Source organism: Prinia subflava, chromosome 23, assembly GCF_021018805.1.
Source record: "Prinia subflava isolate CZ2003 ecotype Zambia chromosome 23, Cam_Psub_1.2, whole genome shotgun sequence".
Taxonomy (NCBI): Eukaryota; Metazoa; Chordata; class Aves; order Passeriformes; family Cisticolidae; genus Prinia; species Prinia subflava.
In genome coordinates, this window is record NC_086269.1 from 5,375,679 (window position 1) to 5,430,739 (window position 55,061).

Sequence of the window (55,061 nt, forward strand, 5' to 3'; positions counted from 1 at the left end):
TGTCGCTGCCGATCAGGTGGGGAGCGGCTCCGTCGGGCAGAGCGCTGTACCGTGTGAGCTGGAGCCATGCCGGGTCGGGTTCGGTGGGGTTTGGGGCCCCGTGCGAACAGCTCCCGGCCCGGCGGGTGTGTGAGCCCAGAGGGGCTGCGGGGATCCCCTGCACAGCCCCGGGCGCCCTCCTCCTCGAGTTCCCAGCGCGTCCCAGGCAGATGTTCCTCCTGGAGATCTCCGCTAGATGGGCCCCGCCGCCTTGCGGTGCCTGGACAGGCTTTTCTGCACCGGCAGCAGCGGGAATTTGGCTCCTGGCTCGCACTTAGGGTTTAGGGGAAAAATGACGGCTGAGTGAGAAGAGGGATCTGCCTCGCCCGGAAACGGGACTGGACCCTGCAGCAGAAATGATTTGACTCTGATTAGCACAACAGAGTGGTGTAGAACGGGGCAGATTGCTAATTTAACCCTAGTGGGAAGTGCCCTTGGCCATGACAGGGGAGTTGGGATGAGATAATCTATAAGGTCCCTTCCAGCCCAAGCCATTCCGTGATTCTATGAACCCCTTTACAACCGAGGGCATCCTCCTCTGAAGTCCATCAAAACTGGTTGGAGCAGCTGCAGGAGCTGCTCTCCCCTCCGTGGGTGCCACAATCACGCCTTTCTGGCCCCCAGCACAGCTGGCTGCACACCTGGCAAGCATTTCCCTCTGAGGTAGAATGACCCCACCAAGCCAAGGAGAGGGAGCTGTGAGCAAGGCAGCACAGCACCATGGGTGGAGCAGCACCCTGGGATGCACGAGGTGGAGTGGGGCACGGGGCAGTCACACAGCTGTGACATCTGTAGAACAGGGATGCCATTTGCTGTGGGACATTACTGCAAGGAATTAGATGGCTGCAGTTAGTTTGCAGTCTAGAAAACTCCAGGAAAACCCCCATGAATAACACATGTGGTGCCTCAGTCCCCTGCTGTGCAAGGTGCTGATAACCCACCTCTCTCCTCAGCTCAAGGGTTACCATACCATTTATCCAGTCAGGCTTTCCCAAGCCCAGCAGGGCTTGGCAGGACACAATCCAGCCTAGGCTTGTTGGATTCCTGCATCCCCAGACATCCTCCATACCCTGCATGCAGGACTTACCTCTGTAAGGCTGAACAAGTGATGGTTTAAGTGACTGGTGCCAGCCAAGGGTTTCCTCTGTGCCTCCAGAAAAGCAAGCCTGAGCACTTTTTGGACTCATCGTGATTCTCTGGAGCTCTGAGACTGGGGTCTCCAGCCAGTGAAATGGACCCAGCCTCGAAGACCCTACAGCCCCAGTATCACACGGTCCAGGGCACAGGTGATCAGTGTGCACCAGCTGCAGGTGAAATCCTGCAGAGAAGGGGATGAAGGGATGAATGGGGAAACTGTCCTTGGGAACCGGCCAGAGCTGGCTTCTCCATCTCCCCCTGCATGATGTGATTCAGCAAACACACAGGGCAACCCTGCTGCTTCCCAGTGCAGGTGGGGAAGCTGGGGACAGAGCTGACGTGGGGCACAGGCGCGTCTCTGTTGGAGACAGAGCCCAGCCCGGGCAGCCTGTCCCACCCCCAGCCCAGCCAGTGGCACGCCAAGCACTCACCCAACTCCCCATGTGCTGGCTAAAGAGGGAACAGCTGCAGGGGCCCTTCTGCTGCCTCAGGAGCTGGGACAGCACCCAGAGTCAGGCCGGGATCTAAATTTAAACTCATGCTTTGTGTGTTTGTACATGCGAGTGCAGGCTCCAGCCCCCACTCCCCCACCACCTCCCCTGCTGCACGCAGGAGACAGAGACCCAGAGGAGCTCCAGCTGGCTGGGACCTGGGGAAGGGGGGCTCCACCGCAGGGCAGGAGGGGAAGAGACAGCTAGGGGAGCAACACCATGGAGCCCGCTTCTCCCCAGGGTGACGTGAAGAAGAGGCAGCAGAAGGAGAAGTCCAAGAAGCCAGTACCACCAATAGCTCCTCGTCCACCCAGGGCTCTGTTCTGCTTAACTCTGGAAAACCCTCTGCGGAAGGCATGCATCAGCATCGTGGAGTGGAAGTATCCTCTGCTGCAGGGGCTGGGGAGCAGTGTGTGTGCCTGTGAGCATGGCAGGGTGCTGGGGGCTCGAGAGCTGTCAGCCTGTTTTGGGCTTGTGCTGTCTCATCAGGCCTGTAAAGGCAGTGAGGCACTCAGGGAGCCCTGGTAGGATGCATTGGCAAAGGCAATGGCTGTGCTAGCTGGGGCATGCACAGGCTGGTGGGGAAAGCTGGGGCTGAGGAGTGGGTCTGGCCATGGGACCTGTGCTGGGGTGGGACAGGGACAGGCAGGGACAGGCAGGGACAGCCTGAGGGCCAGGGACTTGTGGGAGTGAATGTGTTGTGTGTGTGGTGTGTTGGGGAGAAATGGGGAACAGGCTGTTGAGAGAGGAGGGGGTTTGGTGTGTCAGGAGCAGGCACAGTGCCCATCCTGGGGTGGGGATGGGGTCAGACTGGGGACAGTGTGGTGCTCTGGAGAGAGAGGTTTAGAGGTGGGTGGCAAGACCATGGTGAGTTGCTTGGGATGGCTCTTTGTGTGATCACCACTTGCCTGATCCCACAGCTGTTGGGGGCCTGTCCCAAATCCTTGCTGACACCATTGTCCTCTCAGCTCCCTTTCCCATCCCTCCCTGGTACTGCTGTCACAGGTGAAAGCTTTTTGTGGGTGATACTGTTCAGAGGGATAGTCTGTCTTTGTGCCTCTGGCTTAGTGTTGTTTGGGTGTTGCTTTCTCGACCTTTTCACTGGGACATTGAAGCTCGGAAGTACCAAAATGTCATGTTTCTGCCATGCATCCAGGAACTATCACTTTGCTCACCTATATTTTCATAAAAGAAGAGAGTGGGAGATGAAATATTTCACTTTGATTTCAACAAAACATTTGGGCTGTAGCAAAAACAATGGACTGGGGAACAGAATCAAGTTCTTCCACCACAAGTTTTCTAGTTTTAGTTGCTGAACCTTATCTATGTGTTCCTGGCCTTGGCAGGATGATCCCACCCCTGGCCAGGCTTTACTCTAGGAGGTGGCTTGGTCACCTTAGGCTGGCTGTGTTGCTGTGGGAACACCAAAACCATGCCCAGAGATGCTGCTTTGTCCAAAGCCCAGGGAGGCTGTTGGCAGGCGTGAGGGCATGCTCACAGCTCTGGTGGGTGCTGGACTTTGAGACCTCATTCCTTCACTGCAAGGGGACTCTCTGTCCTCTAGGGAGTGGGAGCAGAGCCAAAATTGGGGAGTTCTCATTTTCTGTGTCTCTGGCAAGAGAAACAATGCTTCTGTGGGCACATGGAAGGGAACTGTGCCTGTGTCTTAAATGGGCACTGAGTAAGGAAGAAACTTGTGTGTGTATGGCAGGGGAAGATCTGGAAATAGGACTTACATCCTGCAGCATGCTCAAACACATTCTTCCTGCTGGGCCAGCACATGCCAGAGCAAGTGCATAGCACAGGGAGGGTCTTCCCTACATCAGTGCTCTGGAAGGGGACAAGTGGGTGTCCCACCAGAAAGGTGGCATGTGCAGGTGGTCTGACCTGTGCAGGACAAATGATCCAGGGAATCAGGTTTCTCCAGTGCCTGGCTGTATTTATACCCAGATGCACCTGGCTGCCCTCACTCAGGGATCAGGGTATGTGACAGGGTCGGGTCATTCCAGTTCCTGTGGTTATTATGGTCTGCAGGGACATGCGGGCTGCCAAGGGGAGATTAGCTGTGACCCTCCTCTGTGGCGGTACCTGGGCTGTAGGGTCTGTGTGGCAGTTTCCTGTTCCTTGGGCCCATCACTGCTGTACAGCTGCTGCTGTCAGAGCAGAGCTGAGCCACAGGAGTGGGCCAGGGTCTTTTTCAAGCAGTTGAAGGGTTGGGACCACCACTGCACTCAGCTCAGGGTAGGTGAAAGGCTGACTTGAGGCAGAGGGCGTTTTATGCTGAAATTTGCTCACCTCTCAAAAGGTATGTTAATTGAAACAAGGAAATCTGAATGTTCTGCAGCTTTACTGGGTGTTGTGTGCAATTCAGTTTGTCCAACAGCCTCATGGTTGTTGGGACACGTCTCGCTTTGTGACACCACCCTGGTATTTCAGGCAGCCAGGGGAACTTCAAGGCAGATGGGGGAGGATTCTGGGGACCCTGGAGGACCACAGAGCTGCAAGACACAGAGGCCTAATCCCTGCTGCGAGGGACTCTTGGGTGCTGTGTGGAGGGAGCATGCTGGACAGAAAGAAGTTAGATTGTGAGACAAGGATATGAGGAACACGCTGAGGCTCTGTGTCAGTGGCAGGAGGCAGAGACACTGTACCCAGTTATTTTCATGTCTGGGTTTTGGTTCAATCTCTCCCACTGCCTTTCTACCTCTTAACTGTGCCAGACTCGCAGAATCACAGGCAGCAAATTGATTCCAGCTCCAGTTACAGGAGCTCCAGTCGAGGTCACCCTTCAAGGAGGGCTTGTCTTACCCTGTCCAAGCAGGGCAGGGAGGCCTCCAGCCCCTGGGCTCTGCCTCATTACCTGGACACAAAGGGGAGCAGCTTTTCCAGCTGACTTCAGTTTTTAAAGTGCCATCAGGTTGATGGATAGAAAGGTTCAGAAAAGGAGAAAAAAAGTCTGTGATGAGCCCAGGACACACCTGACAGCACTGAGCCAGCACTCAGGCTGGTGTGGATAGCATGGTCCCCAGGTGCCCCTTGCCCTGTAATACTGGACTGGAAGTGGTGTGGCCACCAAAGGGAGCCTTAAAGAGAGAATGCTGGGAGAAACAGAGAGTGGGGATCTCTGGAGGGAGAGCCTGGCTGCAAATGAGGCTCCGGAGACACTGTTTGAGCTCCTTGGAGGCTTCAGGAAGGTTAGAGCTGAAGCTTGTCCAGGAGGTTTCAAGGCCCAAACAAAGCAGTGACTGCAGCAGGAGCTGCAGGAGTGACCAAGTGCCTGTCCCAGGGTCTTCATGGGGAAATAGTAAAGTCAGCCCTTTAATTCTGAGATGTCATAGGGCCCAAACAGCACAGTTTCTACCTTGAAGGGGGTGGGACAGTCCTTGGGCACTCCTGGGGACAGTCACAGGAGTACTGCCTGTACTGCCACCAAGGCTGTAAGGACACCTGGGGATGTTCTGCCAGAGGAGCCCCTGGGTGAGCTGCCTTGCCCCTAGACTCCTTCAGTTGGGGCCATACAGCCCATGTGAGACCCCAGCAGCAGGAATCTCCCTCATGGATGAGTGCAGAGGGAGCTGGGGCCTGCCTGCTCTGGAGGGGGATGCTCAGGTTCAGTGCCTACATTCTGCAAGGGGGTCCTGACCCTTCAGGGTGATTCACTGAAGGATGAGGAGGGCAGAACTGCCAGCTCTGCCATCCCTTTGTCCTGTGTCCAAGCTGACCCTCTGCAGTGGCCACGTACTGAGTGTCCTGGCCCTGCAGCACCTGGGCAGCACCTGAAGATGTGCCGAGGCTGAGGTCTGGCTGCTCTCTCTGTGCTCTGCCCCCGTCGGGGATTTGGTTCTCCACACCCAGGCAGGACAGGACAGGGCAGGGGTGGGGTTATTCCTGCCTTTTCATTCCTGTCTGCACTCCTTAACGCTCCCTCTTAGACCCTTCGAGATCATCATCCTCCTCACCATCTTTGCCAACTGCGTTGCTCTGGCCATCTACCTGCCCATGCCTGAGGATGACACCAACATCGCCAACTCCAGCCTGGTAAGGAGCAGCCAGAGCCCTTCCTGCAGCCCCCAGGGCTCTGTGGAGCTGCTGCCTTGGTGTGGCACGGCTGCAAGGTGCCAGGAGCTGTGCTGGGGCCATCTGCTGCTCCAGGGGTGGGACAGGCAGTGCTGCCACAGCCAAAGCTGCTGGAGTCGATGGGAGGCAGGGGTGGGAAGGAGTGACTGCAAAACAGGTTTTCAGAAAAACTGAAACCACCTCTGGGTTGAGATCAAAGGCAGCAGGTTGTGTGTGGAGTACACATGAAGGAAGAATTCATGGCAGTTAAAGAAAAAATTTCCTCTGATTGTTTTGATCCCACTTTCAAAAGTTAGCGTCTTGTTCCAGAAAGGCTTAAATGGTTTGTTTCAGCATTTTGGAATAATTTTTTTCTGACCTTTCCTTTCAAAACTGTATTTTAGTTTTGTTACTTTTTATTTAAGAGGGGAAAAACCCTGCTTCTGTCAGGCAGAAAGGTTACTCCTTTCCAATCATTGTTTCATATTCTTCCCCCATTGCTTTGGTTTTCCTGGAATATGATGTTTTGATGTTACCCAGATCAACAGTTTGCACTATTTATTTTTCCACTTCTTTTTACTCTTCAGATCCCCACTGTGGTTCAATCCACATTGATTTCTATTGAGGAACTGAGTATGATGAGTGAATCAAAACACCTAAATCCTCTTTTAATGAAATGTTCTCTCCTGCTGGTTTTGGTTCCTCAGGGTAGATGCCCATGGAGGGTTAGTTCCTGGGCAGCCTCCTGGCTGACCTGACCAGCCTCCCCAGCCCCTCAGGCTGGGTTTGGTTTCTTCTCTGGCCAGGGGGGCATAGCAGGCTTTGGTAGGTGCAGTTGTCTCAGGGGAAAGGTTAAAGAGGCAAAGCAAAGCTGGGGCAGGCTGACCATGGGAAGCAGGAGAGGGGGACGGTGGGGATGGGGGCTTCCCTCTGGGATGTGCTGAGACCTGTGAGGGCAGAGCTGGGGGAAGCCCAGCCCAGGTGTGTGTGAGAATAAGGGGATGAAGTGGCACTGGCCTCACAGGGCTCCCAGAGGGGCTGGTGCTACCCCAGGGCCATTTCCATGAGCAAGAGGCACGTGGACCAGGACCCAGTGATGTAAATTCATTGCATACATTAAATTCCATCTATTTTTATTTCTTGTGTATTAGACTACTTATGCTATACCCTCCTGGGGGATGTTTCAGCTTGTTGCCACACCAATAGGTATCAAGAGCCAGGCAGCCCCAGGCTGCTGCTCTGCCATTCCTGCTTGCTGTCCCTTTGTCACCGTGTTCTGGTGGCTTTGCAGGAGCAAACCCAGCTGAGGATTCAGCCAGGCACCCATCACCTGGGGCACGAGGCTGTGCTTAGCACAGGCCTGCAGGCAGTGAAGAAAGGTTTATTGAGGCATTTTCCTGCAGCAGAGAGGTGCTGGGGTGTGTTTAATCTCTCCCTGTCCCTTTTCTGTCTCTTCATTGCCCAATCCTCTCTGGAGAAGGCTGAGTTTATCAAAAGACGCTGAAATTGTCAAGAAGGCAAAATGTAGGAGGGAAAACAAAGTCAGGGCAGTGAGGATATTGCCCCACATTGTTTTGGAGGCAGGACTGAGGTTCCCTCTCATCAGAGCTCACTGCTGAGGGGTGCCCCAGGTCCCTTCAGGGAAGCCTCTTGCAGCCCAGGCCCTCAGAACAGTGAGGGCTTTAAAGATGAGAGGCTCCAAAAAGTGGTGCCTTGTGGGGCTACCTAAAAACAGAGGCTAGAAAAATTAAGGGGATAAAAAGGGGGTATATTTATTGAAGGCCATGCAGGTACATTTAGGGCAGACAAAGCCCCCAGGGGCTGCACCCAAAAATGGACAACAGGTCATGGGTTTTCACACTTTTATAAGTTTGGTCCATTTGCACACTGGGGGGTTAATCTTCCAATTGTAGCTTCAGGTAATGAAGTAATTTACCTCAGGTTTGCTCCCCCCAACTCATTTTTGTTTGTATTTCTCAGGGTCTGAGACAGTGATGTGTCCTTGATTGCCAGGCCTGGAGAGGAATTGTTGTGTCTGACCAAAAGGGGATAGCAGCAGCTCACACTGTGTATGGAGTTTAGAGTTACACACTAAAGAATTGCAGGATTACAAATAGATGAAAAGTAGAAAAGCTAAAATCCTAAGGCATCACAAGGGGAGTCTCAGGAAGAGAGGATTCCTGGGAGACCTCTGCCACCACTGCCTTCCTGCAAGGCTGGAAAACCTGCAGAGCAGGCACACTGTGTTTCAAGGACCAGCCAGGGAAGAGTTGCAGTCAGAGTTTACATTAGGTTTAGAATTAGTCTCATGAATTAGTCTCTCTTGGTTAATCAGAACTCATTTTTGGAGGGTGAAAAAAATGAAAATAATGAAATAAATGAATATAATGAAATAAGCATATCCATAATTTTTCTAAGAATCAATTTTGCATTATCATGGAAGAAGTACAGTTGTTTAATTTCAATACATTTCATTCTTATTCTTTCTATATGAGATTTCTTTTGATCCAGAAGGGTTTTTTTTAATCTTGTTTGTATCTGATTTTGTCTTTTTCTAATGGAATCAAAATATTTTCTTCAACCCTGATGCAATAATTTTTGACTTTTCAACTTGTTCAATAATTCACAGCATTTATTTTCACTTTCACTTGTGTTTTCAGAGTTTCAACTCCCGTTGATTTTCACTGGAAACATTACTGCAAGGCAAGCAGCTTCAGAGTGTGTTTAGCAAGGCAGGTTATTCACAGGGATTCACCCAAGAAAATACAGATGGCTGTATGTGACCTGGCTGTCTGACCTCTGTTTATGAGCAGTGAAGATATAAAATCAAATTTAGAGTACAGTTCATCTCCCAGGGCAGTTGAGCTGTTTCTGCAGCTCTAGTGGGTGGTGTTTGACATGCTGCACACACTGAAATACCCAGTTTTCACAGAACCATAGAATTGTAGTATGGCTTGGGTGTTGCTTTCAGCTAGAAGGTGAGGCAACTTGGTCTTAAAGGACAGTACAGTGGCTGAGCTTTGCTCTAGCTACTCGGGCTATAGACAAACGCTGACACTAATATGGTGGATGATCAAAATGGTGATTTATTAGCTTGTATTTTGGAGTTAAATACTCGAAGGGGTTTTGCTACGTCACAAGGGGACGGTGTGTCGTAGTGGTTAGTAAAGGGGATGGAAATCTATTGAAGTTAGGAGGAGTTACATACTTCAGAGGGACTTTTTTCGCTTATTTCTGTGGATGAGGGGGAGGAAGAGTCTTTAGCTGCCTTTCTGTTACATTCCAAAATCTTCCGCGACACCTGTGTCCTTGCCTACCACACTTGGGTCAGGAGGCTCATTCTACCCCCTGCTATGTGCAGGGACACTTTCCACTATCCCAGATTGCTCCAAGCTCTGTTCTACCTGGCCTTGGACACTTCCAGGGATGGAGTAGCCACAGCTTCTCTGGGCACCCTGTGCCAGGGCCTCCCCACCCTCCCAGGGAAGAGTTTTTTCCTATTATTTAAATGTACTGTCTGTCAATTTAAAGCCAACTCTCAGTTTGAAGTTTTTCTCCATCAGTGGGACTGAAGGGTGACTGCTGGGAGGGAGGCCACCCTTTCAGACCACCAAAACCTCAGTCCTTTGGGCTTTGCAGGAGTGTCAGGTAGGACATAGGGCCTGGGGAGTGGGGGACAGAGCTGGAGCTCAGGCTGTCAAGAAGACAATTTAAATAGCACAGGTAATGGCCTTTGTGCAGGCACACTGCTGGTGTCACAGAGAATGGCTTTAAGTATTTCAGGTAGCATGAGTGTTTGATGTCAAGGAGTACGCCTCTGAAAATCCCACCATTTTGGTTTGTATCTCAGCCCTGGGGTTAGGGAGTTCCTGTGTTTTCAAAGCCTGAACAAAGCCTCAGGTATAATTCAGTGACAGGAATAGGGGTGTCTGATGCAGTTGCAGGAGTCCCAGCTTTTCATCTGCTCTGGGGAGCTGTGTTTACTTGTGAGTCTGTCACCCCAGGGCTGTGCCATGGGCATCTCAGGAGCACTGGAACAATTGCTTTGGGGCAGCTGAGTCGTGTCCCACAGTCCCTGAGCAGAGTTTGCTGTCCATTGCTGGTTTGGAAGAGCTGTGCCTGAAGGTTGGAGTGGGTTACTTGCTGCAGGAGAGTTGTGATTGTGTGTGTGTGTGAGAGCCCAGATGAGAGATGCAGTTCTTAATAAAGCTGCTGGTTTATTGCATAGATGAAATTACAGCAATCTTGTGTTGTGGTGAGAAGAGCCAGCTTAAAGTTGTCACTCACAGCTGAAAGCATGCTTGAGAGACACTTAAATTCTGGTTACAATACATTATATCTTTTTCTGTGTTGAATATGCTAATTTGCAACATCCAACCAGTAAAAGACACAAATCCTATAGAATCTACATGCAGCCTGTTAGAAATCCTACATTACCATACTGTGTTACATTTTATACCCTAAAAGCTGCTTTCTAGACCCCTTTTTTTCTTCTCTGCCAAACTGGCAGGGTCTCCCTGACCCTTGGACTCTTTAGCTTGCAGAAGCATCCCTTCTGTTTGCAAATGACATTGTTCAATCCACAGGGACCTTCCCTTCAGCCCACTCAACCATTGTCTTTCCAGTTGTTCAGTCACTGACTGGCTTGGAATCTTATACATCAAAACTAGCTGTCATCTCTATTTCACTTACAGGTTTCATATTCTCAGATTCTTTTGCCAAGCAATCATATTAGTAAGATTTCCCTGTTTCATCTTCCCCAACATATGTGGCTTTCCTAGAGCTTGGGGTCACCCTGGATCTCCTGGAGTCTTCCAACAGCTGAGACTCCTGCATGTCTGCGTGCACAGACTCGATAAAGCTGCAGGAAGTGCTGCTGCTCTGGCACTGGCCCCTGGGGGGGTGCACATGCAGCTGTGGGAGCCACCCCTGCTTCTCTCCTCCCCTCACTCTGGCCTGGGGCCACTGGCGAGGGCTGGCACCCTGCCCAGCTTGTGGCTCGGCCACCTCTGTGTCACCCTGGGGTTTTGGGTGGGCAGATGAGCCAGGCCCCTCTCATGTCCCACTCCAGGTGGGCCAGCAGAGCTCAGCCCTCGCTCATCCTGAATGCCACTGCCAGCCCTCCTCACCCTGCTCCATCATGCAGCGTGCTCCTCATGACCTGCGGTCCCCAGCTCCACGGAAACGCTTCCTGGGAAGGGGCCTTGCTGCCCCTCCGCTCCCAGCCCTGGAGAAGGCTGGATTGATGCAGCTTCTTGAAATTTCTGTTCTTGCAGCTGGGCTCCCCATACCCCAGGTCTGACAGGCATCACCGAGCCCTTGTTCCTACTGCAGCCAAATCCTTCTGCTTTTGATGACTGAGCTGGTGGGTAGTACCCACCAAAGCCTTTCCAAACCAAGCAGACCTAAGACATCGAGGGAGAACCCTCAGGAGTGCCACCAGGGTGTCTCACAGACACAGGAACAGGTGTGGGACTGCTGGTGTGACATGGAGCAGTGAGGAGCTCTGGACAGCCAGCGAGGGAGAGGTGATGGAGAACAACTTGTAGGACCTGGACCCTCTGTGCTCTCATGCTGTAGGGGGGTTAGGGTTCCTGTAAGCTTTTCTGGTTCCTGTCTCTGCAGCCCTGGGGTGTCTCTTGTTTGTGGGAAAGGAGGAGCTGGAGAATGTGGCAGGAAAATCACTGCATTGCAGAGCAGCTAGGGGTGGAGTGACCTCTGGAGGTGATCTACTCCAACTGCCTTCTCTAAAAAATCCATGCAAACAATTCAAAAACTCTCCCAAATTCTTTCCTGCATGTCTTCCCATCCCAAGTACTTCCTGTGCATTGTGGAGAGCAGAAGTGTTTCTCTTGGTGTCTTTTCCTGGCTGTGCTCTGCAGCAGTCCCAAACACTGCCAGCCTCCCACTGTGCCCTTCCCAAGCCAAGTGCCAGGGTCTCCACCACTCAGGGGAATTTCCTGGGCTCCAGCCCTCATTTTCATCTTGTTTTCCAAAGGAAGGGGATCCTGTGAGATTGCTGTAAATGTAAATGTTAGAGAACAAAAAAGAAGGCTCCTGAAATGATGTAATTATATAAACTATCTTTTAGATAATTACACAAAGAGGTGTTGAAGTCAGCTATAAATACACTAATATCTTATAAATAATACTCATCATAAAAATCAGTAAATTCACATTATGCAATTAATATATCAGTAGCAAGTGTCTGAAAAAGTTGAGATAATATTCTCACAGCATTCATGAATCAATGACAAGAAATGCAACAGAGTAAAAAACTTTAAACCATTTAGTATTAATAACAGTCACTATTCTTCAGTGTTACCTATAGAAGACAAAACCAGCAGAGATTGTAACACAGAATCTTCAGCAAAATCAAGGGTGAACACAGTGTGTTCACATCTTCTTTATCTACAAACAGGTGTTTCGGTCAAGAGTGTCTTATCTCTAAGAAAAAATAAGTAAACTTTGCAAATTAGATAAGCTTATTTTAACAAGACTGAAGATAATTTTTAAATTAAACAATACTTAATATGAATTGATCTGAAGAGAACATATCATCCAGATACCAAAGCAGTAACATATAACTTAACTCTGATACCTTACCCCTCCTGTCCCCTTCTCTGCCTCAGCTGTAGGATTCTATTCACCTCCATTCAGGGCAATAGAAGGACACTGAGCTGCTCTGTTTTGCAGAGGATGCTTGCTGCAAGGCTCTGGGGAACACCTTTATGGATGTTTTTTGTTTACAAAGGGCTTAGAAAGACTTCAGCAGCACAACCCCCTGTCCTGCACATCCTGGTGCTGGCAGTCAGTGCGTGTGTCCTGCCCAACCCATTGGTGCACCTACAAAAAATGTTTTTATTAGGGTGGGCTGGAGCTGCAGAAGGAAAGGGGAGCAGGACCCAGCTGGGACTGGGAGGCTCAGGAGGAGGTACAAGGCTGATGGTACAGGAGCAAAAGGTGTGGAGAAGGGCAGAAGGTTGGGGACAGCTAGGAGGAGTCAGGGGGGAGTGTGAGGGCTCTGGGGTCTCGGTGCAGGTGGATGCAGCGGGGGCAGCTCTCCCTCTGTGTTGTGGCCATGCTGTGCCCTCACCACCTATCCCCCACTTTGCCCAGCTGGGAGACTTCATTCAAACCCTGCCTGCCCTCCTCCCTGGGAGACAGCACCAGGGACAGGAAGGTGAGGCTCACTGCAGAGTCCCGTGCTGGGAGCTGAGTGTGCTGAGCAGGCCGGGGCTGTGTCACATTGCATCCCACCAGTATGGTCACCCTGCTGCCCCAGGGCTCACCCAGCACGATGGGCTGGGTTCCTGTGTGCCCACCATGTGTGGAGCCCCGTGTGTTACACAGACCTGTACCTTCTCCTAGTGCCTTTTTTTGTCTCTTTGTACCCCCCATCCCAGCTGTGCCAGACAGCCCTGTGACCTGCCCTGAGCACCCTGCAGCGGGGAGCCAGCTCTGAATTATTGGGTGAGGAGGGGACAGTGCGTGGTGGTGGTGGCACAGAGTGGGTGCCCAGGCGCTAGAAGCTGGCCAGGGCTTCAGTGAAGCCAGCAGAGCTGTGTCTGCCCATGGCACGAACCTGGTGTGCAGGGTCTTCAGTGTGGCCCTCGTGGCACGGGGGGTGACTGGGCCATGAGTGCTGTCCCTGTGCTGTCCCTGCAGCATGGGCAGCACCAGGGCTGGAGCAAACACGTGGCTGATTCCTCCTCAAATCAGCCTGGGCACAGGGAGTGGGGTCTGCAGTGCAGGACATGTGGTCCTTGACCTGGTATGGAGTCTGCCAGCATGAAATACCCTTCAGCTGCTTCCTGGCCTTAGGACACTGCACTAAATTTGCCCTGGCTCAGGCCATTGCATTGTAGCCATGTAAGTTTAATTGCCAGTACTGTGCTTGCTCACAGCCCAAAAAGCCACCCATGGCCCTGGCTCACCCCCACAGCAGGGAAGGGAAGAAGGAAGTGGTGGGGATTCTGCCCCTCTGCTCTGCTCAGGTGAGACCCCACCTGCAGAACTGCCTCCCACTCTGGGGTCCCAGCACAGGAAGGACATGGCCCTGTTGGAGCAGGTCCGGAGGAGGCCACAGAGATGCTCCGAGGGCTGGAGTCCCTCTGCTCTGGAGCCAGCCTGGGACAGCTGGGGGTGTTCACCTGGAGAAATCTCTGAGATCTCATTGCAGCCATCCAGTACTTGAAGGGGGCTTCTAAGAAAGACGGAGACAAACTTTTTAACAGGGTCTGTTGCAGTAGGACAGAGGGTGATGGTTTTAAGCTGAAGGAGGGTAGATTTAGGTTAGTTATAAGAAAAAAAATTATGCTTTGCTGGTGTTGAGGCCCTGGCACAGGGTGCCCAGAGAAGCTGGGAATTTGCTGTTATGTCCCTCCCAGGCTGGGGGAGGGTGGCTGGGGGCAAGGGGCTGCCTGCTGCCTCTTCCCTTAGCCCAAGTTTGAACCTTGCTGCTCACTGGCTGGACCTGGTGGGCAAATTCCCTTGAAGCTCTCTAAAGCACTGTTCATCTGCTGTGGGCTTCTCAAAGGGACCTCTGAGGAATAGCAAGTCACCTTTTGATTCTGGTCAAGGGGTTTTCAGAGGAAAATCCCTTCTAGTGAGAGACCCTGGAGCCTGAGTTGGTTCTACTGGAAAATCAGGGCATGGAATTGACTTTTACAGTGCTGGATCCTGACGTCAGCCTCAGCAGCTGCATCTCACTCCAGGCTGGATCCTGACACTCACCAGCCCCAGCAGCTGCAGGGCTGCTGTAGCTTGCAGTGGCATTTCCTGTTTTTCTCCTGCAGCTGGTGAGACACCCACCACACCAGTGGCTGCTGGCATGGCTCTGCAGCCCCTCCCTACCTGAAATGGTCCTACTACCTGAAATGGTGGTTTTATTTGCATGGGATTGCAAAGACAGGCTTTGGGGGACAGTCTAGGGGGTATTTGTCCCCTGAGGGTGGGAGGTGAGCAGTATTGAGTTGCTGTAGCTAAAACCTCGAAGGCAGAGGCAATGCCAGGATCTCTGCTCTTACCCTAGCTGCCCTCAGATCCAACAAGAAATGGCACTGTGTGGGTGACAGTCATATGGGGACACTCAGCTCAGTCACTGCTTTTGGACACGTTAATTGAGCAAGCAATGCTTCTCTCTTGAGCTCTGGCCCTGGCTTCATAAAAGGAGAGGATTTTTCATTTGGCAGGGCATGGGGACCTTGAGGGGAAGGTGTGCTCACAGCACTACAGCATTCCCCAGTGAAGATCCACTCCCAGTTTGGTCTCAGAGAGAGGTTTCTGCCTTTCTGAGGACAATTCCCTGGAGATCCTGAGCAGTGATGCTCCTTGTCCTTCAGGGGATATAGGCTGAGGAGAGGGACCAAGGAACATCAGGAATATAAATAGCCCCATCCACCTGGCTGCTTCAGAAGGCTTTTAATCCCAGTCTGGAAGGGACATTGGCAGCAAGGGCGGTGCTGGCAGTGACAGGCAGAGCCAGCTGGGCACAGGCAGCTCTTGGCTGCGCTCCAGGGACAGATGAGCTACCCTGGCCCAGCAGCTGCAGGGCAGTGCCAAGCCCTGCAGTGGGGTGCCACGTCCTGCCTGGGAGGGGTGCAGCACCTCTGCCCAGTGAGTCCCAGGCCCATTTCTAGCTGGTCACTTTGCCAGGCAAATGTCTGGCATTAAGCAGGAGGTCTTGAGCCCAAGGCCTCCATTCCCTGGGAGCTTCCTTATCATCCCAGGCAAAAGGGAAGCCATGGTACAGCTGGCTTGTCCCACAGTGACTGTGTGGGGACTCCAGGAGAAACCAGCAAGCCCTCAGCTGGAGAGGATGAGGTGTCAGTGCTGCCTGTAGGAGGAAGGCTGTGGAGGGAATGAGAGAGTGAGCAGCAGGGAGGAGAGCCAGAGAGGAGCTGTGCCCTGGGCCAGGCACCTTTGGGTGGCTTTGCTGGAGCAGTTTGTGGGAATCACAGCCTCAGGGCAGGGTCCTGGCAGGGGCCATTAGAGGGCTGGGGGGATCATGCTGCAGGCCAGAGTGGCATGTGGTGGCTCAGCATGTCCCAGGGATGTGCCACCCTTGTCCCCAGGGTGCTGCTTGGGGTGTGTAGGGGGGACCGAGGGGGTGGCAGCAGGGGCTGATCCAGAGTTCCTGGTGAGGATACCAGGGGAGTGACAGTCTGTCTAATGAAGCATTCCCTCCTGCTTGCCTTTGCAATCCCCAGGAGAAGATCGAATATGCCTTCCTCATCTTCTTTGCCATTGAGGCCATGCTCAAGATTATTGCCTACGGCTTTCTTTTCCACACGGATGCCTATCTCCGGAACGGCTGGAATGTGCTCGACTTCTCCATTGTGACTCTAGGGTAAGGAAAAGGGGGAAGGCTGCTGTTGTTCAGCTTGTGCCAGGCCTCTGCCACAGCCAGCCAGGGACTAGTTTTTCTGGTGATTACAATGTATTTGGGGAACAACTATCAGCTAAGTTCATGGCCTTCTCCCGTGGGCCCCCTGTTCCTGCTCTGACATCCACTGGGATCTGCTCTAACTCTTACTTCTTCCTCTCTTGACTGCTTCATGCCCTGGGTCAACTCTAGGTCTCCTTGCCCTGGAGAAGGGGGGTGGCATGGGGTCCTCCAGGGTCTGCACATGGGGTGGGAGGTCCCTGGCTGTCAGCAGTGGAGCAGTGCAAGGAGCTGGACTTGCCAAGAGCTGTCCCATGGATGAGGCTGAGCATGGCTGGCAGTCCTGACCTGGCTTTTCTGCCTGCAGAGCTGTGAATCCTTGGCTCAGATTTCTTGGTCTTCATTCTCATGCCCTCTTCTCCTTCCTTCCCTCCCTCCTTCCTTCCTTCCCTCCCTCCTTCCTTCCCTCCTTCCCTCCCTACCCCTACCCCCCCTCTCTCCCTGTGCCCTGGCTCTTTCAGGCTCATCACCATGACTCTGGAGCAGGTCAATCTGAAGCAGGCAGGGCCCTCGGGGGGCAAAGGCGGCTTTGACGTGAAGGCGCTGCGAGCGTTCCGCGTGCTGAGACCGCTGCGCCTGGTGTCCGGAGTGCCGAGTGGGTGCTGGGTGCCCTGCTGTCACCAGCCGCTGGTGGCTGCACGGAGGCCCTGGGCCTGGCCAGGGTGGGGAGCTACGGGACAGGTTTCTTGTTGTTGCTGGATCATGCCCAGCTGCGAAGGAGGTGTAGAGGAGGCACGGGTTCATGCTTGTTCCTCCGGCTGGTGGCTGTCAGCCCTGGGGATTTGCGGGTTGGCACATGCCTGGCTGCCTCTGTGGCTCAGTGGCAGTACCTTTGGGTGGCCGGTGTGAAGGGGTCCAGGATCTCGCTCTGGTTTCTCAGAGCTGGGATCTTCTTCCATAACTCATGTGAATATAGCCAGGATGAGAGCACCAGAACAAAGGGAGTGGCGTGAAGCAGCCTTCAGCACTGCCTGGCTCTCTTGTGCTCTTCCACATGCATTCATGGTGGGTAGAAGAAAGGATTTCTCTGCTTCAGAGATTTCAGTCCCACCCCACCTGTGCCCCTCTTCCCTTGGCAAGAGGCGTTTCAAAGGCTGCTTGTTGGTGGGCTGGCAGGGATACAAGGTGCACCCTAAGCTGTTTAGGAAGTGGTTGACCTCGTCTCCCTCCATCTTTGCACAGGCCTTCAGGTTGTCCTGAACTCCATCATCAAGGCCATGGTGCCCCTGCTGCACATTGCCCTGCTGGTCCTCTTCATGATCATCATCTACGCCATTGTCGGGCAGGAGCTCTTCAAGGGCAGGATGCACAAGACCTGCTACTACCTTGGGACAGGTGGGGCTGTGCTGGGGGGGACACAGCAGAGTTGTCTCTGTTTGGCTGCTGTGAGACCGCAGGGATTCTGTGCTCAGCAGGGTCTTGCCAGCATCAGGCCTGGGAGTGTGGCAGGGCTGAGGGATGTTTGAAACAGCACCCAGCTGGGTGTCAGGGTGTGCTGGTTTGAAAGCAAAGCCAGTGAGACTCCAAGTAAGAGACTCTCCAAATTTAATAGAGAGAGAACAAACAACAAGAAAGATAAAAATAAAATAAAAATAAAATAAGATAAATGCAATAGTACAAAGGACCATTGACAGAGTCATAATGCAAACCTGACAGCCTGTTGGTCAGGAGGTTGGAAGCAGCCCACAGTGAGTCCTCCCAGAGTGACAGATGTGGCTCTGTTGGAGTAGAGATGATCCTCAAGAAAGGGTCCAGTCGTCCTCTGGGAATCCACTGGAAACAGGCTCCCTTGGTGTTTGGGATTGCTGGTTTTATCCTGGTGGAAAGGCTTTGGCTCCTTCCACTGGGTGGAGCATCCCACAGTGGGATGAGGTGATGTTATCAGTCATGTGAGAGCCTTCAATGGCCCATTCACAGGTGATGTCCCTCAGAGCAGGGTGGAGGAAGAGATAAGGAGGCCCTGCCTTATCTGCTGTTATCAGGTGTCCCATTAACAGAAGGCATCCGCCCTCTTTCCGCCCCTAGAGTTACAAGAGATAAAGAACAATATCTCCCAACCGACTTCAACAGATGAAAACAGAATACACATTTTTGGTTACATTTCTCAACCCAAGACACAGGGGCGGTGAAAAGGGGCCCATTTGGAGGGGGAGGAAGCGCGGGCTGCCTCCTTTGCCCTGACCCACTGCTCACCCTGCGGCTTTGCTCCTCAGACGTGATTGCCACGGTGGGCTCAGAGAAGCCGGCACCGTGCACCAGGTCCGGGCACGGGCGGCACTGCAGCATCAACGGCACCGAGTGCCGCGGCGGCTGGCCCGGGCCCAACAACGGCATCACGCACTTCGACAACTTCGGCTTCGCCATGCTCACCGTCTACCAGTGCATCACCATGGAGGGCTGGACTGAAGTTCTGTACTGGGTATGGGGCCTTGTGGGGCTACCAAAAAACAGAGGGCAGACAAAACCAAGGGGATAAAAAGCGTGTATATTTATTGAAGGGCCTCCAGGTACATTTTGGGCAGAGGAAGCTCCCCGGGGGCTACACTCAAAATGGACAATGGGTCACAGGTTTTCACTTTTATAAGTTTGTTCTATTTGCATATTGGGGGTTAGTCTTCCAATTACAGCTTCAGGTAATGAAGTCATTTATCCCAAGTTTGCTCTCCCTCAACTCACTTTTGTTTACATTTCTCAAGGCCTGAGGCAGTGAGGTGTCCTTGATTGCCAGGCCTGGAGAGGAATTGTTGTGTCTGACCAAAAGGGGAGAGCAGTAGCTAACACTGTGCATGGAGTTTAGAGTTACACACCAAAGAATGGCAGGATTACAAATAGATGAACAGTAGAAAAGCTAAAATCCTAAGGCATGAGGTTGGCTGCAGCGCTTTGTGCCCAGCTTGGTGCAGGCGATGCTCAGGGCAGGGAATGCCCTCCTAGAAAGGGCACCCCGTGGTAGGGCTCAGTCCTTGCCAGTGAAAGACATCCTGTCCCCACCAACCTTCTTACTGTGATGCACATCCCACAGCACACCAGGCATGTCTCTGCATCCCTGCAAGAGCTGCCTGAGCTGTCCTTGCTCTCCAGGTAGACAGGAGATTGCTCCAGCTCTCACCTCCATGGAGGGGTAAGGGCCAGGCACAACAGTGACTGATGGATGCTCCCCCAGCAAAGCCCATGTTTTGCAGTCCTTGGGAGACAGTTGTGCTGAAGCTTAGGCTTGGGGCTGATGTTTAAATCTGCTCCCAAAATGTTTGGGTCTGGATATAAACCAGACACAGAGCTGTAGGCAGCCAGGGCTTGCAGCTGGGTTTATGTGCCACCATCCCAAGCAGTCCTTTTGCAGGGGGCAAAGATCCCAGGGGCTGTTGAGGGGCTCTAAGGGGAAACAGCTGGAGGACAGTGCCTTCAGAATATTTCACCTGCATCTCTCCTTGCCAGGTAAATGATGCCATGGGGAATGAATGGCCCTGGATCTACTTTGTCAGCCTTATCTTACTTGGCTCCTTCTTCGTGCTCAACCTGGTGCTGGGGGTGCTCAGTGGGTAAGTGCCATCCTCTCTGCCAGCAGAGGAGTTTTAACTGGTTTGAACTATACAAGAAAAAAGCCTGGAAAAGTTCTGTTCTTTTCCCTCTCATCCCTCACCATTTTTTTTGTTTGTTTGTTTTGCACTCTTAGGAACACTGATCTGTGTGTTACTTTTTGTGTTAGTGTCCATGGCTTTCTGAGATTTTAGCTCAGCCCTCAACACAGAAATCTTTTCCCTGTGGCACAAGCAGCTGTCAGCAAGCCCAGCCCTGGGGCACGTGGGTTGTGGTGTGTTCTGTCAGCACACACAAATGGAGCTGAGCAGGGAGCAGTGGCTCCAGGCCTGTGGGTCTGGACACTCCTCACTGGTACCCCCAGCTGCCCTCCTGCTCTGAGCACACACAGTTTTCTCATGGCCAGCCTAACGAGAACATTTTTGATGAGTGCAAGGGATCCAAGGGAAGGATTGTTAGTGTAATTACTGCTTCAGCAGTCTCATCCAAGTACACCAATGAGCTGTCATCAGTCTGTTATGACAATCTAGGCCAAATTAAATTTGTGTTAATTCTCCCAGTGCTACAGTTAAGACCTGGGATGCTACACTCAATCTACCATGCATTGCTGTGGGACTACTACCATCACAATTTTGCTTCTTGGAAATATGTGTTGTCCTGGGAAGTGAGGGAGACTTTTCTCTTCAGGTCTGTGTAGGGTCAGGGTCTTTTTTATGTTTCAATCCTTGTTTGTGCAAGTGGATCACACTCATCACCTCTATTAGTTCACAGGGTCAGTTATACCCTAATTACCTGGATTTATTTGGCCTCTTTTATGACAAGAACCATGCCACTGCAACATTAAAACAAATTGGGGGATACTATAACTAAAACAAGTTTAAAAGCACAGGATAAACCACAGGAACCTGATGCTTGCATAGAGTTGACTGTAACTGCAGGACAAACTGGACTATAGTCCAGGACTATATTCTGGAATAAATTACTGGCACAGTTAAGGTTCTGAAATATTTTTGCAAATACAGCCAAGTTATGTTTGAGATCAGGAAAATTATTGTTATAGTGTCTGAGACCTATTACTAACACATGGCAACACCAGCATGGCTGGGCAGCAGGTCCACAGTCCTGCCAAACAGCAGAGGAGAAAAGAAATTAATTGAAAGAGAGCAGGAAGAGTGGGCAAGGACATTGGCAGACCTGTCCTTTCCATGTCACCAGGAAAAGAGTGTGCTGTTTACCTGCCATGTGATGAGCTCACCTTCTCCATGTGGAGAGCTTGGAGCAGGTTTTTGCCCCCCAGGTGGGTGAGACCCCACTCTGGTGCTCAGCAGGACTGGGGAACTGCCCTGGCCAGGTGTCACCCTGCAGTGAGGAGCTCCAAAGGGCAGCAGTGGTGGGGAAGGAGCCCTGCCTGCCATCGGGCATCAGGGCCCCCATGACCTTGCATCACAGGCTGTCGAGTTTTTGGGGCGTCTTCACTGAAGGCTATGGCGATGGGTAGTTGTAAAAGTAAAGTCCTGTACTGCATGGCTAAATCAGCCTCATGAAGGAGGAGGTTGTTACAGTCTGTCCCAGTTCACAAAGCTTTCTAACATAAAGTCCCAAAGTCCCAAGTAAAGCAGCAGCATCTTTATCAGTAGCAGTGGCACAGCAGCAGCAACAGCACCCATAGTCTGTGTCCCACGAGTGCTTATCAGCTGCAGAAGCAACAACAACAATGGCATTTGTGATCAGTGTTCTGTGAGTGTTCTAACATTCTCAAAGTAGTGCATTTTATTCTATTTTTGGCCAATCAGATACCTAGACAGATTTTCTACAGTCTTGTTGGACCAATCCTAAGTTATGATTGATGTGTGACAATCCAATTTTTGTACTTTCTTGCACAAATTCTACTCATATAGCTCTGTCTGTTCTATCTAGGGATGTTTAGCAAGGTTACATTGTTTTTGTTATGACTAGAATTTAACTGCCTTAGCAAAAGGCAATGTTACTGAACTTTAAACTAGGTGTTAGGTCTTTTTCTTGCTAACTAAATTAGCCTCTTATTTGCTAAGGCACTTAAAAAATCCTCTACTTATTTAAAACAAAACTTGCATTTCTACCTCATGTCTGTGTGGATTTATGTATCTTAGTTTCCCTGAAGGTTTTAATTCAGCCCTCACATCTTTGAACACCCCTGGGCCCATGTGGATGGGGCTGAGGGGGATTTATACTCCAACAGCGGGCCAAGAAAGAGGAAAGGCACTGGAGCAGTGGCAATGCTGGTGACAGGGTGTCTCAGGACTTTCCTGCAAGGGCTGGCCTGGCAGGGAGCTGTGGTTGCTGGCCACCATCCCTGAGCTCCTTGTCTTGTCCCAGCGAGTTCACCAAGGAGCGCGAGAAGGCCAAGTCGCGGGGCACATTCCAGAAGCTGCGGGAGAAGCAGCAGCTGGAGGAGGACCTGAAGGGCTACATGGACTGGATCACCCACGCCGAGGTCATGGACAGTGATCGGGCCAGGGGAGAAGGTACCAGCTCTGCTTGGTCACACGCCCTGAGCGTGAGGGTTGGGTGCCTAATGCTGACTGCCTGGAGAGGCAAGGCGGGAATCTTTGAAGAAGTCACAAAGACTCGTTTTGCCTGAAAACACATGAAACAAAACACTTTGACGCCCGCAGGACAGTTTCCTTCCTCTTTTTTTTACATTTCTTGAATAATTTGGTTGCGTCTGACCCAAACCAGCAGTAATCTATCCCCAATGCTAAATCTCCACTTTAACCACAGTGTTTAATATTTGCAGACCACAAGCAAGGCCTGAGTCTCCTTAGGCAAGAGGCACTTAAAATGGCCATGAGGAGTGTGTGCCCTTGGTGTGCAGGGATGCAGTGCAGGGCCACAACCTCTCATGCTAGCAGATGCATTAATTTCTTGTCATCACTTGACAATTTCAAGGGATTAGAAGTGTCTCAGGAAAGGAGGAGGTTATACAGACATCTAGCCAAAAGCTCAGCAAAGCCTGGGGAGCTCTACCACGGAGCCACAGTGTTTGCTGTGCCACCCTGCCTGGTGAAAGCACTTTTGATGCCTCAAGTGATGCATGAGTGCAAAGAGCCTTGGGAAACAGTGGGGCAGACAAAACACCTCTTCCAGGGCTGTGGCCTATGTTCTGTTCTGGCTTTGGTCAGATCCCAACTAGCCCCAGTGTTCTCCATGCTGGGGTATCTGCTGCTGTCCCTGTCTGGGCTGCTGCTGCTCTTCCTGCAGGGCAGGAATTTCTCATGCCTCGTGCTTGGTTTGCACCTGATCCTCAAAGACTTCTGCCCAAACTTTGTATTGCTGACTCCCTGGGATGGCATTGTTTGATCGGGATTATTCACTTCTGGTGGGGAAGCTCTTCCTGGTGTACTTTTGGAAGAGGGTCCCTCCCACACATTCTTCCCAAGGGCTCCAAGAAAAGCCTGTAATGTCATTCCCTCTAGGTATGATGCCATCAGATGAAGGAGGGTCAGAGACAGAGAGCTTGTATGAAATTGAGGGCATGAACAAGTGGATTCTCTTCTTGTAAGTATGCTCTGACTGAACCATCTGCTTGCATGTGGGCTTCCACTGTCTCTCACTTGCTGGCCTAGCTGGGCCAGGCTTTCCTGGTCAGCCCCCAGTTTCTGGCAGAGAGACAGGGACTGGTGCTTGGGGGAAGATGCAAACATTGGGGCAGCAGACAGGGAATTTGGCTGTGGTACAGGCAAAAAGCTCGTCAAGGTGAGCAGAGTGCTTGCTCCAGCATCCTAGACCAGGCTACAAGCATCCTCCACGGCCTGTGGAGCATGGATTGTGATTTAGGAGCTGTGCCTGCAAGCCCCCTGTGAGAGGAGCTGGAGGCCAAAACTAAGCCAGGAGGGTGAATGAACTGCAGTGCCCGAGTGAATGCACCGAGTTCCAGGGGCAGGTTATGGCCCTCACCCCTTTTCAGGGAGGCAGCAGGGGTGGCTTTGCCCTGCAGGCACAGCCCAAGGGCCTGGGTCTGGCCCGCTGGCCAGCTCTGCTGATCCTTTGCCATCTCTCCAGCCGTCAGTGGAGGCGTTGGAACCGAATGTTTCGTAGGAAGTGCAGGGATGTGGTGAAGTCCAAGTTCTTCTACTGGCTTGTCATCCTGATGGTGGCACTGAACACCCTCTCCATTGCCTCTGAGCACCACTTCCAGCCAGAATGGCTGACACAGGTGCAAGGTGAGCAAAGAGCCTAAGAGAGGAGGGCCCAGGACACCCTGCTGCACCAGAGACATGTGTGAACTCCTGCTGAGAGTGCACAGCTACACTGGCATGGCACAGAGGCTCTTAGGCACTCACAGAGCCTGCACTCAGTGTGTGTGCATGATCCTCACACTGACCATGCACAGCCTCTGTACTCCCAGGGACACCAGCTTGCGTGGGGAACACACACACAGAGCGTGTCCATTGGTACCTCTGCACACGTGGCAGGCACTCAAGCCATGCAGCCACACTTGTTTGTGCATGCACTGCACCTCCTCACACACACACACACTCAGAGAGACACAGGGAGCATAGGTGTGCACACACACAGAGGCACAGGGAGCACAGGTGTGCACACACACAGAGGCACAGGGAGCACAGATGTGCACACACAGCTCACACACAGAGGCAGATGGAGCACACACACCCAGCTCACACCCACAGGCACACAGAGCACAGTGTGCACACACTGAGCTCACACCCAGAGGCACAAGGAGCACAGGTGTGCACACACACACAGTGCTCAGCCCCATGCACACACACAAGTCACACCAGAGGCACATGAAATACAGGTGTGCTCACACACACAGCTCAGCCCCACATACAGCTCATACCCAGAGGCACAGGGAGCACAGGTATGTGCGCACACACACACTTAGAGCCACACAGAGCACAGGTGTGCACACACACAGAACTCAGCCCCACATACCCACACACAGCCCACGTGGCCACCCTGCATGGACTCATGTGCACCGTACAGATGTGTGCCCACACACACAAGCATGCTGCTGCACATCACCTTCTCTTCCTTCCCTGTGTGGTCCCCAAAAAGCAGCTCAGGGCTTGGTGGGCCAGAGGAGGGTGCGCAGCACTGCTCTCCTTCCCTGCCTGCCCAGCCATGCTGGGATTGAGGGCCCTGCCCTGACAGGCTGCATCTCCTACCCCAGACAATGCCAACCGGCTGCTGCTTGCCCTCTTTGTGGCCGAGATGCTGCTGAAGATGTACGCGCTGGGGCTGCGCCAGTACTTCATGTCGCTCTTCAATCGCTTCGACTGCTTCGTGGTGTGCTCAGGCATCCTGGAGACCATCCTCGTGGAGATGGGCACCCTCTCCCCTCTGGGCATCTCCGTGCTGCGCTGCATCCGGCTCCTCCGCATCTTCAAGATCACCAGGTAGGGAGGAGCTCTGTGGGTGTTGGCAGCTCCCGGTGCCCAGGCATCCCTCACAGGTCTGGGGCAGCACTGGCCCTGTGCCCTCCCCAGCACAGTGGGAACAGAGCTGGGAGCTGCTGGGCTGGGAGCAAGGCCAAGCTGGGGGCTTGTGTCCAGGACATGGTTTGACTGGGAGAGGAGAGTGGGGCAGAGCTCAGCCCCCCTCTAGCTCTGGGTTCTAGGGTGTTGTGAGTGGGGCTGCTGTGGGACAGGACTCATAGCTCTTCTTTGTGGCCCCAGCCCACTGTGTGTCCACCCCTCTTCTCCATCCTGCTTGCTGGTGCTCTGTGCAGGCAGCAGTGTTATCTTGCTCATCACACCATGTCTGCAGCTCCTTTTCTTCCTCCTGGAGCAGTCCCAGAGCCCAGCCTGGGTCTGGAGTCCCCCTTTTTGGCCTGCTGGCACACCACCTTGGTCTGTTTGGCTAGGTTCCCTGTGCCTGCCTGGTGCTGCCCACAGCCTTCCCCACTCTTTCTCCTCACACATGCCTCTGTCTCTCCTCTCCCCAGGTACTGGACATCCTTGAGCAACCTGGTGGCCTCTCTGCTCAACTCGGTCCGCTCCATTGCCTCTCTGCTCCTCCTCCTCTTCCTCTTCATCATAGTTTTTGCCTTGCTGGGCATGCAGCTCTTTGGGGGCAAGTTTGATTTTGAGGACATGAAAGTGCGGCGCAGCACGTTCGACAACTTTCCCCAGGCCCTCATCAGTGTCTTCCAGGTCTGGGGCTGTGGGAAGGGCAGCAGGGGGCTGCAGGGCAGGGGCTGGGGTCTCACCTGGGCTGTGGGTCTCCAGGCAGGAGTTAGGTCTTGAGGGGATGTGGGTTTGTGGGGGTGATGTGGCTTTGAAACAGGAACAGGGAAATGCAACTGGAGTCATGAGCTCAGGTTCAGGGCTGAGCAGAAAGGAGGATTTGACCATGGGGCTGGAGCCAGAAGGGTAGGATCAGTCTGTGGGGTTCTGTCATGCTTTGCTGAGGATGCTCCTAAGTCTTTATCACTGCTCTGCTCCCAGATCCTGACTGGAGAGGACTGGAATTCAATCATGTATGATGGGATCATGGCCTACGGGGGCCCGTCCTTTCCTGGCATGCTGGTCTGCATCTACTTCATCATCCTCTTTGTTTGTGGGAACTGTATCCTCCGCCTGCAAAGCCAGGCCCAGGTCCCTGCACCCAGCCCCATAGCCTCAACTGGATGCGACTGGGGAGGGGGAAGCAGGGCCTTCCCTCAGTGTTGCAGTGCTTGCCTTAAGCTTGTCAATTCTGAAGAGCAGTGGAATAAACCACGGGCTGCAGGGCTTGCACTGGCGGTGGCTGAAGGCTGGGGACTGGAGGAAAGCACATCTGGAGCTGGTCTGGATGCCTGGCAGGCAGAGATGCAGCCAGAGAGGGCAGGCAGCTCAGAGCTCACAAGGGATGGATGCTGGTAAGGGATCAGCAGCCAGGGCAGGCAGCTCAGAGCTCAGTGCTCACAAGGGATGGATGCTGGTAAGGGATCAGCAGCCAGGGTTATCACAAGGGCTAAGCTCCAGGAAGGTTTCTGAGGGCAGCCTGGAGACCATGGACAGCTCTGGCCACATCCTCCAGACAGGAACCAAGCCCATGTCCTTAGCACAGTTTTCCAGATATCCTCCTGAATGTTTTCCTGGCCATTGCAGTTGATAACCTGGCTGAGGCCGAGAGCCTGACGTTGGCCCAGAAGGCCAAGGCAGAGGAGCGCAAACGGCGGAAGATGTCCAGGTGGGTGCTGCCATCCCTGCCCATGGGAGCTCCCAGACGAGGTCTTTGGGTGTGAGGGGACAGAATGACCTTTCCCATGGCCCCTGCCCAGACTTCAGTTCCTGCTCTGCCCTCCTCTCTGCTTAGAGGTTACCCAGAGAAGTCTGAAGAGGAGAAGCAGATGCTGGCAAAGAAACTGGAGCAGAAAGCAAAGGGAGAAGGGATTCCCACAACAGCCAAGGTCAGTTCTAGTGGAAGTGAGCCTTGGACAGCTCCTGGAGGGGTGTCTGGCTCCTCCTCCCATCAACCAGGAGAGACAAAGGCTTGGAGCTAGCCTGAGTCTGACCAGAATCACTCCTCTTGACCAGAATCACTTCTTGCCAGAGCATCCACTGTTGATAGGTGCTCTCGGTGATGGGGGCTCTCTGGAGCAGGACATGTCGCCTGGTGAAAAGCTCCACTGCTGGGGATCCTTTTTCTCAAATTTATTTCCTTGGCCCCAGCCAGTTGTTAGTGGCTGAGATGGTTTGGTGCACGCTGGTGTGCAGCGGAGCAAAGCAAGTCAGCAGCATCCCAGATCTCCCTTATGTCCACACCAGCACCCCCCATATGCAAACCCCTCTTTTCAGCTGTGCTGACTGTGCTGAGCTGCCCCTGAGAAGCATCTGGCCAGCAGCTGCTTTCCTATCCACTTTCCAGAGGTGCCCTTAGAAACTCACCCAGGAGTTGCTCCCTATCTTATTCCCCCCCGGCATATTTGCATGGCTCCAGGCTCTTGCCCAGCACACATTCCTATTTTCCGTCCTCTTTGCTTTGATTGCAGCATCCCCTCTCCAGGTTCTAACCTGCACTCCATGTGCTTGGTGCAGTATGGGCCCAATGCAGAGATGCTGCTTGTCCCACATGGCTCCCAAGATGAGGGTGTCTGGCCAACTGGCACATGCAGCTGCACATCCTCCTCTCTCTCTTCCTTGTTTCAGTTGAAAGTGGACGAATTTGAATCCAATGTCAATGAGATTAAAGACCCCTACCCTTCTGCAGACTTCCCAGGTAAGGCATGTCCCTGGCAGGGCAGCAGGAAGGCTGAGGAGGCAGTGCAGAGGGATGGTGTGTGAGGAGCAAAGGATGCAGTGACCTTTCACCAGCCTCGGGGTACTGAGGTCCCTCTGGCCTGCATGCCAAATCAGGATCATGGGATCAGAAGATTGTCCATACGGTCATATTCCCTCTTTGGACGATTATTTTCTTTTCCCTTCTCATGGTCTCCCTACAGGTGATGATGAGGAAGATGAGCCTGAAATCCCCCTGAGTCCTCGGCCACGTCCCCTTGCAGAGCTGCAGCTGAAGGAGAAGGCTGTGCCCATGCCTGAAGCCAGCTCATTCTTCATCTTCAGCCCAACAAACAAGTAGGCACTGCCCCTTCTCCCTGCCCTCTAGGGCCAGGCATGGCCCAGGTGCCTCTAGCACCAGCTGCTCATGGCAGGGTCCTGTTTGTGCATGACAGCCAGTTCTGAAGGGAACCAGCTCATGGGGAAAAGCCTTCTGTGTGGAAGGACTGGTACAGACATCCTTCCATGCGTAGGGCCTTGCTGTCCTCAGGGTTCAGCCATAACCCTCTGCCAGGCTGCCACAACCCTGTCTGATGCCCCTCTGGCCCCTTGCAGCATCCCATGGCATTTCTGTCCCTGGCAGGTTCCGGGTCCTGTGCCACAGAACTGTTAATGCCACCTGGTTCACCAACTTCATCCTGCTCTTCATCCTGCTCAGCAGCATTTCCCTGGCAGCTGAGGACCCCATCCGGGCTGAGTCCTTCCGCAACAAGGTGCCCGCAGAGATGTGGGGTTTGGGATGGCTAGGGGAGACCTCATGGACACTCCCAGCTCCCCAGTAAGCAGGGATTTACTCACCAGATGCTTTTCCTAGCCTGAGATTCCAGCCCTGCCTCTGGGAGGGCAGTGCACTCTGGCAGGAGAGGCTGGATGTGCTTTCCATTCAAGGTGCAGCTGGGAAAAGGTTTTACTGCTCCATGGCTCAGTTTACTTCTGGGTGAAAAGATCCACCTGGCAAGGTGTGCAAGATTATTTTGGGTTGAAAGTGATGTCTTATTGGGGAAAGAGACGTCCTGTGAGGCAGCAAACTGGACCTCTGGTGTGTGCATTGCCCTCGAATGCTGCTGGCATGCAGCCGTGGGAGCCACAGCTCCTGTCCCTGAAGGTACTAGTGGATCTGGCAGGCACTGGGGGATCTCACATGAGACAGATTCCCAGAGCATGTGGGGGTTTGGGGGATCAGATGCTTTCAGGTGAATCAGGTGGAACTCACCTGGAAAGGGAGAGCTTTGTCCCAGCTGCAGGTTGGATCATGCACTGGAGAAAATCAGCAAAGCTGGGCAAAGTTCAGGAGTCCTCTTGATACTGGGTTCAGAGACTCTGCTGAGCTAGATGGGCTCCCCAGTCCACAGAGTGGACAACTCCAGGATGTTTGAACACACTGAAGCATTTCCTATGCCAACCAAGTCTCATCCAGCACTGGTGTCTCTGTCCCCAGATCCTTGGATACTTTGACATTGGCTTCACCTCTGTCTTCACAGTTGAAATTGTCTTGAAGGTGAGTCCATGGTCCTGCCATGAGCATAGCCTAGCAAGAGGGCTAGACTGTTATGGCCAGGGATACTCACACTCTTCAGGCATTCCTGGTCCTGAAGGTCTCAGTGAGGAGAAACTTCAGCTGATCCTCCTGGAGAGTTCATTCATGCAGTCTGGGTGGTGTGTGACCTGTCCCAGGGGCCATGGGTCCTCTCCAGTGAGGTCAGGCAGCTAAGTCAGCTGTGCTGTGACACATCAGCCATGGCAGCAGCATTTTTATTCTGATACACCATTAAGAAAAAGAGAGAAAGAGAAAGCAGCGAAAATCTGTGGACAAAAGTCACAATCCAAGCTGCTGCCACATGTTGCTCCACCCCAAGTCTTTACTGTTCTCCTCTTTAATTTGCTGACTGACTGGGAGAGTTTTGTCTCCAGCCAGTGGTGCACAGAGGATTTCCACCTGCAATCAGCTCCCTGCCTGGCTGCAGAGGGCTGAGCAGGGCAGGGTCCCCAAGCCATGGAGCTGTGACAAGTCCCTTGTGCCTTGTCCACCCTTCCCCCTGAGGAGGAGCCATGCCCCTGAGCCCTGCCCAGCCTCTTCCCTAACTCCTTCTGCTCCCCAGATGACAACCTACGGTGCCTTCCTGCACAAAGGCTCCTTCTGCAGGAACTCCTTCAATATCCTTGACTTGCTGGTGGTGGCTGTCTCCCTCATCTCCATGGGATTTGAGTAAGCACCTCCACATGCCCCAGAGTGGGCACCAGGCTGTTCAGGCTGCTGGAGCAGCTGGGGATGGTGGGTGGGGAAGGAGCAGCCAGTAGCTGTCCATGTATGTTATGTCATGTTTAGGGGACATGGACAACTGGGAGGCAGGCCCACAAACTGGTCAAGGAGGGCAAAGGACACTCCTTGAGTGTCAAACGTCTGTGGGTAGAAATTCAGTTTGGATCCGCTCTCTCCAGCTGCCAGTGTCACTTGTCCTTATATGGGGTGATGACTGGTGACATCTGCATATCTCTGCCATCCCTTGTCCCTCGCTGCTGGCCCCAGCCCACCCTCCTTGGCTGCTTGCTGGGGTTGTGCCAGCCTAGCCAGGGCAGGGAAGTGGCCCCACCTCAGCTGTGCCTTCCTCCCCAGGTCCAGCACCATCTCTGTGGTGAAGATCCTGCGGGTGCTGCGGGTGCTGAGACCTCTGCGAGCCATTAACAGGGCAAAGGGGCTGAAGGTACATGAGAGCCTGGCACCAGGGGACCTTCTCCCGTGGCAGTCCTGCCAGGAGGCTCCCAATTCCCACTACCCATCTGCGGAAGGGGTCTGCCCAATCCCCCTGCTCTCAGCAGGCTCCCACTCCAGTGGGAGGGGACACAGAGCAGGGGCTTGCTGGTGGTCACATCTGTGGTCACATCTGCACTGTCCTTCCCCTCTGCAGCACGTGGTCCAGTGCGTGTTCGTGGCCATCAAGACCATTGGTAACATTGTGGTTGTCACCACATTGCTGCAGTTCATGTTTGCCTGCATTGGAGTTCAGCTCTTCAAGGTGAGCAGGGGTGAGGGCAGGAGGGACCTTCTGCTTGAGCACATCCTGGCCAGGCTCTCCTGGATATCACCTTGGGGGTGTATGGGTTTACTAGCTTCTTTTCTTCTGTTAGAGCCAGGATTAAATGCTCAAGAGATGAATTTCATGTTCAGACTCAGATGTTTATTAATTCTTGTCTATAGCACAGTCTCACAAGTTGTGATTTCTGGCTAACAAGGTAGAAAATGGCTCTTTATCTCTCTGCAAGATCTTTTAAGAACAAACTGTCCAATTATGAAATGACACCCAAATTATTTTTACTTTTAACCCAATAACCAACCACCTGTGGCCCACAATGCAGACTTTTCTATGCAATTACAAAATACCACCCAAACCCATGAAAAAGAAGGTGAAAAAGAAGGACTGGCCTCTGCTCTAAATCCTCCATCTTGCTTTATCTATATCACTATGTACTATAACCTTAAACTCTAAGTTTTTCACCCTGTGATATCACACACTTCTATTCAAACTACACCCCCACAATCCCAGTGCTGTCGCTCAGTTTTGGAAGACTCTTCCATGGTCTCAGGTCTATGCAGTGTTTTCTTGGGGGTCAGTGCCTGTCAGCACAGAAAGCCTGAAACTCTCAGTGCCCAGGGTTCCAACAGGGAATGGGACCAGCACAGGCTGTGCTCTCTGTGAGAGGACCCACAGAGGAGCCTGCAGTGAGAGGTTGGCAGGAAGCACCAAAGGTACTGCCAGGTCTACACAGCACCTGTGAAGGAACCAACTGCCTCACCTCCCTTCAGCCTCAGTTTCCTCTTTCTGTGGCAGCAGGCACTTCTGACTGATTTCCTCTGTGCTTTGATGGTGAAGGGTTTCTTTTCTCACAGCATTGCTCCTGCTCTCTGGGCCTTGGCTGCTCTAAGGCAGAGCTGGCCCTGGCTGAGCTCGCTTTTGCTCTGATAACTGAGCTCAAATTCTGAGCTGATGTGGGAAGAGCTTTCAGGACACCCAGCAGACTGAGCAGACTGAGCAGACCTGTCAGCATACCTTAGCTTTTAGTTAATTCTCTGGTTACTGCTTTCTTCCCTGTTTTCCAAATAGTTGACTCCCAGACAGGGTGAGCTAGGTGGGCCTCAGCCCAGGGCTGTGCAAGGTTTGTTTCCATCACCAGGCAGTGTTTCTTGATCTCAGCCTGGGACTGATCCATGGTCTGCCATGACTCTGGAAGTGTCTTGTGAGCTGGGTTGTGTTGGCAGGCACAGTAGTGGTGGGAGGCTGCTGGAATTCTGGAAACTGAGAATTTGGGATTTGAGTAGATAGTAATACGTGTGAGTCAAGATGGAGGATTTTGGGTGTTGTCTAAGTCCTTCTTCTTCATGGGTTTGGGTGGTTTTCTGTAACTGGGTGAAAAAGGTCTGCATTGCAGGCCTTGGGTGGTCATTATTGGGTCAAAAGTATAAATAACATAGGTGTCATCTTGTTATTGGATGATTATCACTTAAATAACCTTGAAAAGACACAGAGGTGCTCCATTTTACCTCATTTCTCTGACTTGCTAGTTAGAGCTCACAGCTTGTGAGCCTGTAAATAGATAAGAAATAATAAAACATCCAAGTCTGAACACAAAACCAACGTTTCCCGTGTATTAATCCTGACCTTGGCAAGGAAATAAGGAAGCTAGAACTGTCCCAGCAGGCCAGGGCCAGAGTCTGCATGGAGGTGGTGAGATGGGGTCTGAGGGCTGGGAAAAAGTCAAAACTCCCCAGGGCTTCTAGAGTCAAAGCAATGCCATGGCCCCTTCTGGTCTTTGTTGAACGCAGGGCAAGTTCTACAGGTGCACAGACCCATCCAAGCTGACGGAGAAGGAGTGCAGGTAAGAGCTCTCTGCACCTCCCAGAGGTGGGCAGTGCCAGGGATGGGAGCTGGGGGGGATGTGCTGGGGAATGCTCATGTTCCTGCATGGGAATGTTGCATCCACAGAGTGGCTCTGGGGTGTCGTCCTGTTCTCCCTCTCCCTGGGGTCAATCAGGAACAAGCACAGGGCCGTCCTCCCCTCCCAGGGACCAAGGCCGGTGCTGCAGCCTGGGCTGAGGGGGCCCTGCAGTGAGCTCTGTGTCCCCTCTGCTGCAGGGGTCAGTTCATCAACTACGTGGACGCAGACCCCACGCAGATCGAGGTGCAGGAGCGGGTCTGGCTGCACAGCGACTTCCACTTCAACAACGTCTTCTCAGCCATGATGTCGCTCTTCACGGTCTCCACCTTCGAGGGCTGGCCAGAGTGAGTCCCTGCCCAGGGAAGGGCCGTGCTGGGAGCAGGGCACTGCCATGGGCCCAGGGTAAAGACAAAAGAGCTGTCCAGGCTGAGAAGCAGGAGCAGTCACCCTGGCAGTGGCTGTGGAGTTGGCACGGTTACCCAAGCAGCCCTGTCCCACCACTGTTGGATGTCAGCCTTCAAGAGGAGACATGGTCTTCCCCACCCAATCAAGGTTTCTGTTGCCTCGATTTCCCTCCTCTAGGCTGCTGTACATGGCCATTGACACCAATGCTGAGGATGCAGGCCCTATCTACAACTACCGGGTGGAGATTGCTATGTTCTTCATCATCTACATCATCCTCATTGCCTTCTTCATGATGAACATCTTTGTGGGCTTTGTCATCGTCACCTTCCAGGAGCAAGGGGAGAATGAGTACAAGAACTGTGAGCTGGACAAGAATCAGGTAATGGGACTGCTGGAACAGGACGAGGAGGACCAGCCCTGGATCTGGCACTGCTGGGGCTGGCTGATTTGGATCAGCCCTTCTTTGTGCTGACACAGAGGAGATGAACCTGCCCCAGGTCTGTTTGCTGCTGGGGCAGGGCCAGCTGGACCCATGCCCAGCACAAAACAAGCCTGAGGGAAGGGCAGATGGGACCAGAAACAGGGAGTGGGCCTCTCTGGACAGGTAAGGTGCCCAGAGTGAGCTGGAACAGAGAGTTATGCCCAGTTCTGGGCTCCCCAGTGCAGAAGCAGCATGGATGTACTGAAGTGAGTCCAGCAAAGGGCCACTGAGATGATGGAGGGTCTGGAGCATCTAAGGAGAGTCTGGGAGTCAAGTCTGGTGCTGAGGAGGCTGATAGGAATCTCACCTATGGGTATAAACACCAATGGGAAGCCACAGAGGAGACTGAACCAGGCTCTTTTCAGTTGTGCCCAGTGACAGGAAAAATGCAATGGACACAAGCTGAAGACAACAAGGAATTCCATTTAAACATTAAAAAAGCCCTTTTTTTATAATGATGGTGGTCAAGCACTGGAACAGGTTGCCCAGAGAGGCTGTGAAGCCTCCATCTTTGGAGCTATTCAAAAGCCAGCTGTCCTGGGCAGTGTGCTCCAATTGGTCCTGCTTTGGGTGTGAAACTGAGACTAGATCATCTCCAGAGGTACTTTCTGCTGCCAGCCCTTCTGTGATGCAGTCATGCTGTCATTCTGGCTGGGGACAGCAAGGCTGAAGGAGGCAGAGGCATTGGCAGAGGATGTGGGACACATTGGGGAGGACATTGGACAGGGGCAACTGCTGGTCCTGGAGTGCTGTCATGCTCCTGCACTGAGGCAGCACGGGCAGCCTGAGCTGGGGGTGCCAGGGTGATGTGAACCACTCAGAAACCCAGCAGAGATGGCCCTGGATTGCTGGGGAGGGACAGGCCTGTGCAGCCATCTCAGTGCCCCCTTCACCCCTGGTTCATGTGGTGTCTTCAGGGTGCTTCACGCTGTCCTGAGAGACCCTGGGGAGATGCTGGGACAAGCAGGCAGGCTCTGGGCTGGAGGGCCGAGGCCAAGGGCAGCATGGCCATCCTTGGAGGACAAAGATGGCTTTGGAAGCACATGGGTGCTCCGGGGTGTTTTTGCAGGAAGCACGGTGCTTTCCTGACCCACTGCTGTGCCTGGCCCGTGGGGCTGGGCTGGGACAGAAGGGTGCTCCAGCTTGGGGGTGTGCTGGTGGTGCTGAGTGTGTGCCCTGCAGGGGGATCTCACCTGCCCTCCCTGCTCCCTCCGCAGCGCCAGTGCGTGCAGTACGCGCTCAAGGCCCGCCCGCTGCGCCGCTACATCCCCAAGAATCCCCACCAGTACCAGATCTGGTACGTGGTCACCTCCTCCTACTTCGAGTACCTCATGTTCTTCCTGATCCTGCTCAACACCATCTGCCTGGGCATGCAGGTGAGGGCGGGTGGTGGGGGGTGTCTGGGAGGGCACAGGCTGGCTCAGCCCTGTGAGCCCCAAGAGAGCCTCTGGACTGGGGCTGTTTGCTTGTGGTGTGATGGGCAAAATGGGACTGGTGGCATGTGGAGAGCCCAGAGAAGGGCTGCAGGGGGGAAATTTCTCTTTTTGCTGAGCCATAGGCCTGGCTGTGGGAGGGGGCTCTGCATCCAGGACACATCTCTGAGTTCACAATGGAGGCTGGATCTGCTGTCAGCTAATGGCTCCTTCTGCCTTATCCTCAGCATTACAACCAGTCTCCAGAAATGAATCACATCTCAGACATCCTCAACGTGGCCTTCACCATCCTCTTCACACTGGAGATGGTCCTCAAGCTCATGGCCTTTAAAGCCAAGGTGAGAGAAAGGCATGAGCAGCATGGAAAACAAGCCAGGGCACGGGGTCCATTTACCCCGCTTTTGGCATCTTTTGAGCACAAACACCTCTCTCCCTGCAGCTCCAGAGAGCTTCTCCTTGCAAGACCCTTAGGGAGCCCCATGTGCAGGACCTTGGGATTTCTGGAAGGACTTGTCAGAGCTACCCTTGCTAGCCAAATCCCACCCAGTCCAGTTGGCCATTATTCCCACCTTCTTTGTCATATCCAGAATGGGGTCAGCTCCAGCCATCCTGATCCACCCCTCTCATTTCACTGCATTGCAAGGCAGGACCAAATAACCAAGCAGAGGGTGCCAGCTCTGACCACTCATCCCTTCTTCTGTGGGTCAGAGTCACTGAAGAGCCTTCTGGTACCCCTTCCTCTGGGCTCCATCCTCTGTCTCCTTCTTGACTTACACCTCTGCATGTTCACTCTTCTCTGGCTCCTCCCTGACAGGGCTACTTCGGAGACCCCTGGAATGTCTTTGACTTCCTCATCGTGATTGGCAGCATCATTGATGTCATCCTCAGCGAGATCGATGTAAGTGTCCACTCCCAAGGCAAGCACCTGCCCTGGGACCAGTCAGGAGTGCTGGGATGGTGTCCAGCTCTGCAGCTCTGCAGGGGAATGGTGTCCTCTCCTCCCTCCCTGCTCTGCTTGGTTCTGAGGAGGGACAAGCCAGGATCAGCACATGGCAGGAGCGCATGGAGAACACAGCTGTGGCCCTTTGAGCATTAGGGCACAATTTAAACATCCCCCACTGCCCAGCATGTCACATTGCTCCCTCCCCTCTGGTCTCCGCAATCTGTAGGCACTGGAGTCCTGTGGAAAACTGTCACTCTGGACTAGCCCATGAGCAGCAGGCTGCGTGCCAGCCCCTGCCCCACTCCCCCTGCCTGGACAGGCACCCCCACATCCAGCCTCAGGTCAGTGCAGGTGGCAGTGACAGGGTTCCCACAGCTCCCTGTCCCCACAGGACTCTGCTGGCCCACAGGAACGATCAGGCACATCAGATGTCAGGACATCTGCTCTGTGTGTGTCCCGTGCACATACCCGCCCTGGTGGTGTGTGTGTGCCCCTGTGAGCCCCAGACACCACTGCAGGAGCTCTGCACTGTGCCAGCCGTGCCTCAGGCAGTGCCTGTGTCCTGACGGCTCTGCTGGGAGCGTTTTCACAGCAGCGCCAGGAATCCAGCCTGCCCTGCCTGCCCTGGCACTGGGACACCCACACCTGTGTCTGGCCTCCCCCTGCTGTGGGAGGGGGGTGCTTGTTCAGCACACCCGATGGTGGCTCCAGAAGCAGCTGTGGAAAGGGGGGGATGATAGATTAACCCTCTCCAGAGACTTGGCAGTCTTCTCAAAGGGGCAGGTGCAGCCATCTCTGCACTGCAGGGCTGGTCTGGCACTGCTGTTGCCTCTGCCAGCCCTGCACAGGGTCACCTTCAGATGTTCTGTGTGCAGGAAGGTGAGGTTTTCTGAGTCCCTTGAGAGCAGTCACCTTCTTCTCTGTAGGGTAGTCCAGGCCTCACAGAGCTGGAATGAGCACAAACCATCCATCTTCCTCTCCTGTAGGAGCCCTCTGTCCCTCTCTGCACAGTTCTGCCCATAAGCACAGCCATCCTCTGGGCTTCTCAGCCTTCCTGAGCTCCCAGATTTCATGCCAGTGCCAACAGCTTTCATCTGTCATCAGCTCCTCCTCATCCCTGCCCACCAGCTCTCTGCACCTGGGGCTCGGTTTCCCCCTGCCTGTCAGGTATCCTTCCCCAGCCTGCTGCCACTCAGAGCTGAAGTTCAAGGGATGCTCAAGGCCCTGAGCTGGGCAGTGGTTTTCAGTGCCTCTGGAGCAGGAGACCACTTGGCACACATACCAAAATCCCGCTGTCCCTGCTGAGGGTCTGGGGATGGCCAGGGCACATCACAGACACCAGGAGGGGCCTGGTGCCCTGACAGGGCTGGCAGTACTGACCATGGTACTGTGCTCTGTGTGCTGCAGCACAGTTGACAGCAGCAGGACTGTGCAGAAGGCCAGGCAGAATTTTGGGAATGTTCTGTGTGTCCTGAGCTTCCTAGGTCTTTTCCCCCGTGTCTATGTGCAGGAGCACTAAGAGCACTGGTTTCCTTCCCCAGCCTCCCAAGGTCTTCAGGGACCTCTGTCACAGGCAGCCCTGCTCTGGCAGTGTCCACCTCTGTCCCCTCAGGGCTGTCTTACCTTTCCCAATGTGCTGCCTTTCCCAGCCAGCCCACATCTCACCCAGTGCTGCCAAGTGTTTCCCAGCCATCTGGTGATGTGCAGGGGGGTGGGATTAGGAGGCACGGAGAGAGGGGAGGGGGTGGGAGCAACTTCACCTTCCCTTCTGATAAGTTTCCTTCCTGCTAAGAGATCAGTACAAGGTGGGTCTGTCACCCCTTGTCCCCAGGAGCCATTGCACCCATCACAGCTCCCCTGGGGGCTGCAGTGTGGGGCTGCACCAGCCCAGCCATTCCTGGTAGCACTCAGGCTCTCCTCTCCCTCTCCCTCTCCCTCTCCCTCTCCCTCTCCCTCTCCCTCTCCCTCTCCCTCTCCCTCTCCCTCTCCCTCTCCCTCTCCCTCTCCCTCTCCCTCTCCCTCTCCCTCTCCCTCTCCCTCTCCCTCTCCCTCTCCCTCTCCCCCCTCCCCCTCCCTCTCCCTCTCCCTCTCCCTCTCCCTCTCCCTCTCCCTCTCCCCGAGTTTCCCCACATCCCAGGAGGCACTGAGGGGTCTGAGGGGAACAGGGAGCAGACCCCACTGGCAGTGCTACCCCAGGCTCTACAATGTAGGAGGCTGCAGTGCTGCTGTGCTGCTCCTGTCACTGCCCTGGGGACTCAGCCCTTGGCAATGCCCATCCCCTGCAGCCTCCCACCCCCCACAATTCTGCTGGGACCCCAGGACCGACCCCAGGCTGTGCAGGGGCACGGGGGCTGGACTCCCCTTCAGGAGTCAGGGGTTGACATTGAGTCCCCCTGCCCAGTGTCCCAGGCCCTCTGCAGACAGCAGGAGCGTGTCCCTGGCTGGCTCTGCGGAGCCCTGGGGGGTTTGCCACCTGCCCACCCCTGGGGGCTGCCAGTCTCCTCCTCACTCCAAGCAAACCTGCACCAGTTTTGCCCTGCTGTCCGAGCTGCCGTGCTGGGAGCAGCCCAGCTTGCTGCAGGGGAGTTGTGTGCTGGCTGAGGAGCTCAGCTCGCCTGCAGACCCCTGGGCTGACCTCAGCACCACTGAGCTTTGGCCTGTCTCTCCTGGGCAAACCCCTACCCCTCTGAGGGTGTCACAGCCGGGCACAGAGGTGGGTGAGTCCCCCGTGGTCTGTGTGGCTCCTTGCTCCCCCAGATGCTGCCTCTGCCTGTCAACAGACACATCACCTTGTCCCTGAGCCTAAGGGATGCTGGGGCTCTGCCTGCCCCTCCCTGTGCCCCTCCTCTTTTCCCCAATTTTTTTCTTACTCTTTCTTCTGTGTCTGTGTTATCTCCTTGTGTCACCATGCCTCTCCCCCTGTCGTTCCTGCCCCACTTGTGCTGACTCTGTTGTTCTCTTGGCAGACTATTCTGGCACCCAGCGGTGGATTGTACTGCCTGGGCGGAGGCTGTGATAGCACTGTAAATACCTGCAGCTGCATGTGCCTGCCGCGCACCCCTCCCTGCCTGTGCCCACCTTTGCATGTGCCCTGCGTGTCACCAAGGCACTCCACGCCCTGCTGAGCTCCCTGGGGTGGAACTCTGCCTTCCTCAGAGGGGTTTGGGGTCACACACCACACACACAGACACCCCTTCCCACCCTGAGAGGTGCAAGGCTGTTTCCCAGCCCTCCTGGGCCTGTCTGGAAGCCCAGCCCTGCCCTTCCCCATCCCCTGGAGCTGCCGTATCAGAGGGATCCAGCGGTATCCAGCTGTAGGCCAGGAACGCTGGCCTTGGTCCTTCTGCCCATCGCCCTGGCTGCCTAAGGCCTGAAGGGATGCAGCCTCTGACAGCCAGAGAAATGGTGAGAGAGGCAATCCCTGCTCTGCGCCTTCCGCCAGAGCTGGCTGTGTCCCCTGGGTGCAGCCCAGTGTCCTGGGCGGCTGAGTGGGCCAAGTCCTGCACTGGTGGCCAAAGCCCTCCAAGGGGTGCAGTGGCAATGGGGAGTCCTGGGTTGGTCTGAAAATATGGAGGGAGCTGACAGCAGGGTGCCAACATGCCAGAGCCTCTCCCCAGAGCCCTGGGAGCTGCAGAGGGCAAGCTGCTCTCCTCAGGACACTGCCCAGAGCCCCGTGGAGGGGACGAGGTGCACTGCGGCTGATGGGGCGTTCCTGACCCCTGCACTCACTGCATGGGCACGAGGCACCAGCAGAGTGAGAGGCCAAAGAAGGAGTTGGGAGAGGAGATGGAGGTTTTCAGTGCAGCCCTGGGAACTCAGAAGTGTGATACTGAGGGGAGTGGGGCTGCTGGGAGAGGTATTTACAGGTGGATTTTGTTGCCCTGAAATAGCTGGGAGGGAGTGGCCGGGGTGATGGGAGTGAGAGGGATCCAGGGGCAGCAGTAAAGCTCTGGTAGGCTGAGGGGGCAGTGGGAAAAGCATCCCAAGCAGTGATGGAGTCCAGGTAGGCAGTGCCAGGAGGGTCTGTTCATGGCTCCTGGTGGCAGAGATGGTAGCTGAGGCTGAGCCGTGCTGGGACTAGCAAAGGCATAGGTGACCAAGCCTCCAGCATTTCCAACCACCACTGTTAAAGTGCTTCCAGACAAAACCCAGTCCTTTCAGGCCAGGAGCTGTGCCTTTTGCCTCACCTCCTGCCTGCCCACTCTGCCCTGAACCCCTGGCTGTCCCCCTTCTAGGGGGGTGCCCACAGAGAGTTGGCATCACTGCACGGCCAGGTGACACTGCAGCCCACAGAGACACCTCCCTTCAGTCCCTCCTTTGGTTAAAGTCCTGTTGTAACATTCTCAAAACAGCCCTTCTCTGCTTAAACAGCCTGTCTCTGCTTAAACCCTTCCTGTGCCTGGTGCCCACCCTACACCTCACCTTACAAATACAGGACGTGCTGGGCAAGACCCCGGTGGGACTAATCCTGTTTGTGGTGGCCCTGTGACCCCCACAGCTCTGCCAGTCCATGTGGCAGCATGCCTTCCTTCCTGCACTATCCCAGTGTCAGAAGTGGGAGCATGGGGGCCTGGGGGGGTGACATCCCTGGGAAGGCTGGGGGCAGAAGTGCCAGGGGGAGAAGTGCCAGCCCATCTTTGCAGTCTGATCCTGTGTGCACGCAAGGGCACCATGACTGCTGCCTGGGTGTGGGATCTTGTGACCCTTCCTCACCCCAGGACCTGAACCCCCTGCCTTGAAAGCCCGGAGGGTTCAGCTCTCTGTGTCCCCCAGCTGCTGTGCTCTGCCTGCAGGACCCTGATGACAACTCCCGCGTCTCCATCACTTTTTTCCGGCTGTTCCGGGTGATGCGCCTGGTGAAGCTGCTGAGCCGGGGTGAGGGTGTCAGGACCCTCCTGTGGACCTTCATCAAGTCCTTCCAGGTCTGTCAGGAGCAGTGCTCCCCTCACAAACACACACGTGCCCAGGGCTGGCAGCAGTGGCTGATCCTCAGGCTGGTAGCATGAGCAGCCTGTCCTCAGCAGGCAAAGGAGAAAGCTCCAGTGCTGGCAGGGTGCTGACCTCAGCTTGGGCTGGGGCTTGTGGTGTGTAGAACATTGCCCATGTGGGTGGGAAGGTGTGTGAGACTCCCTGGCTGACAGCACTGAGGGTCAGGGCTGGGCCAGGTGCTGGCAGTACCTGCCTGTGCCCGTTTGTCCTGGTCCCATTGGCTGGGATCTGTGCTGGGTGGGTGTCCCAGGGTGTGCTGCAGCGTCAGCTCACAGCCCTGACCTGCGCAGTTCCCTCAGCCCTGGGGTGTGCTCTGAGCCTCTGTCCAAGCCACAGAGAGCAGTGCTCCCGTGGGGCTGGCATCAGCCTCCCACATGTGAGAATCACAGAGAGGGGGCCAGCAGGAGGGTGGTGAGAGGAACAGGTAAGCAGGGAACACAGACCAGAGTGCCCAAGCAGCACCTCCAGAGCTGGCACCCTGTCCCTGGGTTGTGTCTCACACAAGTCATGGTCCTTTTGTCATAGGCTCTGCCATACGTGGCCCTGCTGATTGTGATGCTTTTCTTCATCTATGCTGTGATTGGGATGCAGGTGAGGGGCACAGGGGCAGGGGGGTAGGAATTGGTCTCTATCAGATGCCCTGAGCCTGATGGCATCTGGGGAGGTAGGACGGGGGGAACTGGTTCCTCTGTTAGGCCCTCTCTGGGACTTTACACATGTTGAGATGTGTTTACCCTGGTCTGTAAAGATGTTTGCCACCCCAGCAGCCTCCCAACCCTGGGCTTCGGCCAGGGCAGCTGAGGCACGTGGCAAAGAGCACTTTGGGAGTCAATGGCACAACCTAAACACACCAGTGCTTGTGCTGGTTCAGGAGACCTTGTCTCCTTGGCCCAGATGAAGTGCAGTAGTAGTCAGGAATGTTTTCAGCACTGGCAGGAATGTCCAAGTAGCTTCTAAGCTCCAGAGCACCAACACCCCAATCTTAATCTCTTTTGGGGATGCCCAAAGCCAAATAAACAAGAAGTGGACCAGAGGTGCTCTGGAGGGTGGCTGGTGCCAAAGAAAGGATGGCACATGGGGACCTCCCACTGTGATTTACAGATGTTTGGGAAGATTGCCATGGTGGACGGGACCCAGATCAACAGAAACAACAACTTCCAAACCTTTCCACAGGCTGTGCTGCTGCTCTTCAGGTCAGTCTTGTCCTGTCCTGTAAGCAGCTCCTGAAGGGAGCCAGGTCTGAGCCTGTGGGAGTGCCCAGATTGGAGTGAGGGAGGACCAGCATTTTAGTAGCTGATTTCTTTTTTGTCCCACAGAAAGCTGTCCTGCAGCACTGGGAGCATTGCAGGAGAGGCTGTGGATTTACTTGGTGTGGCTGGGCTCTCAGAGAGAGGGGCATTCTGGGGCTGCTATTTTGAATATTTCCTTCCCCGACTGGATTTTAATTTGTGAATTGTGAGGAAACTCATGGGAAGCAGGAGCTCTGCCCAAGGCTTTCCTTGACTCCAGACAATTTCTGAAGCTTTCAGTAGCCCTATAGCAGCAAGCCCAGAATCCTGACTGCTCCCATCTGTCTTGGTTTGGAAAGACAGTTATCTGTCAGGGAAAACTGGAGTTGCCCTTGGAATGGAGAATGTAAAAACCCCTCCCTCCAAATTATTACAATTTTGCAATTAGGAGCTTTCAGGCAAGAATATGAGAATAGGAATAACAGTTCTTTACTAGGAATATTAAAAAAAATACAAATGCAGTAGTACAAAAAAAAACCAAAACCAAAACCAAAAAAACAAGCAAGCAAACAAATAAAAGTCCTAGAAAACCCTGACAGAGTCGGGAATATGAGCTGACACCCTGTTGGCCAGGGTGTTGGAAGCAGTCTAAATAAATCCTCCTGGAGTGACAGATGTGGTTCTGTTTGAGTAGAGATGATCCTGCAGACAGGTTCAGTGGTGGTGAGATGAGTCCAGTCTTCCTCTGGGAATCCAGTGGAAAAGAGGATCCAGGGGGTCCCTGTGTCCCCATTTTTATCCACCTTTGTCCCCATTATTCCCTGGATAGGGAATGGTTGGCTCCTCCCCCCTGGGTGGAGCATCTCCCAATGGGATGATGTAATGTGTGATGTCACTGGTGAGCCTCAATGGCCCATTAACAGAAGATATCCCCTGGAGGGTGGACGAGGTTGATGAAAGAAATAAAAAACACTGCCCCATCTGGTTTTAACAGCTGGTCTGTTATCAGAAGGCATCCACCCTCCTCCTCCCTGGAGTTACAAGAGATAAAGAAAAAAAAAAAGAAACCATCTTTCAGCTGCTTTCTACAGATGAAATAGAATACACTTTGGTTTTGGTTACATAACCCAAGACACTGTCCCAGCCACTTCCCCTTCCCATTCCCCTGCAGGCTGGGCTGGCCTGAGCCCTCCCTGCATGCCCAGGGCTGTCCCCTGTTCCCAGGTGTGCAACGGGCGAGGCGTGGCAGGAGATCCTGCTGGACTGCAGCTACGGCCGGCGCTGCGACCCCGAGTCGGACTACGCTGAGGGAGAGGAGTACACCTGTGGCACCGGCTTTGCCTACTTCTATTTCATCAGCTTCTACATGCTCTGTGCCTTCCTGGTATGCTGGCTCCCTCAGGAGCACCCCTGTCCTGCCTGGGCAGCCACGGTGTTGTTAGTGGTGTGTCTCACGGGGTCAGCCCACAGCACCTCCTGGGAACATCACCCCCAGCCCACCTACCCAGCCATGCTCCAAACTGACACTGCACCCCTGGGGGACCCAGGATCCCCTTTTAGGTTCTTCCCACAGCCCCCAGTGTGTGCTGCCTTGCAGATGTGTTTGTCTTGGCCTTGGCAAGGGTGGAGAGGGACGAGATGCTGATGTGCTTTGTCCTTTCACATGGCCTGCTTGAGCAGGAGGCTCCTGTAGCAATGCATTTCCACACCCGAGCAGGTGTTTCTATATAAGGGAAAGAGTTTCAGCTTACCTTGGAACATGTAAGGAAGTTAAACTAGAATTTTCTATAGCCTGCTCACTGTAACAGGCTCAGTGCCAGCACAGAGGCACTGATTGGGCTTTGGAAGTGCACCTCAAAGCCTGGTGCCAGTTTCATTGGGCAAGGTGCCAAACAGCCCACCTAAAGAATCAAGTACTAAAGAGACAGCACAGAGTTGCTCTAGGCTTTTTTGGACTGCCTTAGCCAATGTAAGAGTGTTTTGTACACTGTGTTTGGCTTGTATTTCTTTGTTCTATAATGTTTAATTTTTTTGTCATTATTAGAACCTTTTATTTTACAAAGCATGTCCAGAGAAGTTGTCTTGCTATCATTAAGCCATTTCTCTGCAGGGCTGGACCCTCGGAGTTATTTGGAACCCCAATAGTTCCTCTGTGCATGGGAAGACCCTCACTCAGCATCCTCTGATTCCAGGAGATCCCAAGCCCCTTCTGCTCCAGAACACACTTGCCCATGTCTTCTCTCCCCTAACTGGGTCCTTCCCATCCCTTCCTCTGCCCGCAGATCATTAACCTCTTCGTGGCTGTCATCATGGACAACTTTGACTACCTGACACGGGACTGGTCCATCCTGGGGCCCCATCACCTGGACGAGTTCAAGAGGATCTGGGCTGAGTACGACCCCGAGGCCAAGTGAGTGAGTGAGTGTGGGTGGGTGGGTGGCATGGAGAAGGAGACAGGCATGGCAGGGTGAGCTGTGGTTCACGTTCCAGCCTCTCAGAGGTGGATGTGTGTGGGAATGGGGTAAAAAGCCAGCCTGTCATTTCTTCTAAGTGCAGCTAACAAGCAATTTGCAAATTCCCATATGAAGCTATTTTGAGAATGAGAAGTTCCTTTAACACGACAGTCTATTCTGAGGGTGAAAAATAAGTGCACCTGTGATAACAAAGGATTTGTCCCATGAGAATCATAAAGGAAATATGTAAACAATTCAAGAATAGATAGATTTGATAGACAAGTAAAATACCTTTTACTAACCAATAAGATAATTCACAAGAAAGCTATTAGCCAATTAGAAGTTGCCCTCAATGTCTAAATAAAAGTGTATAAAAGACAGCATGAGACCATAATAAAGAGCCTTCTAAAGAGATTCTATCATGTCATTCTCTATGTCATGTCCACCCTAACAATGATAGATGTGGACTTGCCAAAGTTGATCCAGGTCTGGTAAAAGCCATCAGGATATTTGGGAACATGAGACTTTCAGTTCCCTCTTCATCCAGCTGTGGCCAGGCTGCCAACGCTTCCCATGGCACTGCACACCTTCACCTGCTCCCCAGTGCCACAGGGAGCCGCTGCCTTCCCCAGAGGAGCAGAGGGAAGAGCAGGGATTTGCCCAGCACAGAAACACGGGGCAGATCCCAGGGATCAGCCCTCAGAGCACCTCCCCAAGCTGCTGTCCTGCAGGCCTGCTGCCTCTCTGCTGAGCTGTGTGCTTCCTCTGCAGGGGCAGAATCAAACACTTGGATGTGGTGACTCTGCTGAGGCGGATCAACCCTCCCCTGGGCTTTGGGAAGTTCTGCCCACACCGTGTGGCTTGTAAGGTAAGGGCCAAGGGGATGACAGGGTGTGTGAGCACAGGGACACCTTCCTCAGACTGTCACTGTGTCCTCCCAGCAGGCTGAGAGTGACAGTCCAGCCAGCTTCCACTGCCATGGCTTAGATGCTGAAAAGAACCTTTTTCTGACCCAGAGATGGTGCTCCTGGAACGCGTTTTAAAGATTTTTATTCAATTTTCAGTCTCATGAGAATGGTGAAGTGGTACAGATGTTACAATTCATGCCATCACAATCAGAACCTAAACTATTTCCTAATTACAATACATTATAAGCATTTTTTGGCTTATCAGCTTTTGCCACACAATGCTGCTAATGGTTGAAGCCAGCTGGGAGTTGGTCTCCTCTCTCAAGTAACAAGTGACAGTACAAGAGGAAACAGTCTCAAGTTGCATTATGAGAGATTTAGGATAAGTATTAGGGAAGATGTTTTCACAGAGGGATTGGTTAGACCCTGGGACAGGCTCTCCAGGGCAGTCATGGGTTACCACCCTGGAGGGATTTAAAAGCCATGTGAACATGGTGCTTGTGTACATGGCTTTCCTGGTGGCCTTGGCAGCGCTGGGGGAAGGGTTAGACCTGATGACCTTACAGCTCTTTTCTGACCCAAACAATTCCATGATTCCATGATTTACTCCCATGGCACCCCTGCCCCTGCAGGTTATTTCCCCTAGCTCTGCCCATCACTTGCTCTGGTTCAGCTGGCTGGGACCAGGGCTGTCACTGCCTCTGGCAACTGTGGTATCAGAGTAATGCAGAGCCCCTGGGCCTGGGCAGGGCAGGTAGGGCTGGCAGGGCTCCATGCCCTGAGCAGAGCCTCTGGCCAGGACAGCGCTGGGGGCTGAGCCTGGGGGCTGCCAGCGTGCTCTGTCACCTGGGGTCACAGGAGCTGGTTTGCTGTGCAGCGCCTGGTGTGCATGAACATGCCCCTGAACAGCGACGGCACCGTCACCTTCAACGCCACCCTCTTTGCGCTGGTGAGGACAGCCCTCAAGATCAAGACAGAAGGTGAGCAGTGGCCTTGTCTGCCTCTACAGCCTGACAGGGACCTTCCTTGTGGTGCTGGGTGTGGGTTACACACCATTCCCCCGCTGGCCAGGGATCTCAGGGCACTTATCTGTGGGATCAGACCCTGTGGACAAACCCTCAGTTCTTATTCCCCATCTCTTTGGGCCAGAGTTCCTGAGTGCCTGCGTGGCACCGCTCAGCCCCAGCCTGGAGGGTGTTGTTAGCTGATGGCCCACGTGTTGAGGAGTGAACCAGTGCCACCAGTGCCACCCTGGACAGCTTAGGAGTGGGGCTGGTCCAGCTCCCATCCTTTGAATTTAGCTGTACTGGGGAGGAGCTGCTTTCACCCCTTCCTTGCCAGCAGCATAGTTTGCTGAGCTCTGCTGTGGGAAGGTGTCCCACCAGCTTGTTTCTGTGCCTGTGGGCTGTGCCTGTGCTGTGAACAGCTCTGGGCTGGGAAGCAGCTGTGGCAGGAGCTGAGGCCAGGCAGTGGTGGGCTCCTGTGCTTTCCAGCAGTGTGACACGGTGCTTCCTTCTGGCTGGGGTGGGAACGTGGCAGCCTGGGAGAAGCACAGGAGATCCTGGAGATAGACTGGGATTTCAGGAATGGTGGACCCTGTGGCAGCACCAAAGGGGAGGTCAAAATCTGTAAAGTGTTCTGGCCAAAATCAAAGCCTCGCTGTTACTAAGCTCATTTTTGTTGGGTGGGGAGACAGAGAGGAGCTGTCACACCCTCCAGGAGATTGGCCAGGTGTTCACATGCTTTGTCTTCACTCCTGTTCACGTCCCTGAGAATGAACTGCTCTGTCCTGCTCGCTTTCCTCACAGGTAATTTTGAACAGGCCAATGAGGAGCTCCGAGCTATTATCAAAAAAATCTGGAAGCGAACGAGTATGAAGCTTTTGGACCAGGTGATCCCACCTATTGGAGGTATGGCACCAGGTGGCACCTCCCAGAGGGACAGGGCAACTCCTGGTCAGGGTCTCAGTGCTCCAGCCACTTGAGATCTTGTGACAGGCAGGATCATCATGTTGGTTTCCTCCCTCCAGATGATGAGGTGACAGTGGGCAAATTCTATGCGACTTTCCTGATCCAAGAACATTTCAGGAAGTTCATGAAGCGCCAGGAGGAATATTATGGGTACAGGCCCAAGAAAAACCCTGTGGAGATCCAGGTGGGTGTGTGGGTGCTGCTGGAGGGGAGATTCTGCAGGCAGACAGGGAGTTCTGCAGGTCAGGGAAGAGGCTTCCCCCAGCCTGGAGTGACTCAGAGAGCTGCAGGGCCCCCTGTGCCTCAGGCCTCTGGGAGTGAGGTGCCCCAAGTAGACAAACACTGAACTGGCCATGAGTCCCCAGCTCTGAGTGTGACCTTGGTGTCCAGTGTGGAGGTGACTCAGAAAGCAAAGGAGGGTTTTGACTCGCTGCTCCACTGACTCCACTTGTAGAAACGGCTTGGCAGGATCTGGTGCCTCACCAAGTAGTTTTAGGACCTGGAAACTCCCACCACAGACCACTGTCTGTGCCAAATGCTGCTCATCCAAGCCCTTACGAACCTGCTCTGCTCCAGTCCCAGGACCTTCTCCCTCTTCTCCCCTTAGCAGAGTTGGGATAGCTCCATGTGCCTGGTATTCTCTGTGTTCTCTCAGCCTTACAGAGCATCAGGTGGAGGGGGGATTGTCTTGGTTTGGAAGGACAGGTGTCTGTCAGGGAAAGCCAGAGCCTCCCTTGGTATGGAGAATGTAACCCCCTCCCACCACATTATTATAATTTTGAAATTAAGGGGCTTTCAGGCAAAGATATGGGAATAGGAGTAACAGTTTTTTACTAGGAATATTTAAAATAAAAATGTAGTAGTACAAAAAAGCAAAGAAACAAAAAAGAAAACCCTGTCAGAGTCAGAACACAACCTGACACCCTGTTCAGGCTGTTGGGAGCAGTCCAACCAAGTCCTCCTGGAGTGACAGATGTGGTTCTGTTGGAGCAGAGATGATCCTGTAGGTGGGTGCAGTTTTCCTCTGAAGGTTCAGTGCTGGTGAGCTGGGTCTGCTCTTCCTCTGGGAATGCAGTGCACACAGGCTGTGCTGGTGTTCTGAATCCCAGGATTTATCCAGGTGGGAATGCTGGGCTCCTCCCCTGGGTGGAGCATCCCCCAATGGATGATGGAATTTTATCAGTCATGCAGTGAGCCTCGATGGCCCATGGACAGCAGATATCCCCTGGAGGGAGGGAGGATGGGTGGTGGAAGAGATAAAAATAAAACACCTCCCCACCTGGTTTTAACAGATGGCAATAGAATACACACTGCTGGTTATATCTTGAACTGCAGTCCAAGACAGGGATCCACATGGCTGACACTGAGTGGGGCCACTGCAGTCAGAGAAGCCTGTACAGCAGCCCCAAGGGGTGCTGGCAGAGGATTTCTGTGCCTGGCCAAAAGGCTGGGATGTCCCTAGCCTCTCGTGACTTTATAGGGAGGAAATCACCTGTAGAGATAAAAGACCAGGCCCCAAAGGTGCAAAGCAAGGAAAAGAGCCAGGTCCCACATCAGGGACAGAGGCCCAGCCTGCCCTTGGCTGTCACCAGCCTGACCCTCCATCAGGCTGCCCCTGGCATTCCCTTCTGTGGGACAGCCTGAGCCCAGAAGCTGTGGGACAGCTGTGGGACAGCAGGAGCTCGGGAGCAGTGTCACCAAGCACAGAGCCACCAGCTGCAGGGTGTGACCCATGGCCTGTCCTTGGCAGGGTGAGCGTGCTCGTCATGTTTCCCTCTCCAAAGCCAAGGTGAGGGGTGGTGGGGCACGGCCACATCAGCCCTGCCTTCCTGTCCCTTCCAGGCTGGGCTGAGGAGCATTGAGGAAGAAGCTGCTCCCGAAATCCATCGGGCCATTTCTGGGGACTTGACTGCAGAGGAGGAGCTGGAAAGAGCCATGGTGGAGGCTGCCATGGAGGAAGGGATATACAGGGTGAGTTCAGCCCTCAGCACAGCTTGGTGGTCCCATCCAGCCCTGATTTCAGAGTGGTGGTGGGTCAGCTTGGCTGCCAGCACTGGGGGCAGTCTGCAGGGTGTGTGCCACAAGGATGGTCAGCACTTCTCTCCTTTCTGTGAGCATCAGGACATCCTGGTTGTGTCATCTTGGGCAAGCTGCTCTCTGCCCCAGTTTCCCCTCTGTGAAAGGACCCAGCCCATGTGCCTGGCAGGGCTGTGCTGGATATTTACCTGCTGGTTTGGAGGTTCCCACTCACACCTTCTGCCAGCCATAGGCCTAAGCCTCAGAGACAGCTGTGGGGTTGCAGAGCTGCACCTCTTCTGTGTCCAGAGGTGCCACCACCTCAGCCTGTACCACAGAGGTGACAGCATTTGCCATGGGCTGGCTTATCCCAGTGCTGCTACATGGCCATCAGCCCTCAGTGCCTCAGTTTCCCTACCTGGGCAGTGAGGCTTTTGGGACCACGTGGTCTGAAGACCCGAGCAGAGCAATCCCTGTTTTGACATGGGAATGGCCCCAGAGCAGCCTGGAGCTCCAGGCTTCCCCTGATGCCCTCCCTGTTGGTTGCAGAGAACAGGAGGCTTGTTTGGCCAGGTGGACAGCTTCATGGAGCCCAGCAGCCCGCTGCAGCCCCAGGTGGCCAGCCAGAGGCCCCTGCAGTTCACCGAGGTGGGCAGTGAGGACCTCGACTCTCCCGTGTTCCTGGATGACTTCCCCCAGGAAGGCAACACCAACATCAACAATGCCAACAGCAGCAGCTGGCTGGAGGGGTAAGGGCTGTCACCTTGCAGGGAGGGCAGTGCTGGCCGTGCCCTGGGGCTGTCCTGGCAGCTGGCTGCACCCTGGCCTGCCCAGGGCTCCCATCCCATCACTCCAGTGCCATGGGGATGGAGGTGGGCAGCAGGGTGACAGGGATTGCAGGAATCTTCCCTCCCCCTCACCTGCCAATCTCTGAGGGCCAAGCCCCAGGTTGGGGCCACCAGCACGTGCCTGGGCACAGGTAGAGGGGCCAAAATTACCAATGTAAGAGGATGTACTCAGTCCTGCTTCCTGGGGTCTCCACCCTGGACACCCATTCCAGTTGTCCCTGCAGGTGTGTCCCCCCGGGCTGGGGAAGGTGGGAAGGGCTGTGTGGTCCCCCGTCAGGCTGACCCACCTGCCTGCCCTTGCCAGGGTGCAGTATGAGGATGAGGTGCTGAGGAAGACGGTACCAGCAGCACGCAGGCGCCCAGCCTGGGGTGAGTCTGGGCTTTGCTGCTCTTCTGGGGGACTGGGACCAGGGAAGGGGCCAGGGCAGGGGGAAGGGTCTGGTGTTGGTGGGTGGAAGGAGGAGATGCAGGCCCAAATAAATTGGAGGTTTGCTGAGAGCACTGAGCACAGCAGGATCTCTCTGGAGAGCTCCAGAAGACCCTTATCCCTCCTTCTACCTTTTGAGCTGATGAAATATGGAGAAAGTGCCTAAGGCTGGGGGAGCACTGGCCATCCCAGGGCAGCAGGGCCACAAGACCATGCCCATTTCCTGAAACAGGCACTTTGGATGTCCTAAATCCTTTGTTTCCCCCAGTCTAGCGAGCTCATTCCCATCTCTGTTTGGAAGTGATGTCCTTGCCCTTGCACCCATCTGACGTCCCTACCCTTCCCTCCTGCAGAGCACACCCGCCCCATACCCATGGAGAGGCTGAGCAGGAGGAGAGGGGGTGCCTCAGGGGGACCCTCATCACCAGGGCCACTCCTCCTCCCGCAGGTAAAAGGGGCAGTGCACGTCCAGAGGGGACATGTGATGTGGGGGACACTGGAGAACTTCTGTCCCATCCTGGGAAAGGCTGTCACAGCTGTGCTGGGAAGGAGCCACTCTCCAGGGTTCATTGTGTGAATCCAGCCTTGCTGGAGCTTTTCTCTTGGACCAGCCTGGAGATGGAGCTGGGCTCCCACTCTGCTACTGCAGCAGTGATGGGGAGCTCCTCGAGGCTGGAACAGCTGGAAGCACATTCCTCTGGCTCCCCATCTGCCTCCAGAGCCAGGGCAGGCAGCAGGGGGACATCAGATTTGCCCACATGATCTCTTTGCTGGGCAGCGTCTCATGCCTGGCACATGCCTGGCCCATGCCTGGCCAGCTCTGTTTACATGGCCCTGCTGGTGCCAATTTGGGGGTGCCCTGGAGCTCCAGCAGGATGGCATTGCCTGTCCAGGCACTAGACAGCAACAGGGGACAGAACCTGCAGCTCCCACACTGACATGGGAGAGGGCTTGCCTGGGCACTGTCCCAGCACATGTTGCAGCTCTGTTCTGCTCTCATCCAGCTGCCCACAGAGGATGGCACTGCGACAGGAACAGCATCCAGCTCAAGGTTCCAGCAGAGAGAAACTGATGAGCCAGGAACATCCTCCACCCCAGCCATCACCTTCCTCATTCAGGAGGTAAGGCAAGGGCACAGCCTGGCAGAGGGAACAGCAGGGATGGCAGGAAATTCCAGGGATACCACACTTATGCCATGATGGGAGACTGGGGGGCAAAGCTTAGCTGCAAAGTTTAGCAGCAGGTGTGTGCCAGCACAGAGGGCAGAAGGGAGGAGAAGAAGGTGGGTGGGTGCCTGCAGCCAGGGCAGCTCCCCAGGCTGAGCTCCCAGGCTGTGCTCTCATCTCCTGCACAGGCTCTGATCTCTGGAGGCCTCGGGGCTCTGGCCCATGACTCATCGTTCCTAGCAGTGACCAGGGACGAGATGGCAGCCAGCAGCCAGCTGGAGATGGATGAAGTGGAGAAAGCAGCCGTGGAGCTGCTGAAGGAAAGACAAACACTGCAGGGCACAAGAAGTGGCTCTGCCCCACTGGACACCTCAGCTGTGCCACCAGGCAGATCCCCAGGGCTCTGTGCAGCTCCCTCCCAAAAGACCATCACTGCCACTCGCCTGTGAGCTGCCCGCTGCAGTAGCCCAGGGTCCTGTCACAGGGGGTGCTGCACAGAAGCACACTGTTCTTGCTTCTGCCTGTGGTCCTGAGGTACTCTGGCCAGCCGTGGTTTTACTTTTGGGACAGGTCTCTGGGTTGCTGGTGCAGAACAGGACGATGCTGTTCCAGTGGGGTCTTGCAAGAGCTGGACCGGTCATTAAAGTGTTCCTGCTGTGTGACTCTGGATGCCCTCCCCTGCTTCCTCTGCTGCCCTGCCTGCACAGCCAGTGGAGGGGCTTGTGAAGGCGAGACCACGTGTGACCAGAGCTGGCAGTGATTCACGTGGCAGCCTCCAGTCCAGTAATTTTGAGGCTGCCAAGCTCTGGGGATCTCCTGATACCCCAGCAGCTGGACCTGCATCCTCATGTCTCTGCTGGAGCCTGCAGTCTCCAAATGGGGCCTGGGGCCTTCTTGGCTGTGTCCCAGCTGTGTGTGAAACTGGAGATGGGACAGAGGTGTTCAGGCTGGGCCATGTTCAGGCTGGGGCAGCAGCCCTGGGGCTGGCCAAGAGGAGAATTGGGCACTGTGATGCCATTTCTGCCCCTTGCGCCATCTCCACACTGCGCTCTTGAGGTCAGGCATCCATCCCAGTCTCTGGGAAGATCTCATTCAGCCCACGACATCCATCCCACAGCTCAGTGGGGCACAGCCCAGGAGAGTGTGGAGTTATTCCTGCAGCACTCCCAGCACTGCCTGCACTGGTGCTGAGCAGCAGCCAAGGCTGTTCCTCTCTGGGCTGCCCAGAGCCGCCCATGGGGTTCAGCCCTGTCTCCCAGCCCAGCTCTTCAGTGGGATGTGGCTCCTGAGGGCCCCCAGCCCAGCCTAGCTGGGAACTGGGGGGCTCTTGATCACCTATTATATATTAAAATGCAGAGAGTGGATGGGTCTCAGGGGAGGAGCAGATCAATTAGCCAGCCTGCTCCCCAGCATGGCTTTATTATCTCAGTCAAGGGAACTGCCTGAGTTCCAGCTGCAGCCTGAGCACCAGAGCCAGTCTGGTGCCTGCCCACAACAGTGCAGCTTCCCCTGCAGCCTGCAGCCAGCAGAGATGGACGGTGTGGGGGAAACTGCTGCATCCCTTCCTCTTGCTTCTTTGCCCTGGGGCAGGAGCTACACCATTCACAGTCACACCCTCACACACACACTGCTGATGGAGGCACACGGGGGTTGGCAGTTCAGCTCTGGCAGCTGCTCTGCCAGGGGATGTCAAGGACATGTTATAGGGTTGTGGTCTCCTGGTGGGTTTAGGGAGATGCAGGACTGCATGTGTCACTTGCCAAGACACATGGAGACTCTAAACATAAAGGGTGACACTATGGTGGGGACAATACCATTGTGGTGGAGCTCTGCACCCTCTCATCCACTCTAGGGCTGCACAGGCGATGATTTGCTCCACCCGAGGTGTGTGTAGTGTGTCTTTCTTAAGCTGATTCTAGCTGAACTGGGGGACAGATGTGATTTGTGGTATAGCTGGCATGTGGGTGGGGGTAGGAAAAGAGCAACATCATGGCACAGTCACTGCCCCTCTGCCTGGAGCTTCAGTGGGGAAGAGTCCAGGAAAAACAGCAGCTCAGGGTGGGAACTGCACCATGCACCAGGTGTCCTTGCAAACACGGGACAAAGAAAGAGGAATAGCAGCTCCTCACATCCTTGCAGGAAGACAGACAGGCGATGTCCTGCTCATCCCCACGATCTTGTACCAGTATACAGTGTCCTGGGACTTACCCATCCCAGCAGAACTGAGGAGCTCCTGCAGGATGCAGAGTCCTGTGTGAGCACAGCCCTTGGTCCTGGCACCTCGGGAGGAGCAAACACCAGCGGATGGGGTGAAGGGGCAGTGCTGCTGAGGCGAAGGTGCCCAGACTGCAGAGCACAGGGCAGGGGCTGGACTCTGTGCTGGGAACATCACTGCCCCACCAGCTATCAGCCACAAGCTGTTAGCCACCAGTGCTGGCGTGTCCTGGCCATCCTCTCCCAGGATACAGCCTGGACTCCTCAAAAGAAAATTCTGAGTGCCTCAGTTTGCCCTCATGCTCCATTGCTATTTGACATTGACACTGACACCAACCTGCAGAGCTGGGAGTCTCCTGTAGGTCCCATGCCTGCTGGAAGATGCTTTCTGCTGCAGAGCCAGGGCCTGTCTGTGTCTAGCTGCCATCAGGCCCAGCACAATGAATGCAACTCAGGAAAGCCATAGTAGGGACTCCTTCAGCTCCTCAGTGCTAGTCTGTCTCCAGTCCTGCCCTCTGATGGCCTCTGGATGTCCCTCACCAGCCTCCCAAAAACAGCTCCTCGGATGGAGCCAATGGCCCTGTGGGCACTGCCCTCTGCTGCACGGGTGCCCAGCTTGCTGTGCAGACCCCAGCCCTGCAGCTCGGACTGTGCACGCTGGGGAGCTGTGCTGGCA

General features: G+C 54.2%; 1 protein-coding gene across 1 annotated transcript; it reads left to right on the top strand.

Annotated features, from left to right (window-relative positions):
- The first annotated feature begins 1,809 nt into the window (after positions 1 to 1,809).
- CACNA1S (calcium voltage-gated channel subunit alpha1 S) lies at positions 1,810 to 52,861 on the top strand. The gene is made up of 44 exons (XM_063418164.1): positions 1,810 to 2,047; positions 5,600 to 5,705; positions 15,935 to 16,074; positions 16,632 to 16,765; positions 17,353 to 17,505; positions 18,384 to 18,589; positions 19,606 to 19,709; positions 22,063 to 22,211; positions 23,163 to 23,244; positions 23,749 to 23,909; positions 24,881 to 25,106; positions 25,655 to 25,862; positions 26,157 to 26,277; positions 26,769 to 26,883; positions 27,010 to 27,103; positions 27,843 to 27,912; positions 28,136 to 28,268; positions 28,555 to 28,684; positions 29,410 to 29,469; positions 30,071 to 30,177; positions 30,586 to 30,673; positions 30,878 to 30,985; positions 32,791 to 32,843; positions 33,101 to 33,247; positions 33,486 to 33,687; positions 35,007 to 35,165; positions 35,450 to 35,560; positions 36,037 to 36,120; positions 39,132 to 39,188; positions 40,959 to 41,087; positions 41,680 to 41,745; positions 42,256 to 42,347; positions 43,608 to 43,767; positions 44,666 to 44,793; positions 45,608 to 45,704; positions 46,622 to 46,724; positions 47,553 to 47,654; positions 47,774 to 47,898; positions 49,557 to 49,685; positions 50,280 to 50,479; positions 50,883 to 50,947; positions 51,359 to 51,453; positions 52,010 to 52,126; positions 52,360 to 52,861. Exons 1-44 carry the CDS (start codon positions 1,887 to 1,889, stop codon positions 52,618 to 52,620), a joined length of 5,538 nt encoding a protein of 1,845 aa, XP_063274234.1. The 5' UTR covers positions 1,810 to 1,886; the 3' UTR covers positions 52,621 to 52,861.
- Positions 52,862 to 55,061: the final 2,200 nt, after the last annotated feature.

Coding starts and splice junctions, on each gene's coding strand:
- CACNA1S (XM_063418164.1), top strand. CDS start 1,887: ATGGAGCCCGCTTCTCCCCAGGGTGACGTGAAGAAGAGGCAGCAGAAG. Junction 30,986..32,790: donor TTGGAGTTCAGCTCTTCAAG/GTGAGCAGGGGT, acceptor TGTTGAACGCAG/GGCAAGTTCTACAGGTGCAC. Junction 52,127..52,359: donor TCACCTTCCTCATTCAGGAG/GTAAGGCAAGGG, acceptor TCTCCTGCACAG/GCTCTGATCTCTGGAGGCCT.